General features: G+C 37.8%; 1 protein-coding gene across 1 annotated transcript; it reads left to right on the top strand.

Moving 5' to 3' along the window:
• The first annotated feature begins 47563 nt into the window (after positions 1-47563).
• On the top strand, positions 47564-48675 carry LOC114266644 (vascular-related unknown protein 1). Its single transcript, XM_028207567.2, has 3 exons — positions 47564-48050; positions 48151-48216; positions 48377-48675. The coding sequence occupies exons 1-3, from the start codon at positions 47667-47669 to the stop codon at positions 48527-48529; spliced, it is 603 nt and encodes a 200-aa protein (XP_028063368.1). The 5' UTR covers positions 47564-47666; the 3' UTR covers positions 48530-48675.
• The last annotated feature ends 23414 nt before the right edge of the window (positions 48676-72089 follow it).

Raw genomic sequence — 72089 nt, 5'->3', positions numbered from 1 at the left:
TACAGTCTCATTATCTATAGTTATGGTCTTGGGATGCCAAACATGTGAATTAGATCTTTAATAAATCCAATAACTTCAGTTTGATCCACAGCCTTATATGATTTAGCTTCGACCCACATACTGAAGTAATCTGTGGCCACTACGATGAAACAATGATACTTTGAAGACGGTGGATGTATTTTCCCTATCATATCCATAGTCCAACCTCTAAATGGCCAAGGTTTTACAACTGCATGCAAATCAGTTATCGGCACATGTCTTAGCATGTCATGTTTTTGGTATGCCTGGTAACCTCTAGCATACTTTATACAATCTTTAAGGATGGTTGGCCAATAGTAGGAATGCTTTCAAAGCAACTACCTCATCTTCACACCAGGCTGATGGGCACTACAAATGCCTTCATGGACTTCAGCCATGGCTGTCAATGCCTCCTTTAGCCCTAGACATTCCAATAACAACCCATCTGCTCCCTTTTTGTAAAGAGCATTACCATACACTATGTATTGCATTGACTGTAATTTAATCTTTCTGCTGGCCTTCAAAGATGGGCTAGTTAAGTGATGCATGATTGGATGCCTCCAATCTTGATCTTGTAAGTCATTATGATTGACTTCTAACACCATATTCCTTTTAACTAAAGGTGGTATTAATTTTTGATATATTGCTTGACTTATGTTCAATTGAGTGTCATCCCTCCTTTTGAAATTCGAAGCCTTCTAAGCTACATCATTAGCTTTGTTATTCATGAACCTTTTGATATAAGTCACATTTTTTATCCGAATCTGAGAAAACAAATGTAATGCAATAACATAGTATGGTAACATGCTTGCACTTTGACATTTGAAAATTCCTTTCACTTGGTTGACCACCAATTGAGAATCTCCAAATATATCAATTACATGAGCTTGTAATTCAATAAGCACTTCCAGTCCAATTATTAAAACTTCATATTCAGCTTGATTATTGGAACAAGTAATTTCATCAACCCTGAAACCATGTGCGGTTTCTACCCCCTGTGGTGACTTAATTACAACACCAATTCCAATCAGACCATTAGATTTTGATCTATCAAACCACATCTGTCATGGCTCAATATTGATCATACCAAGATCCATCATCCCCTGGCTTTTTGTTTGACATGGATGATTTGCCAAGAAGTTTGCCAAAACTTGTCCTTTTACTGCCTTTTGCGGGATGTATTCTAGATGAAACTCTGAAAAAGCTAATATCCGTTTGCCAATTCTTCCTCTCAACATTGGTCTAGATAACATTTACTTAACCAAGTTTGTAGTTGCAATTACCAAGACAACAATAGGAAAAAGATAATATCTTAATTTCATTGCTATAAAGTACAATGCAAGGCACAACTTTTCTACAGCTGAGTATTTACATTCACAAGAATTTAAAAACCTACTAAGGTAATAAACTACTTGCTCCTTGCCCTTTTTATTGTCCTGGGCTAAGAAAACTCCCAATGAATTTTTTACTGCAGCAATGTATAACTTCAAAGGCTAGTCGCTCTTTGGTGGCATCAGAACTGAAGGCTTGGCCAAGTAGGCTTTAATTACTTCGAAAGTAGTTTGATGTTCTGCTGTCCACACAAACTCCTCTTTATCTTTCAACTTTAACAAAAAAGAAAATACTTTAGTTTTCCTTGTAGTGTTAGAAATAAATCTTCGAAGAAAATTAACCTGACCAAGAAAATTTTGTACTTCTTTCTTACTTGATGGAGGCTTGGCCTCAATGATGGCTTTGGCTTTATTCTGATCAATCTGTATTCCCTTCTTGTGTACTACATACCCCAAGAAGTTTCCAGCTGATACACTAAAAGCACATTTGAGAGGATTAAGCTTTAACTTGAACTTTCTCATTCTTTCGAAAGATGCTACCAAGTGAACCAAGTGTTCCTCCATGGACTGGGACTTTACAACAATATCATCAATGTAACACTCTAGGTACCCTCCAATAAGATCATGAAAGATAGTATTCATTGCCCTTTGATATGTTGCCCTAGCATTCTTTAAACCAAATGGCATTTTTACCCATTCAAAGGTACCAATATTCCCAGGACACCTAAATGCGGTTTTGTGTACATCTTCCTTGGCAATGCAGATCTAGTTGTAACTAGAATGCCCATCCATCATAGACAAAATCCTGTGCTCAGCTGAATTGTCCACCAATAGGTCCACTATAGGCATAAGGTATTCATCTTTTGGAGTTGCCAAATTTAGATTTCTAAAGTCGATGCATATCCTCATCTTGCCATTCTTTTTAACCACAGGCACAATGTTAGACAACCATTCAACATATCTGGTTGTTCTAATGAAGCCTACTTTAAGGAGTTTAAGAATCTCTTCCTTCACTTTTTGAACCACTTCAGGGATTATCCGTCTTGGTTTCTGTTTGTGTAGTCTGAAGTTAGGCTTCATAGGGAGCCTATGTTCCACTAATGACCTATCAAATCCTGGCAGTTCATCATGCAAAACAATCCTTATATTTCTTTAAGACTACTAATAACTGGTTCTTGTTAATAGAACTTAACCAAGCACTGATATAAATGGGTTGCTGTGCAGAACCTTCCCCTAAATTGATTTCTTCTAAGGGGTCTTGTACTTGAGTACTTACTAATGCTTCTCCTTTGACTTCTTTTGCCTTCGAAGCAACTTCTTTGCTTTATTCTGCTCCCACTTTCTCTGGTTTAACATTTTTGCCTTCTTCTTCATAGAGAATCTTTCCATAAGGCTTCTTCTTCTTGTATTTCCTGGACTTTTGTTTTGATATCCAATGCACAGTACTTATCAAAGGTCAAAGGTCTAACATGTTGTTGCTCCTACTTACAGTCAACTATCATGGCTTCCCTCTCTTGTTCCTGAACTTTTTGGACTACTGATTTTATGTCCAATTATAGCGATCCCAGTTTTCCCTGTCATGTATTGTATTTCGAACTCCGGTCTAGTGATTGTTGTTATTGTCTTATTAGTGTTTCCATCCTTTAATTCCTTGTATTTGAGTTTTGGGATGTGTTGGGTAAGATTGGAACAGGTTGGTTATGAGTTGGAACAAATGGTTGCTATCCAAAATTTGGCATCTTCGCTTGAGCGAGGCTTTTTGCGCTCGAGTGAGCCTTAGGTTTGTGCTTCTTCGCTTAAGCGAAGGTTCTTGCCCTCGAGCGTGCGTCTGCGTCTCTGAAAAACCTGAAGGTTGGTATTCTTTGCTTAAGCGAGGATTTTGTTGCTCGAGCGAGCGAGCTTTATGTTTGTGTTTCTTCGCTCGAGTGAGAACTCCTGTGCTCGAGTGTGCTTCTGCATTGCAGACCTGAAGCTTTGCATTGTTCGCTCGAGCGATGCTTCTTACGCTCGAGCGAGGTTATTTTGTGTCTGGTCGCTTGAGCGACCACTTCTTCGCTCGAGCGAGGTTTGAATATATCAGTTGGCAGCAACGTGTTATACATCACTTTTTCATCATCTTTTTCATCCAAACCCTAGATCCGATAGCCTCTCTCTTTAAACACACTCTCTCTCTACAAATATTACATGTTCTAAGAGTTTTCTACCCTAATCCCTTTGTAAGAAAGTTAGAGCTTGGCATGGGCTTCCCTTTGATCCGAAAATTTATGGATTTGGAGCATCTTGGGTTTCACTCTTCTTCTCCTTTGGGCTCTTAACTTCGAGGTAGGGATAATCTACTCATTCTTATAAGTTTTGACATAAATATTGGTTATTTTGTATAGATTGTGGTGTTTGGGAGTTTTGGGTAAGGTTAGGGTTTGATTTGAAATAATAAAAGAGGGGTTTTTCTTATTTGGGCTTCACATGTGTCTATGAGACCTTGATAATGGGTTAATAGTATATTATGGGTGAAATTTGGCCTTGATTGCAAAATTTGAGAAAAATGAGAAGATTTGCCCTAATTGGAATTAAATAAGTGATTTAGTGGAAATATGAAATTGGTTTGATAATTACGAAATTGGGAAGGTTAGTGATGTAATGGTGTAGTGGGATTGGCAAATTACTCACCTATGGAAAAGTTGACAAATTGTCTGTTGGATAAATTTATTTATTTGTTTAGAAATAACTGTTTTGGGCTATCGGTGGTGGATAGTCATGATTGTTTTAGAATTGCATGATGATTAGGCAAATTGAAACTAATCAATTGCAATATGCCATTGAATATGACGGTTGGATTAGCAGATTGAACATGTGCCTTAATTGATCATTGTATATGATAAAGAGTTTAAACATATTGTATATGTATCTTTGTTTGGGAGGAGATAGGGGATGTACTCCATATGTGATTATATGCTTAAATACATTGTATATGTATCTTCATTTGGGAGGAGATAGGGGATATACTCCATATGTGATTATATGCTTTAATACATTGTATATGTATCTTTGTTTAGGAAAAGATAGAGGATGTACTCCATTGTTTGGGAGGAGATAGGCGATGTACTCCATTGATAATTAAGTTGGCTGGAGTGTTCAGGGTGAAAGTCCTGAAATCTTATAAATGGAATTGTATAAATGAAGTTGATGATTGAAGTGTTAATAATATGAGTTGTAGTCTCATTTTGAACTGTTGATAATTGAAGTGTTAATAATATGAGTTGTAGTTTCATTTTGAATTGTGGCTAATGGAAGTGTTATTAAGATGAGTTGTAGTCTCATTTAAATTGTTTGGTTAGATAATGAACCATGTCTATGAATTGAATTGGATAAATAAAGGGAAGTGGATTAAAACATGGACGTAATTGTTGTTGGGCTATGGAAAGGGTGTGAGTTGGTTTACAAGTGTTAACCATTTGTCAAATACTAATGTTTTAGTTATTTTTGATATTTGGTTTAGCATATCTCTACTAAGCTTTGGCTCACCCTACTTAGGACACCATTTTTCAGGTACAGGTGACATGCCGCCTCCAAGATTTTAGCTTGGGAGGTTTAGGAGTTGAAGACTCTGATTTGTTACTTGTTTTGTTGATTACATGTAAATGCAAGCCAATGGCTTTACTTGTAAAAGAGTTAGCACTCTACTTTTTGTAACTAAGTAGCAACTTGGGAAGATGTAAGCCGCAGGGCATTCTGTTATGTTGTAAATATTTGAAACTTATATGAAATATCCTTTTGTAATATTAACTCTGATGTATGTATGGAAATGTGATTTATCTATCATGTACATAGAATTGTTAGATGATGGGTTTATGCATTATTTTGAGGGCGTTACAACTTGGTATCAAATCTATCCGGGTTTGAATACTTTGGGTACGTGGGAAGTGGTTAGTACCACAATGAGTTTGTCTCGCTAGGTAGAGACATAAGTGAAATGCTATGTGGTTGCTTGATTACATGTTTATGTGACTATATGGGTATGGGATCTAGTTTCTAGGATGTTGATCGGGTCTATGGGTTTCTGGGAGTCTCGTTGGAAAGGCACTTGATCACTGCCGTTTCTAACTGGAACTCTTGCGATGCCACGAGATGGTCATTATCCAAAAATGAAATTCGTATGTGTTTAAGTGATGACGTGTTTATGTGGAATGAATTACAATTGTCCATTGTATTAGGACGCGAGTGAGATAGCCTCGACGCATTTGTAAGTGTGCTAATATCCTTGTTACCTTCACTAGGATGCCTAGACGAGGAAGTGGTGATTTCCCTCCTTCCACACGGGAAGAGTTGTGAAAACAATTTGTGGAATTACGCCAAGGTACTACACCTTTTGTATAGTTTGAAGCATGGTTTGCTAACCTGTCGAGAATTGCTCCAGAGTTAGTGGAGACTGAGGAGCTGCGTTGTTCGGAGTTTAAGAGTAGGCTGTGTGATGGCATCCGAGAAATGATTGCTGGGTCTTGGCATAGGAGTTATAGTGTGCTTGTTAAGGCGACAGCTCATGTAGAGGCAATGGTGCTAGCTATGGGACAAAATAGGGAGGAGGCCATTTCGGCGACTCTTGTAACTTAGGGTGTTGGTAGGCCATTTAAGAGGCAGAGGGGTTTTAACCTACAACAGTTTCAGAGAACCCATTCTAGCTCTACCTTTTTAGTGTCGAGTCTAGGTTCGGGAAAGGGTAAGCGGTATCACTTGTTTCAAATGGGGTCAACTGGGCACAAGTCTCTGGCTTCCCTACGGAGGAAGAGGGAAGGGTTGATAGCTTAATCAGTAGTTGCACCACCGGGATCATCTAGCCAACCAGGTTTTGGATCGATCAAATGCTCATTGGGGAAGCAGTCGTTGGGGTCCCCATCAGTTCAGACTTTGAACCAGCCACGTACTTGGGAACCGCTTACTTGTTGGGTGTGTAATCAACCAGGTCATATCAAACATTTCTGTACCCAGCCAGGGGCTTCTTTGGGAGTTTTACAACCTAGTCGGGTTTAACTTTATGTGACTGGGCAGGGAAAACACCGTCATGAGGAACAAACATGCCAGATTTCGAGGGCCTCGGGAGAGTCAAGTTCTCAAGCCCCAATTGGGGAAATATTCAGTTGTTCCAGGTGTGGCCAGTTGGGACATATCAGTAGTTCTTGTCCGTGGCTTGTAAGCTCGTAGGATATCTTGGGTTTGAGAATAACCAACTTCAGCGGTCCAGCGAGGGACGGTAATGGTGGTAATACCGATGGGATGGTTTTGTTTTGGCTAAGCTGTTTTGTAACCGGTGAATTATCATTTTGTAATCATTGGGTTCTGTTGTGTAACCAATGTGTTTTGGGAATGTTGGAACATCAAAGTTGCTCGTTTATATATATATATATATATATATGTGCCTGTGTTTATTTATTTCCATGGATTAGGTGGATTGGAGCATGTAGTGGCTCTAAAGTTTTATTAAAGTAATAAGTTGTGAAATCAGAAAGTTTTTGTAATAATGCATTTGTATGCATGTGTTTTGGTTTGGAAAAGTGAGGGCTGGTGAGTCATATTTTGAAATTTAAAAGAATTATTGAGGGATGCGTATCCTGGTCAAGATTACCATGGGGTGAGGACAGTTATACTTGCCGGGTGTGCGAAATTTCATGAGTGTTACGTATTTGATCTTATGTACGTGGTAGAGATTTTGGTCTACTGTTGTGGGAACTCCTCAAGAGGATGTGAAATGTGCGATTAACACTAGGTTTTCTACATTTAAAACAATGTTTTTACGGAGGAATAGCGTATAGTTTCGTTAGGAATAGACTTGTACCTTCATGGTAAGTAGCGTTGCCGAATCTTCATACGTTCTGATTGGTTGTTTTATCTAAGGGAGTGTTAGTCCCTTATTAAGATCATGGTTGTTGGCATCGGGGAGTGGTGTGTTGTGAGCAGCTGGTGTTATGTCTCAGGCAGTAGTATGATGGATGTTTTCTAAGTTTCAAGACTCTTGTATTATGTCTAAATGCGTTAGATGTGTACCTTGATACTAGTTAAGTCAGGAAATGCTGTCGGAAGGGTTGGTTGGGTTTATAACCCGTGGTTAGGATGTGACCCGTGAGTAGAGTCACAGTGGTATGGTGTTTGGGGATGAAGGTTTGGGATAATGGCGAGGAGGGTGAAGACTTTTACTCTTCTGGAGAGTTAGGATGGTAAGTCTTTGAAATCCTTGTCGGCGACGTGCAATTGTGCCGGGGTTTGGTTCAAGGTAATTGTTCAATATTAGCGATGGCTAGTGGTTTGGCACGGAGGCTTGGTGTCTTGATTGTACTCTCGGGACGAGTGACAAATAGAATGTGGAATAAAGAGTGAACCCTGTAGGTCATTGAGGGATGAATGTGCTATGTTTGCTTGTGTTCAGTACGAACGGTTACGTAATAATGATAGGTGTTATGGCATGGTAAGCCTTGCTAGTTAACTTGGTGTGAGTACATTTTCTAAATGAGGAGGTTTTACTAGTTTGGTACGTGGTAGTGTGTGGTTCATTTGTTGATGGATGTGTAGAAAGGGATCGGTCATAGGGCAATCCCAAGAGAATACCTTGGTACGGCAATAGCGTAGTAAGTGATTGGATTGAGTAGTTAATGTTAGATAGTGTTGGGTCACTGTGGTGTGGATATTTGTCATCCAGTCTTGACAATAGAACTCCGAGTGAGGCAGTCAGATAGTGTAGGGTGAGCTCTGTCAGAGTTGTTTTGACCTATTCGGTCCTTGTGTGCATGATGTAAGGGACCGATGTGAGTGTTGACTTGAGATTGTGTATCGTGTTTAATTTGAAAGGAATTCAGTTAGGATTCAAATGTGAAACAAGGATATATGTGTCACACAGGCTTACGTGTGAGGGGTGAGTGGAAAATCAAAGTACCATGGGTTAACTTTGAAGAATCCAGAGTGATTTATTATACTTGAGAGGTTGTGTATGGAACTCCATTTCGGGGTTGGTGGGGTTAGATAAACGTTGGTATTGTCACAAAGTTGGGTGAAGATAAGTGGTATGTTGGTAGTCAAGAACTTTTACGAGCGAATAGGGTTGGCTAGTTGCCAAGTTAATACTTGGATTGGTTGATATATACTCACCTTGGAAAAAAAAAATTCAAAATTTGTAAGGGCTCTCGTCATGAAAATTTTGTTTTGATTATTGTGTCATCACCGTGAGTGTGACGGGTTTTGTGGGATGACTATGTTGTGATTCATTGGAGGGACATTGATGAAAATTTGGAGGAAGACAAAAAAAATTGGGTACTCTTCATAAACTAAAACGGTTTTGGGCCAAAACGTAAATTTGCAATCCTTATTTTTGGGAAAATAATTTGAAAATCTCTGAGTTCGGCTGTGGCCAGTTGTTAATGTGGTGTTTAAATGGTGGCGGTATAAGTCTGAACACCTTTTGGGGAAAAACCAAGTGCTTTGAAACAAATGGAATAAATAAAGCAATTTCTTTAACCTGGACAGGGGATCTTATGAGAAGTCAGATTTGACCTAGCCTGACTTGCTGGTTACATGTTGTGTGTCTTTGACAAGAACTCGAAATTGTCAGGCATTAATGTGCCATAATGTTATTGATTATCCGTGCTTTAGTTTGCGTTCTCGTTCTGTGAAAGTTGACCGAAAGCCTTGTGTACGAGTGATTTCGTGTTTCCTATGTTGGGGTGTTAAGCACTCAATACTGGTTCGGGTATTGTCGGTAGTCGAGACATGGTGGATGTCTCAGAACGCTGTAGTGGGTGGATATGTCGTACTGTTATCATTGTTATCGAGTCTTGTGAAGCAGGACTTTTCCATTAATTAAGGTGTTGTGGAAACATCACGGCATTGAGGAAGCCACTTGGGAACGTGAATTGGAGATCCGAAAAAAATATCCGGACCTATTTGTGGATGTTTGAGCCTATATTGAGAATTTTGTTTTGTGATTATCTCTAAGAACATTGTATATGTTTCGGATTATGGAAATATTGAAAATTGTTGCATATGTTTCAAAGAAATGAGTTTAATTTAACATTGTATATGTTGAATGTGTTGTGGAAATGAAGGTATATTTTTAACATTGCATGTGTAATGGAATTGTAGAGTATGTGTATTGGAATTAGTTAAAATTCAAAATGATGCATGTCGAGAATGCATATTGAGCTATATTTGTAAAGTTGTTCTCTTGAGAAGAGATGGAATGATCGGTAGTGGATCTTATTGATAAAGGTTGTATTGTAATCATGTTAAGAATTGAAAAGATCGCAATTTTGAAACCTATATATCTAATTTCGGGAACGAAATTCTTTAGGGGGGGAGGTTATAGCAATCCAAGTTTTCCCTGTCATGTATTGTATTTCGGACTCTGGTCTAGTGGTTGTTGTTGTTGTCTTATTCTTGTTTCCATCCTTTAATTCTTTGTATTTGAGTTTTGGGATGTGTTGGGTAAGATTGGAATAGGTTGGTTGTGAGTTGAAACAAATGGTTGTTGTCCAGAATTTGGCATCTTCGCTGGAGCGAGGCTTTTTGAGCTCGAGCGAGCCTTAGGTTTGTGCTTCTTCGCTCAAGCGAAGGTTCTTGAGCTCGAGCGAGCTTTCTTGGATGTGTCTCTTGGCTCGAGCGAGAATTATTGCGCTCAAGCGTGCGTCTGTGTCTCTGAAAAACCTTAAGGTTAGTATTCTTCGCTCAAGCGAGGCTTTTGTCGCTCGAGCGAGCGAGCTCTATGCTTTGTGTTTCTTCGCTCGAGCGAGAACTCCTGCGCTTGAGCGTGTTTCCGCATTGCAAACCTGAAACTTTGCATTGTTCGCTCGGGCGACGCTTCTTGCGCTCGAGCGAGGTTCTTTTGTGTCTGGTCGCTCGAGCGACCACTTCTTCGCTCGAGCGAGGTTCGAATATATCAGTTGGCAGCAGCGTGTTATACATCACTTTTTCATCATCTTTTTCATCAAAACCCTAGATCCGGTAGCCTCTCTCTATAAACACACTCTCTCTCTACAAATATTCCATGTTCTAAGAGTTTTCTACCCTAATCCCTTTGTAAGAAAGTTAGAGTTTGGCCTGGGCTTCCCTTTTATCCGAAAATTTGTGGATTTGGAGCATTTTCGGTTTCACTATTCTTCTCCTTTGGGCTCTTAACTTCGAGGTAGGGATAATCTACTCTTTCTTATGAATTTTGACATAAATGTTGGTTATTTTGTATAGATGGTGGTGTTTGGGAGTTTTGGGTAAGGTTAGGGTTTGATTTGAAATAATAAAAGAGGGGTTTTTCTTATTTGGGCTTCACATGTGTCTATGAGACCTTGATAATGGGTTAATAGTATATTATGGGTGAAATTTGGCCTTGATTGCAAAATTTGAGAAAAATTGGAAGATTTGCCCTAATTGGAATTAAATAAGTGATTAGTGGAAATATGAAATTGGTTTGATAATTATGAAATTGGGAAGGTTAGTGATGTAATGGTGTAGTGGGATTCGAAAATTACTCACCTATGGAAAAGTTAATAAATTATCTGTTGGATAAATTTATTTATTTGTTTAGAAATAACTGTTTTGGGCTATCGGTGAAGGATAGTCATGATTGTTGTAGAATTGCATGATGATTAGGCAAATTGAAACTAATCAATTGGAATATGTCATTGAATATGATGGTTGGATTAACACATTGAACATGTGCCTTAATTGATCATTGTATATGATAAAGAGTTTAACACATTGTATATGTATCTTTGTTTGGGAGGAGATAGGGGATGTACTCCATATGTGATTATATGCTTAAATACATTGTATATGTATCTTTGTTTGGGAGGAGATAGGGGATGTACTCCATATATGATTATATGCTTAAATACATTGTATATGTATCTTTGTTTGGGAAGAGATAGGGGATGTACTCTATATGTGATTATATGCTTTAATACATTGTATATGTATCTTCATTTGGGAGGAGATAGGAGATGTACTCCATATGTGATTATATGCTTAAATACATTGTATATGTATCTTCATTTGGGAGAAGATAGGAGATGTACTCCATTGTTTGGGAGGAGATAGGGGATGGACTCCATTGATAATTAAGTTGGTTGGAGTGTCCAGGGTGAAAGTCCCGAAATCTTATAAATGGAAGTGTATGAATGAAGTTGATGATTGAAGTGTTAATAACATGAGTTGTAGTCTCATTTTGAACTATTATAATTGAAGTGTTAATAATATGAGTTGTAGTTTTATTTTGAATTGTGGATAATGGAAGTGTTAATAAGATGAATTGTAGTCTCTTTTAAATTGTTTGGTTAGATAATGAACCATGTTTATGAATTGAATTGGATAAATAAAGGGAGGTGGATTGAAACATGGATGTATTGTTGTTGGGATATGGAAAGGGTGTGAGTTGGTTTACAAGTGTTAACCATTTGTCGAATGCTAATATTTTAGTTATTTCTCATATTTGGTTTAGCATATCTCTACTGGGCTTTGGCTCACCCTACTTGGGACACCATTTTTCAGGTACAGGTGACATGCCGCCTCCAAGATTTTAGCTTGGGAGATTTAGGAGTTGAAGACTCTGCTTTGTTATTTGTTTTGTTGATTACATGTAAATGCAAGCCAAGGGCTTTACTTGTAAAATAGTTAGCACTCTACTTTTTGTAACTAAGTAGCAACTTGGGAAGATGTAAGCCGCAGGGCATTCTATTATGCTGTAAACATTTGGAACTTATATGAGATATCTTTTTGTAATTTTAACTCTGATGTATGTATGGAAATGTGATTTATCTATCATGTTGTAGACGCGTCCCGCGAGGGGCCCTCGCTACTACAGTTCGGACTCGATTTGTGTCACGGTTCTTAATCTTGAACCAAAGAGTCCAAATCCGGCAAATCGTTTTGAGAAACAGATTTTTTGAAAAGAAGTGCCAAACATGGACTGCTTTTCCAGATACAGAGTCGCCACCTAAATATGCCCTAATTGGAATTAAATAAGTGATTAGTGGAAATATGAAATTGGTTTGATAATTATGAAATTGGGAAGGTTAGTGATGTAATGGTGTAGTGGGATTCGAAAATTACTCACCTATGGAAAAGTTAATAAATTATCTGTTGGATAAATTTATTTATTTGTTTAGAAATAACTGTTTTGGGCTATCGGTGAAGGATAGTCATGATTGTTGTAGAATTGCATGATGATTAGGCAAATTGAAACTAATCAATTGGAATATGTCATTGAATATGATGGTTGGATTAACACATTGAACATGTGCCTTAATTGATCATTGTATATGATAAAGAGTTTAACACATTGTATATGTATCTTTGTTTGGGAGGAGATAGGGGATGTACTCCATATGTGATTATATGCTTAAATACATTGTATATGTATCTTTGTTTGGGAGGAGATAGGGGATGTACTCCATATATGATTATATGCTTAAATACATTGTATATGTATCTTTGTTTGGGAAGAGATAGGGGATGTACTCTATATGTGATTATATGCTTTAATACATTGTATATGTATCTTCATTTGGGAGGAGATAGGAGATGTACTCCATATGTGATTATATGCTTAAATACATTGTATATGTATCTTCATTTGGGAGAAGATAGGAGATGTACTCCATTGTTTGGGAGGAGATAGGGGATGGACTCCATTGATAATTAAGTTGGTTGGAGTGTCCAGGGTGAAAGTCCCGAAATCTTATAAATGGAAGTGTATGAATGAAGTTGATGATTGAAGTGTTAATAACATGAGTTGTAGTCTCATTTTGAACTATTATAATTGAAGTGTTAATAATATGAGTTGTAGTTTTATTTTGAATTGTGGATAATGGAAGTGTTAATAAGATGAATTGTAGTCTCTTTTAAATTGTTTGGTTAGATAATGAACCATGTTTATGAATTGAATTGGATAAATAAAGGGAGGTGGATTGAAACATGGATGTATTGTTGTTGGGATATGGAAAGGGTGTGAGTTGGTTTACAAGTGTTAACCATTTGTCGAATGCTAATATTTTAGTTATTTCTCATATTTGGTTTAGCATATCTCTACTGGGCTTTGGCTCACCCTACTTGGGACACCATTTTTCAGGTACAGGTGACATGCCGCCTCCAAGATTTTAGCTTGGGAGATTTAGGAGTTGAAGACTCTGCTTTGTTATTTGTTTTGTTGATTACATGTAAATGCAAGCCAAGGGCTTTACTTGTAAAATAGTTAGCACTCTACTTTTTGTAACTAAGTAGCAACTTGGGAAGATGTAAGCCGCAGGGCATTCTATTATGCTGTAAACATTTGGAACTTATATGAGATATCTTTTTGTAATTTTAACTCTGATGTATGTATGGAAATGTGATTTATCTATCATGTTGTAGACGCGTCCCGCGAGGGGCCCTCGCTACTACAGTTCGGACTCGATTTGTGTCACGGTTCTTAATCTTGAACCAAAGAGTCCAAATCCGGCAAATCGTTTTGAGAAACAGATTTTTTGAAAAGAAGTGCCAAACATGGACTGCTTTTCCAGATACAGAGTCGCCACCTAAATATTTTTTTAATGGGGAAATTTAGGAAACCCTGACTCGGTGCCGAAGGCCACATGTCCGTCATCACCGGAGTTGTCTCGGCTCGGGAGCTTGGGTACGATCGGGGAAGGTCAGCTATGAGCACCCCCTTTCGCCCGGTCCGAAGACCGGCCTCTACTAACTATGATATTCGATTTTGAAAATGTTATGTGCTCTTATTCCAATTGTTAGCCTAGAGTTACTATGTTATGCGCGCAGCAAACAAGTATAGACTAGATTGCCTAATTTGGAAACAAGCATTGCATATCCGTTTGTTTTGAAAAGCGCTTTGGAATTTGTTACTCACAAGTAGGCTAAAATACGAATTTCAACGAGTTTTCCCAACTCAAACAATCCAACCTCCACCCACGGGCATTCAAACAGTTTATCACATAAGCATCTAGCCACATGGTAAGCATACTGTCATGATAGTATTCACACGCATGCGAGATGCTAAAACATAAATACTTACATTGTACTCCGTGCCAAAACAATAAACTAGTTAGCAAACATACGTGTCCTAGTTCATGTTGAATTGACTAATGCAGCACATACGGGATGCAATTAGATAGGCTCGGCTAACCTAAACATGGCATGTGAAAATGCATAACCAACATGTATTCAGTTTGGAATTTGAAATACAGATGTGGTTAGAATGATGCGCCGAGCCCAGTGCATGTAGAACAAATGGATGAATGCACGCATGCATTACATGAGGTATGCTAATTTAAACGTGCCCTAATCTACCATCATAAGTAGGTAAATAAAAGGGAAGAAAGACGTGAGGTTGGAAGACATACACACACTCACGTACACTTATTACAGATTTGCCCTCGCTCGGAGGGACCAAATAAATATTACAAATTAATTAACTACGCAAGCTAATTAAATATTACAAATTGCCTAATTAATTAATAAACTAATTAAACTAGGAAAAACAGTAAACCGTCTCGGGAGGAGGGCCAGATGCAGCGTGTGCTCGATCCTGCTCGGAAATACACCGCCATGCATAGGCTCCCTCTGTTTTCCTTCTTTTACTCCTTTGGAGGCTGCCAAAACCTCTGGATTGCTTCCTTGGACATCGGGGAAGACCACCGGCTGAATGGAATTGCCACCGGCAGTAGGATGTGGCCACCGGCCATTGGTGAAGCTATCGGCATAGAAGGGATTGCCGGTCGGCACTGGGAACTGCCGGTCGGCAAAGTGTTCCTGCAGAATCTGCAATTGACAGCAACAGAGAGCAAGGCAAAGCATGGCAGCACAATTCAAGGCATATATGCACCAATCATGTCCCTTGTCATGTTTGTGACTCAAAAGGACATGTGTCTCGATTCTCGGACCACCAATCATGCATTTCCATGCATGATGGCCCAAGGAGTCAAGTGTGCAACTTTCATGTCAAATGAAATGCAAACCATACAAACAAACCAAGGCCCAATTCCCATCACCAATTCAAGGAACAAGGCATGTATGCAAGATGCAATGCAACCTAGACATACAAGCTAAGGATGCAACATGGCATGGCAAGACACTTATGCAAGCATACAAGCAAACATGAGGCAATACCAACCAATGAAAAGGTGGTCTAAAACATGACTTGGGCAGCTCTAAATAGGCCCAAAACGGTAGCCAAAGTGACCAAAACAAGGGACCAAAATACACATACACGCATGCACATGTTAAGGCCCAAATGCTTAAGCATCAAAGGGCTATTTCTAAGCACATTTGAATGAGGCAATCATGGACAAATAGCACGCAAGGTAAGCATTGTAAATCATGTTAGGATGATGTCAAACCAAGCAACAAGATAGGCTAAACATTAGCATGCAAATGGTCCAAGTACTTGAAGCAAGTCAAGGGGGGTTGAACCATGGCTAAGCCAACCAAGCCTCACAAGGCTAAGAGGACTTAAAATAGGTTCAAGGCAAACCTAGACCACGCAAAGGGGACTCCCTAGATGGCATCTAAGTGGCTCAAATTCAAAGGCATGTATAATCACCAAAACATGGAACATGTTACACAAACCTTCAAAGCATCAAAGAGTTAACTAAAGCAAGCATACAAGCATACTATAAGGTCTGAAATGACATGGTGGATGGTTCCAAATCACCAAATCAATGCAAAAATGTCATGCTATACACTCATACACTTAAGGCCAACAAGCCGGAATGCAAATGAGCTATACTAAGCATGCCAAATTTGACCCAAACAACCTAGGACAGACCTTAAACATGGCAAAATATGCACAAAACCTTCACAAGGCTAAGCCTAAAACATGCTAGAACTAAGGCTAACAACCTAAGACATATTAAGGCAATATCATGGCATTACATGGTAGGTATGCTAAGCATGCATTGTGTACCAAAACCAACAATAAACAGAGGCATATTAGGATATAATAGGCACAAAAAACAGCCAAGGCATGGTCAACATGAAGCTTAGCTAGATGCTCCCTCAAGAGGCCAAAAATGGTCCTTTTCAAGGACAACAAGGAGAGGGGGTGGCCCTCTCCTTTTGGAGACTTCAAGGCACCATCTCCACCACTGAAATCCCTCAAGATTTCAGTGGTGAAGAGGCCCAAACACCAAAGTCTCAAAACTTGCTCAAAATGGCTCAAAATGGGGCCTTTCAAGGCCTAAGAGGGGTCAAACACCCTCAAACCACAAAACACTCTTAATAAACAATCAAGAGGGCTAAAAAAAAGAACTTTTTTGTATTATACACTAAGCACAAAAACAGTTCAAAGATAGGCAAAAACAAGATGCAAAAATGGGGAATAAAAGGGAAGTTTCTCACCCTTGTAGACCACCTTCACAAATGATGCTCCAATGGCCCTCCTTGGCTTGAATCCAACACCAAAACACCAAAATCAGCCCCTTAGAACCTCAGGAGCCAAAGGAAGGTGAAACACTAGGTGTTTGTGTGCAATAGTATGAACTAAAACACCTAGAGCACAAAGAGAGTAAAAGAGAGATAGAGTGTGTATCTAACCCTAACCCAAAAACCAGAGCTTCTCTCTGTCTTTTCTATCTCTAAAATGTCTCAAGTGTCTAACCCTAAAGCCAAGAGACAAGGCTCTCTCTTATAGAGCCTTTTGTCTTGTAAAGCTTACAAGACAAGCTTCATAAGAGGGAGATCCCTCCATACACGTGTATGGAGGGGAGCAAAAAGCAAGACAGCTGTCTTAAAATATCTGCAAAAGCAGATGCACAGTAGTCGGCCGGCCAAAAATGCCATTTTGGCAAAATTGAGTGCCGACCGGCAACAAAGAGTGCCGACCGGCAATATACATTGTCGATGGCATCAAAAACCATCCGGTGGCCTCTAGCCACTGCCGGTGGTATGTGGGGATGCCTCACAAAGCATTCCCTGCCCCTCCAAGGCAAAACACAAGTGTTTGGTGCAAAACCAGACACAAAACGGTCAAGTTCGGAGATCCTGAGGCAGGGCGCGTAGCCGAGACCTCCGGGAACTCCAAACGAACACAGACATGGATAATCACCGAGTGTTCCAAGGGGTGACGTCCGAGTGAGGACGGTCAAAAATGGGGTGTCTACACATGTATATAGAACTGTTAGATGATGGGTTTATGTATTATTTTGAGGGCGTTACACAATGCTGAAAACTTGACTAAAGCCAAGGGTCTGGTTTCTTGGGCCTTATCTTCTTGCCTACAACCAGGCATCATTGTCATCCTTGGTGACAAATTCTTCATCAGCACTCTCTTGTACTAAGTGCTTCAGTTGTGCTGCTTCCTTATCAGCCGTCACTTCGGCTGATCCATCAGGTTTTCTTAATATACTAAGTGGTGTCACTCCTTCAGTATACAACTTGGCCTCTGCAAAGTAAGCACAAGCAATAAAGGGTTGAGGGTTTGTATTGATCTTCTCTATCTCTCCATTGCATAGGGCTGTCATTATCTTCTGATGTGGAGAGGAAGGCACACATTTATTGGTGTGGATCCAATTTCTGCCAAATAAAGCATTATACTTGGTATTACTATCTATAAAGAAGAATACTGTCATGCAATCTCTGGTTCCCGCCCTTAGGTTGATGGGCAGGACACCCTTAGCCATCTATTTATCCCTAGCAAAGCCAGCAATGGTTGTGCTGCTTGGGATTAATCTAGGGTTTCTTTTTCCTAGTTTCTTGAAAGATTACTTCGGAAGCAGGTTCACTGCTGCCCCATTATCTACTAATACCTTGTTCATTTGTATCCCATCGAAAAAAGCCTTGACATACAAGGGCTTAACATGCTGTGTCATAGATGTTGTAGGATACTCGAAGGGATATGAGAGGTTAATACTCACTTCCTTACTTTCATCTTCAGTTTTTATTGGTGTGGCCACCTCAGACTCATCTTGAACCATGCTAACCTATGAATCTTCACTAGAAACTGAAATAGGGTCATCTTTCTGACCTTCTTGGTCTCCATCTTCAACCTGGAACTCCTGTGGCAATATGTGTACCATGTTTACTGACACTGGAGGAAATGAGCCAAATTGAACTGCTGGCTGCACTTGTTTCTTTTCCAAATTAACTTGTTCAGTTATTTCAGAAGCATTTTTCGTAATGCACTCTGGTACCTCAGTACTGGTGACTTCCTTCGAATCAACTCGTTTATGGTCTGCTCTTGTTAGCTTTTCAACCAAAAAGGTCTGTTCAGCCATGAACGCTTCGAACATCTCATCTTCAGCCATTTCCTTCTTTTGGTGTAGTTCAACTTCTCCTTCTGTCTCACTGTCGCTTTCCATCAAGGCTTTTTCAAGACCTGCTAAGTTGGATCTTTCCTTGGTTTTCAGTTCAATGTGAACTTTAGCCAACTGCTCTCTACTGACACTTCTTTTGTTTTGAGGAGCCAATTTTGGACTTTCTTCTATCTGGCCTTTTGACTGGGCCAATGAAGAACTCTCTCTACTTTCCTTCAGATCCTTCTAGTACTGGGTGCACCTTCACTAGATCTTTCTCCTTTGAGACCTGGAGATTACAGGAACCATATCGGGTTCCTTTGTTTTTAGGTGCTTCAGTAATACCCAATTATTTGGAGTCACCAAGGGAGGTTTAATCATTCTGTCCTGGTCTCCAAAGACACTTCTCTGTGTAGGTATTTCTTTAGGCTTATTATGCATGACAAACCAGTCTAGCACCCCAGGTACCCATGAACTCATTGGTTCAGTTGTTGAACTTGCTTTCCCAGTCTTTGAAACCACCTTCGAAGTTAACTTTTGAGGCCATTCACTAGCTCTGGCACCCTGTTTTGAGCCTAATTCAGGTCTTCTTTCACGGTAATTGCCTTGCATCTTATTCGAAATTGACTTTGGCGGCCAATTACTGGCTCTGATTCCTTGACTTGGGCCCAATTCAAGGCTTCTCTCAAGATAATTGCCTTCTATCCTATTGTAATTGGGTGGTCTGAACTCATGTAAAGGTCTCTTATCCTTGGAATGCATTCTAATGGCTGGTGATCCAGCCAAGAATGGCTGATGTCTGGGACCAGTTAGGTATGGCCTCTTGTTGTAGGTATTGGTTGGCTTAGGACATCTTTGTACATCTTTGTAATACTGTTTCTCATCAATTGGGAGCCCTTTCAACTATTTGTAACTTAACCTACATATAGGACGCATCCTTTGCATAACAGCTGCCTCTAGAGAGTCATCATCCAATGCTTCCTCACTAGAGTCATCCTTTTGGTCCGCAAAACTTTGTCCATTTGCTGGTGAACTTCTGGTATCTTTCTTGAAAGCAGTCTGGCTAGCAACATGCATCTGCACATTAACCTCCTCCAATTCCTTCAAAGATAAGTTTTGGAAATCTAGCACACCAACATTGGCTGTAAATTCCCCAACCTTTGGGAATGGGTTAGTGTCAATCCCCATAGCTTTCTCTGTTTTGGTTGGGAACTTTAAACTCCCCTTTCAAATTTGTTCTTGGATCTTGTCCCAAAAAATAATACAATTTTTAGTTGAATGAGACCAAGAATTGTGCCATTTACAGTACATTTTCCATTTAAGTTCTTCTGGGGTAGCGATCTTAGCTCCCTTTAGTAACTTTAGGAAATTTGCTACAAGCAAATGATCAAAAATGTCATCTGCTTTTGTTAAATCGAAAGAATACTTCCTATGAAGGTCTTTCTTTTTAAACTGTTGGTCTATTGTAGTGTCCTTATGAATTAACTCTTCACAAGTCATAGGCTCTTTCCCTACGATCTCTGCTGCATCAATTTCATAATTAGGGTCCCTATAATAAGTCTTATATGATGCATTACTTCGTTCATGTTCTTCCTCAAGTAAAGATTCATATCTAGACACCTTATAGGTTAATTCTACTAAGTCTCGAAACTCAATTGAATCGAACTTCTTTCGGAGCCTAAACTCTAAACCATTTTGAGCCAATCTCACAAATTCAGTCTCTAGTAGAATAACCCTACACTTGTTTCGTGCCCTTTTGAATCTGGCAATAAATTGAGCAGCCTTCTCATCAGGCCTCTGGCTCAACTTTGCCAAATCTGCCATGGAAACTTCAGGCTCTGTTTGGAAGAATTGGGCATGGAATGCCTCCTTCATTTGCTGCCAAGTTTGTATAGAGCCAGGTGTAAGGTTAATATACCATACAAAGGCTACCCCAGTTAAAGAATTTGGAAGGAGTCTCAACTTCATATAATCATTATTGGTAAATTCACCACATTAGCCTGCGAACTTGGCAATGTGCTTTATTGTTGACTCATTTCCATTTCCATAAAAAATAAAAAATAAATAAATAAAAAAATAAAAGAAAGCAAACTCTTGTACTCTAAACCCCCTTGGGAATTCATGCACCCTATCTACCCATTCTAGGTATAGCTTTCTGTATACAGGAGTCAAAACCCCCCGACCCATAGGTCCATACATTTATCTGACAATATCAGCGATTTGGTCCTCAAGAACCATATTTTGTGCTTGTTGGACTCCTACTAGAGGAACAAACACAAGGTTTGGTGGAATCCCATGTGTTTGAGGTCCTCTTGGTCCATAGGGAAGTATATTTGGGATTGTTTGTCCCTTTGGTACTGGTTGCTGTTGAGGGTATGGTTGACCTCTCTGAACCTATCCCACGAATGGTCTTGCGAAAGGTGCTGCAAGAGGAGGAACAGGTGTTGTTTCTCTCCCAGCCGCAGAAAACCCTTCCAACCCCTCAGGTGAGAATTCGAATAGAGGGTTAGTGAACCCCCTTGTGCCAGGCATGGTTTCGAACATGGGATTTGGAAACATTCTCATGCCATTTTCTTGTATTGGCCCAGATCCACCAATTTATATGGCTTCGCTGTTAGGTAATGAGATATTTTGATTTACCATAGGCCTTGAAAGAGGCTCATACCATGACTGAGGTATAGGCGATGGTTTTTCATAATTTTGAATACTAGTCTGACCATTAGTATGTCCATTACTTTCCATAGGTTGTTTATCTCTAGCCAATATTTGCTGAGGAACATTTGAATTTTCCTCCATATGCCTTGTGCTAGTTGGTTGATGGGAATTCGTTCGATCCATAAAGAATGTTGCCCATCTTTTCATTGTATACATTAACTGCTGTCCCATGGCATCTACCAAGCCTCTCCACAGATTCATTAGCTGGGTAGATGGAACAGTGGATGGACCAATTCTATGGCCCCGTCCAATATTTTGAACATGCGGTGCATGTTCTGAGTTGCTGGTATGTTTGACCATAGGTTCTAATGAGATAGGTGCTTCCATAGGAGGTGTTATCACATTATCTTCTGGATCAAGTACTTCTACCTCTCCCTCCACACCTTTTTGTAGGCGTTTATTTTCTCCTTGTTTCCTACGTCTAGCCATTTCAATTTGTCCCACCGGGCGTGCCAAAAATATATGTTGGCTTTTTTAGCTTTCGAAAGTTAATAATGTAATTTTAAGCGTGCCAACAATGATCAATTAGTCCTTACAAAATATTAATTGTCAACAAATTATTAGACGATTGTGTTTTAGTTCTCTCAGCCTCAATGAAGAGGACTTTTATTAGTGGCTTGTTTAGGAGAATTTAGTAAATAACAACAAGTGAAAAACAATTTCAGAATTTGAATTTCATTAAGTAAATGAAAACTTACAATGATCTGAACCAGCCTTATAGAGGTTTACAACAACAAACTATTTGACACTACTCCTAAGAAATGAAGTGCAGTACAGGAATTGAAGTGCAGAAATATAAAGAACTGTAAAACTAGAAAGAAATATGAAGTATATAAACTGGTTTTTTGATTTGAGTCTAGTCCTTCATTCTGGGGCCTTCTCTGCTACTTATACTTTTCAATGATAACCGTCGAAGTGGGCTTCCAACCGTCAAAATATCCTCCCATGATTGCTGAACATGCTCTCTCATAGTCAGTCCCACTACGCCACTCTTGTAGTTAGGTTTCCCTCATGATTTTGAATTTAAACTTTGTGAGTAACCATTTGGCCACATCATCTTATATCTCTCAATTGTTCCAGTGTTACGTAGATCCATTATTACTATTGGCTACATATTTTGTATAAGCCAATTGCAGTTCGACACGTGGCAGGATTAGGGCAATACGGGAAGACAATTCAAATCTTCAATCATACTCACACACGTGACAGTTAGTATTGGTTTTTGTAGATCTATATAGCACTAGATCAGCAAAGAGATGCAAGATGACATGGCTTCAACGGTTACTCATATTTAAATTCAAAATCAGGAGGGAAGCCTAACTGCAAATATGGCATAGTGGAGCTAACTATAAGGCAACATGATCAGCGACCATAGAGGGATGGTTCGACGATTAGAAATAGAGTTCGACAGTTGTCATTGAGAAGTATAAATAGTAGAGAAGGCCCCAAAAAGTGCCCCCAGACTGAGATCCAAAAAACCAATTTTATCTACTTTATTTTTCGTTCCAGTTTTTACATTTCTTGTTCTTTACATTTCTGTACTTCAAATTCCTACACTGCACTTCGTTCATAGGAGTAGTTTCAAGTAGTTTGTTGCTGTAAACCTCTACGAGGCTGATTTGGATCTTTGTAAGTCTTTCATTTTACTTAATAAAATGCTACAATTTTTCTTCATTTAATCATTGTTTACTTAATTCTCCTAAACAAAGCCACCAGTAAAAGTCTTCTTCATTGAGGATGAAAGAACTAAAACACAATCGTCTGATAATTGGTTAGCAACTAATATTCTGTAAGGACTGATTGATCCTTGCTGGCACGCTCACAATTACGCAAATAACCTTCGAAAGCCAAAAAGACAACATATATTTTTGGCACGCCCAGTGGGATTAATTAAAATGGCTAGATGTAAGAGACAAGGAGAAAATGAACGCTTGGAAGAAGGCGTGGAAGGAGAGATAGAAATGCCTAATCCAGAGGATAATGTGATAACATATCCTGTGGAAGTACCTGTTTTATCAGAACCTATGGTCGAACAAACTAGCACTTCGGAACAAGTACCACATGTTTAAAGTATTGGACGAGGCCAAGGAATTGGACCATCCATTGTTCTATCTACTCAGCCAATGAATCCATGGGGAGGCCTAGTAGATGCCATGAGACAGCAGCTAATGAACACAATGGAAAGATGGGCAACATCTTTTTTGGATCGAATGAATACTCATCAACCAACTAACGCAAGGCATATAGAGGAAAATTAAAATGTCCCTCAGCAAACATTGGTTAGAGATAAACAGCCTATGCAGAGTAATGGACATAGTAATGGTCAAACTAGTAACCAAAACCATGAAAGACCATCACCTTAGTTTTGGTATGAGCCTCTTTCGAGGATTGTGGCAAATCAAAATGCCTCATTACTTAATAGTGAAGCCATGCAAATTGGTGGATCTGGCCCAACACAAGAAAATGGCATAAGGATGTTTCCAAATCCCATATTCGAAGCCATACCTAGCACGAGAGGGTTCACTAATCCTTTGTTCGAATTTGTACCAGGGGGATTGGAAGGGTTTCCTGCAATTAGAAGAGACACAACACATGTTCCAGCACCTTTCGCAGGACAAGCTGTAGACACCCCATTTTTGACTGACCTTAAGACTCAGACGTCACCAACTGAGCACTTGGTGATGTTGCATATTGTGCTCGTTCTGAGGTTACAAAGTCTCGACTGAGAGCCTTACCTCCGGGCTTCGGAACCTTTTCGTGCCTTGCCTCGGTTTGCAAACCAGGTCTTGTTTCCTCTGTTTTCTCTTCCTGAAGGGAGGGAGAGGTCTCGTAGACCATCTCTCAGTGGCCGTAGGCTACGTTTCGTGGTCGTAGGCCATTTTTCCCGTTTGGAGACCAATTTTCGATTTTCGGAGCCGTCAGCCGTGTGCCTCGGTTCAAGACTGCTTAACTACCTCCGTTTGCTCCGATGTTTGGCACACACCTTGTTTCCTTTCCTTAGAGGGACACTGTGGCTCGGGAGACCACCTTCGTGATCGTACGCCACTTTTGATGCTTAACAGTCAGTTTGTGGGGCACCCGGCTGCGCGTTTTGGCCCCCGAACCCTCGTTTTGCATTGGTCAGGGTTCTTTTTTGGCATGGACCCTAGTTTCATTGTTAGGAAGGTGGTACAGGGGTGGGAGACCACCTTTTCTCCTTGGAAATCAGCTTTCTCCTTGAAGACCACTTTTCTCTCTCCTCCAGCCAGTTTTCTTGGCAGGTAGGTGGTCTCCCTCACTTTTGGGCCATAATTTCTGGTCTCCCATACCACCATTGTGTTGTACTCATCTGGGAGGCCACCAATATGGGTAGGCTGACCAGTTTTTCTTCCTGACCCTTTTGAACCTTGCTAGAAAGCTGGTTTTCCCCTCTCTTGGGCCACATTTTCTGGTCTCACATATCACCACTGTGTTGCACTCATTTGGGAGGCCACCAATATGGTATGGCCGACCACCTTTTCAACTTGACCCTTTTGACCCCTGGTCGGCCGACCAGGGGGAGTGGTCGGCCGACCACCTTGACTGGTCGGCCAGCCTTCTGTTTTTTGGCCTTTTTGAGTGCATTGCAACTGTGCCAGTTGGGAGGCATTTGCCCCATCCTTCGAGATTTGACCCTTTTTTTTTTATCTTCTTAAGGAAGATTTGACCCCTTTTGTTTAGCTTCTAAGGGAAGCTTGACCTTTTGTCAAGCTTCTTGAGGAAGCTTGACCCCTTTGGTCTAGCTTCCTCAAGAAGCTTGACCCTTTTGGTTTAGCTTCTTTTAGAAGCTTGCACCCTTTCGTTAAGGCTTCTCCAAGAAGCCTTGGCCCTTTGTCTTCTATAAGAGAGGCTTCCCTCTTCATTTGCAAAGGTTGAACACTTTTGGCTGGAGCATACATCCACTTCCCTCCATAGCTCTCTTCTTCAAGCTCCAAACCCCATTGTTCTTGCATCCATTACACTACACCTCCTAGTACAACACCTCCACCATCCATCCAAACATCTTGGAGCTGATTTTTAGAGGTTGAAGACTCACTTTCTTGGTCCAGAGCTTGCTGCATTGCTGTGCTACAAGGGTAAGTCTCTATTTCTCCCATTTTGACATTGTTTTGCTCCATAGTTTAGCTCCATTTGCAAGAATTTTTGGACTTCAACATAAACTGAAAAAAGTCTAGTTTTGAACTTCTCTTCAAGTTTGTTCAAGGTCATTTTTCTATTTGGGGTCATCTTCCCCTTTGAATGCTTCATTTCCTCATGTTCAGGGCTATGCATTAGAGCATTTGTGTTGGCTTTGGTTTGGCCTTTTGGCCACTGAAATCTAGTGGATTTTCAGTGGCTAACATGTGTCTTTGAGCTTCAAAATCAAAGAGGGGTGACCCTCTCACCCCTTATTCTCTTTACTAGCTTTGTTGGCCTTACAAAGGAGCCCCTATTTGCATGTTTCAAAGACATGTTCCAGGCCCTATTTGGTGAGTCCTAAGGTCTGCATGAACTCTATCCGGAGCCCTTTTTTCCATATAAAGTGTCTATTATGCATGTGTAGAGCAATCCCATTCAAGGCCCTTCAAAGGGGCTTTTATTTGCATGCTTCCTAGACTCTTTTCAAGGCCTTTTTGGTGGGTTTTAGAACCCTCATAACCTCTGTCCAGAGGTAATTTTGCCATTTTGTGTGTCCATCATACATGTGTAGAATAACTCTTGCATGGCCTTTCAAAAGAGCACTTCATTCTTGCATGTGTTGACTGAGTTTCAGTGGTTATTTGGACATATTTTGGCACGACATGCTTTTGTTTTTGGTTGGTTTGGTGAGCCCTCATGTGCTTCATATACGTGTAGTGTAAATCATGGTTCACTAGCTTACTTCGCATGCTTTGTTGACCCTTCATGTTAGCACTTTTTGGCCATGCCTTAAACTGATATTGCACATATTTTGGACTGCCCTAGCTCTGTTTTTGGGTCTCATGATTGAATGATGTTTGTTTTGTATGCTTGTAGTTCAATACCTATGCTTAACTTTGAGTTTTGAGGTCCATTCCATACATATACTGAGGTGTGTTCATGTTTTGGGCCCATTATACATTATATTTCAGAGCTTGTTTGAATGCCATATTGCCATGTTTTCTACTCCTTAAGTGTGCTTGAGAGTTGTCCACGAATGCCTTGTTTTCGAACCATTGAATGAGTTCCATTTCTTTGCATTCTGAGCCATCATTTTAGGCCATTTCCCCATTGTTTCAGACCTGCCTAGGGTCTATTTAGGGTTGATTTTGCCATTAGTGCATTACTTTGGGTACCTCTAGTGTAACGTACTTCACTAGTTTCGATACCCGGGCCCCCTAGCATGCGTTGTGTGACATATTTGCATGTTTCGGGACCATCTTTTGTGCCATTTTAGAGCTGTTTCATGTGTCATTCTATGCCATACTTCATCATCTGTCATGCTTAGTTAGAGTTGCATGTTATGCCTTAGGATCGGTCCTTTGCATCCGTGCATGTTTTCATGTGTTTCGGTCGTCTCATTTCCATCATATGGCCACTGATTAGAGTGTGGCTGAGGTCCACTCACATTGGTTTAAGTCCATCTTGTATTGTGTATGTCATGTTGTAATGTGTTGTGCATGTTATGTTGTTGTTGGCACAGTGTATGCCATGCCATTCCTTGCATCGCGTATGCTAGGTTGTTAGTTGCATTGTGTATACCATCTCATTTCCTTCCATTGCGTATACTAGGTTGTTAGTTGCATTGTGTATGCCATCTCATTTCCTTGCATTGCGTATGCTAGGTTGTTAGTCGCATTGTGTATGCCATGTGGTTCATAGCATTGTGTATGCTAATAGCATGTTTGCATCTCATCCTTGCATGTTTGCATGATTAGGTCACATTGCATTAGAATCGCATGCTAGTTGTATTTGTGCATGTCATGCCATCCTTATTTGTTGCATTGTGTTTGGAGTAGGGTTTAGTCCAAGCACGGGAAACGAGGGACGTTTTGTACTCCAAGTGACGAATCATGCCTCGATTCTCGGTCGCTGACACTCTTAACTGTCCATGATAGAGTTATTGGCTTTACTTGCTTATATGTGCGTTCATTTCATATTGAGTCGTGCAATACGACTCCTCGGCCATCATACATCGAGATGCGTGATTGGTGGCACGAGGATTGAGGATTACACTCCCTAGAGCCTATGCTATGACGGGAAGAGTGGTCGAGCACACATTTGTTGAAAATACCTTGCCATGCTTCCCTATTGCCTTTGTTGCAGAAAAACTAGAATCCAGGGGCAGAAAGTGGTCGGCTGATCAGGTTTTCTGGCAAGCCGACCACCTTTTTTGGTTCCCACCACAATGGATGGTCGGCAGGTGTCTCCCAAGCCAATATCTGGTCGGCAACCTTCCCAGGGTGGAGTTTCAGCCTCTTGGAGCCTTGTGCAAATTTCTAAAATCAGTTGCAAACAAAGGCGAGATGAGGCATCGCGATGGAATTTCCCGACGAGGCAACTCGAGCATGCACGCATCCATCTTCACCCAAAATAGAGCCGAGGTAGTCACATTCATGTAGTTTACATGCTTACTTAGCTAGTTTGTTAATTAGTTAATGTTGTGTAATAGTTAGCTGTAGCTGTTATTTATTTGGATTGTATTATTTATTCGGACCCCTCGAGGGGGGCAGTGTTGTAATAAGTGTGCGTGTGTGTGATGTATGTCTTCCAACCCCACGTCTTTCTCTCTTTTATTTATTAGCTTATGATGGTTAGATTAGGGCATGTTTCAATTAGCATACTTATGCTCGTGTGTTTGCACTCATTCATCTATCTTGCATGCATCGGGCTCGGCGCATCATACTAACTGCATTGTATTTCAATTCTGAGTTGAATACTTGTTAGTTGTAGCATTTCACATGCCATCTTTAGAATAGTCGAGCCTATTGTAGTTGCATTCCTGCATGTGTTGCATTAAGCATTTCAGCATAGTTAGGATCATGCATGGATTTCTAACATAGCTTCTGTTTTGGCTTGGAGTACTCGGTAAGTGTTTATGCTTTTGCATCCTTGCATGTGTGTGAGTGACTGCCATGATAGCATGCTTACCATGAGGCTAACTGCTTATGTGATATAACTGTCTGAATGCCTGTGGGTGAAGGTTGGGTTATTTGGATTGGAACAATTCATCGATTGCGAGTTTTAAGCCCACTAGATAGTGGCAAAACCATGTTTTCTAAGTCCACTTGAGGGTAGCAAATTCACGTCTTAGCCTACTTGCGAGTAGCACCATCAAACCACTTTAAAAAACAAACATGAAATGTTTTGTTCCAATTCAGGCGATCCAGTCTATACTTACATGTTGTGCGCATCACATAATAAATCTAGGCTAATAACCGGAATAAGAACGCATAATGTTTTCAAAACTAGATATCATGGTTAGTAGAGGCCGATCTTTGATCGGGCGAGCGGGGGTGCTCACGAAGTGACCTTCCCCAATCATACCCAAGTTCCCGAGTCGAGGCAACTTTGGTGATGACGGACACGTGGCCTTAGGCAACGAGTCAGGGTTTCCTAAATTTCCCAAAATAAAATATTTAGGTGGCGACTCTGTATCTGGCAAAGCAGTTCATGTTTGGCATTTCTTTCAAAAAATCTGTTTTCAAAAACTATTTTTCGGATTTAGATTCTTTGATGATTCATCGGTCTTGCATTGCACTCTGCGAGATTAGATACAGGACCGTGACTTTGAGTCCTGAACTGTAGTGAGCCCATATGAACAGAACGGGATTTCCCTCCCGGGACGTTCGGGGACGTCTACACAGGCTCAAAGGGGTCACCCATACCCTCAATAGCAGCCAGCACCACAGGGACAACTAGTCCCAAACATACCGCCCTATGGACCAAGAGGACCCCAAGCACAAGGTTGTCCACCAAATCCTGTGTTTGTTCCTCTAGTAGTGGTTCAGCAAGCACAAAATATGGTCCCTAGGGACCAAATTGCTGATATTGTTAGAGAGATGTGTGGACCAATGGCTCGGGGGGTTCAAACTCCTGTGTACAGGAAACCATACCCAGAATGGGTAGATAGGGTACATGAATACCCAAGAGGTTTCAGGATACCAGACTTTGCTCTTTTTTATGGGAATGGAAACCAGTTAACGGTAGAGCATATTGCTGGGTTTGCCGCTCAATGTGGTGAATTTACCAATAATGATTACATGAAGTTAAGACTGTTCCTAAATTCTCTTACTGGGACAGCCTTCGTATGGTATATTAACCTTACACCTGGCTCTATTCAAACTTGGCAACAAATGGAGGAGGCATTTTATGTCTAATTCTTCCAAACAGAGCCAGAAGTTTCTATGGCAGACTTGGCAAGATTGAGTCAAAGGCCTGATGAGAAGGCTGTTTAGTTTATTGCCAAATTCAAAAGACCACGAAACAAATATAGGATCATCTTACTAGAGCTTGAATTTGTGAGATTGGCTCAAAATGGTCTAGAGTTTAGGCTTCAAAAGAAGTTTGACTCAACTGAGTTTAAAGACTTAGTAGAACTAACCTATAAGGTGTCTAGGTATGAAGCATTGCTAGAAGAAGAACAAGATCGAAGTAATGTATCATACAAGACATATTATAGAGATCCTAATTATGAGATTGATGCAGCAGAGATTGTAGGGAAAGAGCCTGTGATCTGTGAGGCATTAATTCATAAAGACACAACAATTGACTAGCAGTTTAAAAAGAAAGACCTTCATAGGAAATACTCTTTCGATTTAACAAAGGCAGATGACATTTTTGATCAATTGCTTACAGCAAACTTCCTGAAGTTACCAAAAGGAGTCAAAATTTCGTCTCAAGAGGAACTTAAAGAAAAAGTGTATTGTAAATGGCATAATTCTTGGTCTCACTCAACTAAAAACTACATTGCTTTTCAAGACAGGATCCAAGAGCAGATTCGAAAGGGGAGTTTAAAATTTCCAGCTAAAGCAGAAAAGGCCATGGGGATTGACGCTAATCCATTCCCAGAAATTGGAGAAGCGGCAGCCAATGTTAGTGTGCCAGACTTCTAGAACTTATCTTTGAAAGAATTGGAAGAGGTCAATGTACAAATGCATGTTGCCAACCAGACTACTGTCAAGAAAGATGCTAGAAGTTTACCAGCTGTTGGACAAGGTTTTGCTAACCAGAGGGAAGACTCTGATGAAGAGGCACTGGATGATGATTCTTTAGAGGCAGCTGTCATGCAAAGAATGTGCCTCAGATACAGGTTGAGCTACAAGTTGTTGAAAGGACTTCCGATTGATTGGAAGCAATATTACAAGGATGTGCAGAGGCGTCCTAAACCAACTAGTGCTTACAACAAAAGGCCATATCTAATTGGTCCTAGGCAACAGCCATTCATGGCTGGGTCAGCAGCTACCAAAGTGCAATCCAAGGGTAAAAGACCTCTGTATGAGTTCAGACCACCCAACTGTTGCAGAATGGAGGGCAATCGTCTTGAAAGGAGGCCTGAACTAGGCTCAGGTTATGGGATCAGAGCTAGAGATTGGCCCCCTAGATCAGCATCACACAAGATGGAAATTGGTCATCTTCATGGAAAGCCTGAATTAGGCCCAAAGTAGGGAGTGAGGGCCAAGTAGTGGCCTTCACAGCCAGCTTCGAAATTGGTTTCAAAGGAAGAAAGAGACAGCTCGACAACTGAGCTAGTGGGTTCATGGGTACCTGGAGTTCCAAATTGGTTTGTCATGCAGAACAAACCTAGGGAAATGTCTACCCAAATAAATGTTGTTGAAGACTAGGGTAGGATGGTTAAACCTCCTTTAGTAGCTCCAAATAAATGGGTGTTACTAAAGCATCCAAAAACAAAGGAACCAAATATGGTCCCTGTGATTTCCAGGTCCCAAAGGAGGAAGATCCAGCGAATGTACACTCAGTACCAGAAGGATATGAAAGAAAGTGGAGAAAGCTCTTCATTGGTCCAGCCACAGGGCCAGGCAGAGGGAAGAAAAAGTTTAAAGTTAGATCATAATCTAAAATCGACTCCTCAAGACAAAAGGAGTTGCAACAGAGAGCAATTGGCCAAAGTTCATTCCGAACTGAAAGCCAAAGAGAGATCCAATTTGGCAGGACTGGAAAAGGCTTTGATAGAAAGTGATAGTGAGACAGAGAAAGAAGTTGGCTGAGGCCAAAGGAAGGAGATGGTTGAGGAAGAAATGTTTGAAGCCTTCATGGCTGAACAAACATTTTTGGTTGAAAAAATAGCAGAAACAAACCATTCGAAGAAAGTTACTAGTACTGAAGTGCCGAAATGCAACATGGAAGATGCTTCTGAAGTAATTGAGCAAGTTGGTTAGGAAGAGAAACAGGTACAACCAGTCATCCAATTTGGCTCGTTTCCTCCAGTATTAGTGAATATGGTACATATACTACCACAGGAATTTCAAGCTGAAGATGAGAACCAAGAAGGTCAAGAAATTGACCCAATTCCAGTTTCTAGTGAAGACTCACAAGTGAGTATGGTGCAAGATGAATCCGAAGTGGCTATACTAATGGAAACTAGAGATGAGAGTGTGGAAGATGTGAGTATTAACCTCTCATACCCTTTTGAGTATCCCATGACATCCATGACACAACATGTCAAACCCTTGTATATCAAGGCTTTCTTCGATGGAATACAGATGAACCGAGTATTGGTGGATAATGGGGCAGCAGTAAACTTGCTTCCGAAATCTTCTTTGAAGAAACTAGGAAAGAGGAACCCCAGACTAATCCCAACCAATATAACCATTGCTGGTTTCGCTGGAGATAAACAGATGGCTCAAGGCATTTTGCCCATCAACCTGAGTGTAGAAACCAGGGACTATATGACAGCATTCTTCGTTATCGACAACAATGCTAAGTACAATGCTCTACTTGGTAGGGATTAGATTCACACCAACAAGTGTGTGCCTTCCTCTCTACATCAGAAAATAATGATGGCCTTGGACAGTGGAGAAACAGAGGAGATCAATGTAGATCATCAACCCTTCATAGCTTGTACAGATTTTGCAGAGGCTAAATTGTATACTGAAGGAGTGGCACCACTCAGTGTACTGAGGAAATTTGATGGATCAGCCGAAGTGACGGCTGATGAGGAATTAGCACACCTGAAGCACTTAGTCCAAGAAAGTGCTGATGAGGAGTTTGTCGCCAAAGATGACAATAATGCCTGGTTGTAGGAAAAAAAAATGGAACCCAGGAGGCCAGATCTTTGGTTTTAATTAAGTTCTCAGTATTGGACATAAAATCAATAGTCCAGAAGATGCAAGAGCAAGAGGAAGAAGCCATGGCAATTGGCTGTAAGCAGGAGCAGCAACAAGTCAGGGTTTTGGCCTTGGCAAAATACTGTGCATTCGACATTGAAACAAAAATCCAGGAGATACAAAAAGAAGAAGCCTTGTGGACAGACTTTGTCTATGAGGAGGGGGGTAAAGATGTTGAATCAAAGAAACTGGGAGTAAGACAAAGCAAGGAGATTGCTTTGAAGATAAAAGAAATCAAAAAAGAAGCATCAGTGAGTCCTCAGGTGCAAGACCCTTTGGAAGAAGTGAACTTAGGGGAAGGTTCTATACAGCAGCCTACCTATGTGAGTGCTTGGTTGAATGCTCTTGACAGGGACTAATTGTTAGTGGTCTTGAAAAGATATAAAGATTGTTTTGCATGGTCTTATAATGAACTACCAAGATTGGATAGATCATTAGTAGAACACAGGCTCCTTATGAGGCCTAATTTCAAGCCATACAAACAAAAACCAAGAAGGATGAGTCCTGAAGTGATTCAGAAGGTCAAGGAAGAAATTCTTAGGCTCCTTAAGGCAGGCTTTGTTAGGACAGCCAGGTATATTGAATGGCTATCCAATATTGTGCCTGTAGTTAAGAAGAATGGTAAAATGAGGGTATGCATCGATTTCAGAAATCTGAATTTAGCAACTCCAAAAGATGAGTATCCTATGCCCATAGTAGATTTGTTGGTAGACAGTTCAGCAGGGCATCAAATTTTATCAATGATGGACGGGCACTCTAGTTATAACCAAATCTGTATTGCAGAAGAGGATATCCATAAGACAACATTCTGATGTCCTAGGAACATTGGCACCTTTGAATGGGTTAAAATGTCATTTGGTCTGAAGAAGGCTAAGGCTACATATCAAGGGGCTATGAACACTATCTTTCATGATCTCATTGGAGGATGCTTAAAGTGCTACATTGATGATATTGTAGTAAAGTCCTAATCCATGGAAGAACATTTGTTTCACTTGGAAGCAGCTTTTGAAAGAATGAGAAAGTTTAAGTTGAAACTTAATCCTCTCAAATGTGCTTTTAGTGTATCAGCTGGAAATTTCTTGGGCTATAAAATACACAAGAAGGGAATACAGATTGATCAGAATAAAGCCAAAGCTATCATCGAAGCCAGACCTCCATCAAGTAAGAAAGAAGTACAAAAATTTCTTGGATAGGTTAATTTTCTTCAAAGATTTATTTCTAATACTGCAGGGAAAACTAAAATATTTTCTTCCTTATTAAAGTTGAAAGATGAAGAGAAATTTGTATGGACAGCAAAGCATCAAACTGCTTTCGAAGGAACCAAAGCCTACTTGGCCAACCCTCCAGTGCTGATGCCACCAAAGGGTGATAAGCCCTTGAAATTGTATATAGCTGCAGCAGACGATTCATTGGCAGTTTTCTTAGCCCAAGACAATGAAGAAGGCAAAAAGCAAGCAGTTTATTACGTTAGTAGGTTTCTAAATTCTTATGAATGTAAATATTCAGCTGTAGAAAAGTTGTGCCTTGCATTGTATTTTGCTGCAATGAAATTAAGATACTATCTTTTGCCTACAACTGTCTTGGTAATTGCAACCACAGATTTGGTTAAATATATGTTATCTAACCCTATGTTGAGAGGAAGAATTGGCAAATGGATACTAGCTTTATCATAATTTCATCTAGAATATGTCCCCCAAAAAGCAGTAAAATGACAAGTTTTAGCTAATTTCTTGGCAGACCATCCATGTCAAACAGAAAGCCAAGAGATAATGGAACTTGGTATGGTTAGTATTGAACCATGGCAAATGTGGTTCGGTGGATCGAAAGCCAATGATCTAACTGGAATTGGTGTGGTGATTAAGTCACCACAAGGGGTAAAAACTACACATGGTTTCAAAGTGGATGAAATTCCTTGTTCCAATAATCAAGCTGAATACGAAGCTTTAATAATGGGACTAGAAATGCTTATTAGATTACAAGCTCATACAGTTGACATATTTGGAGATTCTCAATTGGTAGTTAACCAGGTAAAAGGAATTTTCAAATGTCAAAGTGTAAGTATGTTACCATATTATGTTGTTGCATTACATTTGCTTTCTCAATTTCAGATAGCAAATGTAACTTATGTCCCAAGATTCTTGAATAACAAAACTAATGATGTGGCTCAGAAAGTTTCGAATTTCAAGAGAAGGGATAACATTCAAATGAACATAAGTCAAACAACATGTCAAAAGGTAATACCACCCTTAAATAAAAGGAATGTGGTCTTAAAAGTCAATCATAATAACTTACAAGAACAAGATTGGAGGCATCCAATAATGCAGTATCTAGCTGGCCTATCTTCGAAAACCAGTAGAAAAATCAAATTGCAATCTGTAATACATAATGTATGGTAATGATCTCTACAAAAGGGGGGCAGATGGGTTATTATTGGAATGTTTAGGTCCAAAGGAAGCATTGACAGCCATGGTTGAGGTTCATGAAGGCATTTGTGGCGCTCATCAGCCTGGTGTAAAGATGAGATGGCTACTTCGAAGACATTCTTACTATTGGCCAACCATCCTTAAGGATTGCATAGAATATGCTAGAGGTTGCCAGGCATGCCAGAAGCATGGTGTAATAAGACATGTACCCATAACTGATCTGCATGCAGTTGTGAAGCCTTGGCCATTTAGAGGATGGACTATGGATATGATAGGGAAAATACACCCACCCTCTTCGAAGCATCATTGTTTCATCTTAGTGGCCACAGATTACTTCACTAAGTGGGTCGAAGCTAAGCCATATCAGGCTGTAGATCAGACCGAAGTTATTGGATTCATTAAAGATCTGATCCACAAATTTGGCATCCCACAGACCATAACTGTTGATAATGGAACTGTATTTGATGGGAGAATGGTAAAATCTTTTGTGGTAGAGTTTGGATTTAGCCTTGTTAATTCTACCCCCTATTATGCACAAGCCAATGGCTAGACAGAATCATCTAATAAATCCTTGAAAAAAGGAATACAAAAAGTTGAGGAAGACAATCCCAAAGATTGGCATAACTTGCTATTGGATGTACTATGGGCTTACAGGATTTCTCCAAGATCAAGTACAGGAGTTACTCCTTATGCCTTAGTAAATGGGCATGATGCAGTATTACCTATAGAAATTAACATCAGGTCCTTAAGGGTGAAAGGTCAGGATCAGTTAGTTCCTGAGTAGTATCATCAAAGTATGTGCTTGGAATTAGAGAACATAGATGAAATTAGAATTCTAGCATTAAATAACATTATTTTTCAAAAGAAGAAAGCAGCCAAAAACTATAATAAGAAAGTCAAGCACATTAGTTTTGATGAAGGTGCTTTGGTATGGAAGACAATAGTCCCAATAGGAATCAAAAGCCATAAGTTTGGCAAGTGGTCACCTAACTGGGAAGGATCATATCAAGTTCATAGAGTCTTGCCTTCGGGAGCATATCATTTGAAAATTTTGAATGGATATGTGCATCCCAAGAAAATTAATGGCAAATATTTGAAGCTTTATTACCCAACCATATGGGAGACACAAGAAATGGAATAAATGCTAAATAAAAAAGCATGAAAACACTCAAATGATAAATAAGGATTTTATTTCATAATAAGTTGAAGACATGTAGCCATAGATTGGCCCAGAAGTCAGTACAATGTTTCAGTTGTTTTTTTACAATAAATTTTCTACTCTTAAGAGATGGGAACAACTGAATGGATGTAGCCATATCTTGTTTTCGATCAGCCAGTCCTTGGTTAGTGATTTGCAGCTTGGTGGTAGTTCAATCCAAAGCTTGATTGACTGTTGATAATTCTTCTTCAAGTTGAGCTTTCTTCTCCAGTAGTTGAGCCTGGAATTAGGAGACAGAGGAATGTTGCTCCTTCAATTCTGACACTTCAGCATGAATTTGAGAAATAAAACTCTGGTCTCTGAGCAATTTCTCCTTTGCAACCTTGGCAACATGGCAGATGTTGATGTAGAAATCAATAGTGGCTGCCGCCTGAGATAAATGACTTGAAATAGTCATGTTGGATTGCTCAACAATCTTACAGCACTGGAGGAAGCCATTTCTGATTATAGGCCTTTGTAAAGCTTTGAAAAGAATCATTGAGAAGGATGTCAGCAACTCCAAAAAGTTGTCCAAGTCTATTGAAGGTAAGGAAGTCTTACTACTGGAGGAAGAACTCTAAAAAATTTCTAGTAGAGAATCAGCCAGGACTAATGGCTCAGTCTCATTGCTAGCTATTAGAGAGGTGGAAGGTATGTCAAAGAGACTAGCTAGCCTAGCTTTGAAGATGTCCACCTCATCCGTTGACATGGAGGGTGTAGAAAGAACTCTGGTAGAAAGAAGAAACGGCTGCATATGGAGTACTCCTAGCAGTCTTTATAGTTTTGGCTACCAGTAGCTTAAGAGAAGAGGGACTGGAGCTAGGCAGAGGTAATGGACGAGGAATTGGAGGGCTACCAGTGTCTTCTCTATAGAAATCAGCTATCACTGGAGATGATGTAATTGCTGGAATTTCCTCAGGAGGGAAAGGAGCGGCAAGGCTTGAAAGGAGAGTGAATTAAGTAGAGTTGAAAGATAAATGAGGAAAGTATGGGGTTAAGCCAAAAGAAAGAGATACAAGAATACTAGGCTTCAAGAAGGGAATGGAATATAAAGGACCAAGGGATGAAAGTATTGTTTGAATTGGCTTTACAATTCGAGGTCTTTCAACTTCAAATGAGATCGAAGGAGTCCGGATTGATGGAGGAGGCAGAGTAGTTACTGCTGCAAAAAGAGAAACACAAAGTAATGTCAAGTCTCAGTATCAAGAATTTGAGAAAAGAGAATAGAAGCACGAAAGAAAGTACCGATTTTAGAAGTAGTGGCTATGATTAGGGAACTACGAAGAGTATAATATCCAACAGCTTGTTGTTTTCTTGCAATTTCTCTTTGAAGTGCATCAGCAGCAGCAGCTTCATTCCTAAGCATTTGTTGTTGCCTCCTCTTCTCAGCTCTTTGAAATACAATAAGTTTTTTGGAGTGCTCTGCTTCCACTGCTTTAGCAGATGCTTCGTGAATGGGGTCTCCAGTGAAATCAGCAAGAGAAACAGTCATTTTCTTCCTTCTCTTCAAGGTTGTCTCTTGCTCTTCTGTCTCTTCTTTTCTTGTTTCCTCTTCTTCCACGTGAACCCCAGGTGCCTCCTCTTCAGGATCAAGTAAAAGCTTTCTTTTCTCTTGTTGCTATTGTTTGCTTGAGAAGGTTTAAAGCTTGGACCTTTTGGGGAGAATCTCCCTGTGAGGCACCCGCACCACCTACACCACAAAAAAAAAAAAAAAAACTATAAGTAAGGGTAAGAGCATTATAAAGGAGAAGAAGAGAAAAGAAACAAGCGTACGTACTTTTCTTCGAGGCAGCTCGAGTAACTCTAGGAGGAGTTGAGGCAGTAGGAATAGGCTTTGTGGTGACAGGTGCAAGAACTGTAGTAGCAGGAGCAGTGGAAGAGGTAACAACTCCAACCCCTTTCGATTTGGCTTGAGGTACGTCCAGTACCATTAATAGGTCTTGGGGAGGAATGGCCAAGTGTACCTCCATATTTTCCATCCACCAGTTCTGACACCTTTTCAATATGTTACTTTGAGGAATGAAAGGGAAGTACTCAAAGTCAATAAAGTCCTGGATGAATTTAGAAGTTGCTTCTTCTAATCTGGATCTTCGAACCTTCAAGTCCCTGCTGGTAAGGCTTAAATTTGTCTGGCTGTAGAGAGGTATTAGGACCCCTTGTGAGAAGCCAAATTGCCTAGCAAATTGGGCAACACAATAGGGTTCAACAATGCATTTTTAAGCTCTGGGGTTCATTGTCCCAATGAATAACTCTCTAGGGATAAGAATAGAGGCCCATATGTTCTTGTGTTGGGGTGAAGAACAGGACCTATCACTCAAAAAGGTCCTCAACCAGGATGGGCCAATGTTGGTGGGTTGGAAGGGACGGAAGCTGTGAGAAGAAGGGGAAGCTGAGAGTTGATGGAAGAAAGAAAAGTAAAAAAGCAAAGGTGGAAGGATAGAGTGGAACATTGGTTAACTTCATGCCATGAGTAGCGGGGTTTGACTCCAAAAACTTTAGGCATTTAGATTGTAATTCGGTAAAATATGCAAAAAGCCAAAGTTTAAGTATCCAAAATGGACCTCTTTTATTGGCATCTAAAGGTTTTTCACAAAAAAGGGAACATCCTCTATAAAACATGGCCTAGAACGTATGGAGCTAAGGCTACCTTTCTTTGCAAGACAAGGGCTTTAGCAAGAGGGACAAATTCAAGCATGATCCTCTGAGAAGAGGTGCAGAAGAGAAACTTGCAAAGCCAATATAATATAAAAGAAAAGAATTCCCTATCAGTCACAAGGCCCTCTCTTTTATTCTCAGCCTTGACAAAGTCAGTATAGGATGAGTTAAGAGAAGGAAGGGAAAAAGGGGTTATGAGGTTAGGATAATCTGGACCAATGGGGGTTCCAGTGGGGGACAATCCTAATAGATGGCAGATATCAAGAACAGTAGGGGCCATCATCCCACATCTGAATTGAAAGAAATTAAAAGCAGAATTCCAAAAGTAAAGGGCAGTAGGTATTAAGAAAGGGTCTTCCGAAATGGTGAACCTAGACAATTGGAGGGCATCGAAGAGGCAGAGCTCTTGAAGATCCAGAGTCCTATCAAGGACAACCCGATCATACCATTCCTGCCACTCTGGTCTCACCGTGGGCCAGCAGCGATGGGGGCGGTTCATCCTCCAACTTCCCCAGTCAAGGCCACCTTCGTAAAGGAGACAATGGTCTTCTAGACATGGATACAGAGCTGGAAGCTCAGTAGGAATCGCCCCGAAGATGGGCCCAAGCACATACTCTTGCTGCTCATGATGATGAGGAATGAAGATGCGTCCGTCAATGACACTTTTCTCACCAGTCGTGTACTTCTCACACTCTTCGTCAATAATCCGTTTCAAGGCTACAGATGGACTCGCACGCTCCACGACCGGTATTTTCAAAAAAGAAGCCATTGATAGAGAGTTTTCTCAGAAGACGAAGTCAGGAAAGAGAGTAAAGGGAAAACAAAAGCCAGTAGAAGATGAAAGGGTTTGTGTGTTAGACAATCAAGTGGATTGGGAGCACAAAATAAAAGGGTTTTTAAACCCTTCTGTCTGAAAAAACATTCAGTCGTTTTACACGGACGAAACTCACAAAGAAGTACTAAAGGTACGAGTGTGAAAAGTTTCCCTCGATATTGATAGTTATGGAGGGAAACACATGGCTTCGAAGCCAAGGTTTGGCACCAAAATCAAATGACAAGCGGCTTCGAAAGCAGGTAGCTGACTTCGAAGCACATTCCACGCCTCACAGTGAAAGAATACTTAGGTATTTATTTACTTCAAAAAGATTGAGGACCTGCTTGTAGGTTTCTAAATAAGAGTAAAATCCTTCAAAGCAAAACTTGAAATACCTTACGGTTAGAAATTGTTTATTCTAAGTTTTAAACCAATAGTTGGTTTGATATGATACAGAAGAAATCATTAGTGCAGTCCTTAGAAGAGTTTTCCATATTTTGGAAAATGTAGGCTGTTTGTTTGAAACAAAATTAATTGATTTGAAATTACTTGATTGTATTAACCATATGTTGAGGAATTGGGTATGATCAAATCAAGTTTCGAATGGAAAAATTGGTAAATTCAAAGCTTTGATTCTAAAAGGAAACCAGCAGAAGTTGTCAATTACATTCCATATGTTGGAAATGTTCAAGTTGAACTTCCAGCATTTCATTGAATATGATCAAATCAAGTTTCGAAAGACAAAGTTGAGTAATTCTAAACTGATGGCTGAGGAATTATGCTGGTCCTAGAATCAGTACGAGAGGCAATAATTATTTTCTTCAAGGGAAAGCTTTATACTTTGGAGGAGTTTGAGTTAGAATTTGGGATGAAATTGTGGAGTTAAAGCACATCAACCATACAGATTAAGTTTACAATTTGAGTGGTAAATCAGAATCTGACAAATGAAATTCGGAAAGCTTAGTTTTATTGATAAGTGCTGTTTCACTTGATTACATTCTCAATTTCATAGAAATATGGAATGGACAAAGTTACAAGATCATGGAATTTAGTCCAACAAAATTCAATAAATGAAAACTCTTTTCCTACTCTATCCTTTATCTTGTCCAGGTTTGGCTTATCTAATTGGTAAGACCTTAATTGAGAAGTGAGTTGTTGGGCTTTCACTTCGAATTCTATTTGTTTTAGGGCTTTATCTGTGGCGTCCATCTTCTTTTCTTCATGCACTTTGTTCATTGCAACATCCTTCCCATACTCGGAATCCGGGCTCCTGAAGGCCTCATATTCATCAAGGAGGTTCTCTGCCTCATATTGAACCTGAATTCGAGCAGAGAAGGCTTCATCCAGAACTTCATTGGCAATGGAAGCCTGGAAGTGCCAGTTGAGCATGCGAGGAAGTTGGTCCAAAAAGGTATAAAGCTCTATTTGGGCCACAAGATTGAGAAGATGACTTCGAGACATAATGTCACAAGCCCATAAAAAGTTTTTGTGGGGAATGTCATCTCGAAGGACTTCAAAAGATAGATGGGAGAAAGCAGCAAGTAAGGTTTGAGCTCTAAACTGCTGATAAGGAGTTGGAGGCACTGGGGCTTGGTAGGGGGTGAAGCATTGGCCCTTAGAGAGAGCAAGTCTCAATTCATCAATCCAGTTTAGATTGGAAGACAGAGGAGAAGCACTCGGAGGTTCCCTGATCGAATCTAGGAATTCAGGTTTGGCCACACATTCTAGACAATCGGAGGTATAAAGTTTTGCTTTTTTGGCTAAAAGCGCAGGACTGATCCCTAAAGCTTCACCAGGACGTTGGACACTTCGGACCATCCGAGATGGCAAGGTAGAAGTATACCATGATGAAAGCAGATTGTCCTCAAGATTGCGTATGCGGTCAATAGGAACATATGGATATACTACAGAACTGCATTTGGAAGGAGGGATTTCAAGAGGGTCATCGAATTTTGGGAATCGATGATGAATGCGTTCTCTCATATGAGGTTGAGTAGGGGTAGGCCAAGTTCCCCAGCCAGAGGTCATAGAAGAAGAAGAAGAAGCAGCAACTTCATCCCACGCGAAAGGCTTTGCTGCAGAAGAAGAGCTTCTGATATCCATGATTGTAAATTTGTGTTCCAAAGAATCGTAAGCAGCAGGTTCTTGGTTTGAAGGTTGGTGATTTGCGAAAGCTTCCATAACTTGTATAAATGGAGGTGAATAAAGGTGGCTAATCAATGCATGAAGCTTCTTTCGAGGACGAACAACATCATCAAATAACTCTTCATATGCTTGATCAATATAAGAGAAGATTGGCTTGGCCATAGAAGATGTATCAGTCTTTTCGAATACTGAGATAGTGGGGATGTTCAAGCATTAGAAGAAAATTTAATGCAAATGTTTTATTGATGAATGACGGTTGCATTTCTGAAAAATGAAAAACCCATGCACGTTCTAAGACGTGGGTAAAATACATTGATCCAATAATATCACCACATATTTGGTATATTAGCGCGGGGGGTAATGTTGGCTACATATTTTGTATAAGCCAATTGCAGTTTGACACGTGGCAGGATAAGGGCAATACGGGAAGACAATTCAAATCTTCAATCATACTCACACACATGGCAGTTTGCATTGGTTTTTGTAGATCTACATAGCACTGGATCAGTAAAGAGATGCAAGATGGCGTGGCTTCAACGGTTACTCATATTTAAATTCAAAATCATGAGGGAAGCCTAACTGCAGATATGGCATAGTGAAGCTAACTATAAGGTAACATGATCAGCGACCATGTAGGGATGGTTCGACGGTTAGAAATGCAGTTTGACGGTTGTCATTGAGAAGTATAAATAGCAGAGAAGGCCCCAGAAAGTGCCTCCAAATTGAAATCCAAAAAACCAATTTTATCTACTTTATTTTTCGTTCCAGTTTTTACATTTCTTGTTCTTTATATTTCTATACTTCAAATTCCTACACTGCACTTCATTCATAGGAGTAGTTTCAAGTAGTTTATTGCTGTAAACCTCTACGAGGCTGATTTGGATCTTTGTAAGTCTTTCATTTTACTTAATGAAATGCTACAATTGTTCTTCATTTAATCATTGTTTACTTAATTCTCCTAAACAAAGCCACCAGTAAAAGTCCTCTTCATTGAGGCTAAAAGAACTAAAACACAATCGTCTGATAATTGGTTGGCAACTAATATTCTGTAAGAACTGATTAATCCTTGCTGGCACGCTCACAATTACGAAAATAACCTTCGAAAGCCAAAAAGTCAACAATTACCAATACGAACTGTCATGTGTCTGACTTTGGTTGGCAACTTGTATTAATTCCCCAAATTGCCCTCTTCGTGTCACATGTTAAATTGTGATTGGCTTTTACAAATTATACAGCCAACAGTACCTCCAGCATCTATCGGAAGGCGATGAATCTGTTTTAAGGAAACTGTCTACTACAGGTTTCAGTTTGCTTCTTTCCTTATCATTTGTTCTTAATAATTTGTTCTATTAGTCATATAATCTAATTTATTTATATATTTTTAGTTATGTCATTTATTCTGTATTTCATCATTTTAATAAAAAATTATTTTATCATTTTTATTTAATTTGTTTTATATATTTTTCATGTATTATTATAAAAAAAAAGGGGGCTTTTTTCATAAATTCACTTTGTAAAAGTTTTATTCCATCCAACCCATATTCTTTTTGACTATTCCATTAGGTCCTATTTGAGATAAGGAGACCAAAATACTCTTTTCATCTACTTATGTTCCATTTAGTTCACATTATTTTCTTATGTTTCAATAAGTCCTATGGGTGACATAATTACCAAAATACCCCTAATGTGAATGTTCACATCGTCAATGTGAATGTTCATATTGTCAATGTGTAGGGGCCCGACCCATGTCGATCCTCGTGGGTGAGCGAAAAAATTCGAGTCGGGCCAGGGCAGGCCCGGCCCGTTGACAATGTGAATATTCACATTGACATGTTAACATTCACATTAATAGGAGTGTAAAATTGGCCCGCATCCCGTGGCGGCGCGAAACCCGCCTGCGGCCCGGGGGCGGGCCCATTGACAATGTGAATATTCACATTGACATGTTAACATTCACATTGATAAGAGTACAAAATTGGCCCGCGGCCCATAGGCGGCCAAAAGCCTACCCGCTGCTCGGGGCGGGCCCGGCTCGGCCCGTTGACAATGTGAATATTCACATTGACATGTTAACATTCACATTGATAGGAGTGTAAAATTAGCCCGCGCCTCGTGGCTGCCCGAAACCCGCCCAGGCCCATGGGCGGCCCGGGGCGGGCCCGGCCCGGCCTGGCCTGTTGACAATGTGAATATTCACATTGACATGTTAACATTCACATTGATAAGAGTATAAAATTAATCAGCGGCCCAAGGTGGGCCCAACTCGGCCCGTTGACAATGTGAATATTCACATTGACGTTTTAACATTCACATTGATAAGAGTGTAAAATTGGCCCGCAGCCTGTGGGCAACCCGAAGCCCGATCGTAGCCCGAGGCAGGCTTGGCCCGACCCGTGACAATGTGAATATTCACATTGACATGTTAACATTAACATTGATAGGAGTGTAAAATTTGCCCGCTGCCCGAAGCTTGCCCGTGGCCCAGGGTAGGCCCGTCCCGACCGGTTGACAATGTGAATATTCACATTGACATGTTAACATACACATTAATAAGAATGTAGAATTGGCCCGCGACCTGTGAGCTACCCGAAGCTTGCCCACGGCCCAGGACAGGCTTGTTTGGGTCGGGGCCCGAGCATATCCGAGACCCTAGGCTAGGGCCTAGGCCATCACATTGAAGCCTGGCCCGACCCATCAGCCCGCTTAAGGCCCATTCAAGGCTCGGTCCGAGGCCCAGCCCGCCCGAGGCGCAATGTCTTTTTTGGTGAAAAATAATAAAATTTTGGTAGAAAAAATTAATAAGAATTAAAAAAAAATGGCCAGGCCCGCCCAAGCTCGACCTAAGCTCGAGGCTAGGCCCAGGCCCACCGGTCCGACCCGAGGCTCGATCCATCGGCCCGTCCAAAGCCCGAATACCTTTGTGCCAGGACTAGGGCCTGGGCCTAATTTTTTGGCCCGTGGGCCGGGCTGGGCCGGCTCGGATTTTTTCGGACACCCATGAGGCTCAATATGGGCCGACCCAGGCCTCTACGCATTGATGATATGAACATTCACATTGACGATGTGAACATTCACATTATGGGTATTTTGGTAACTATGTCTCCCATAGGACTTATTGAAACATAAGAAAATAATGTGGACTAAATAGAATATAAGTAGATGAAAATGGTAGTAAAAAAGAACGTAGGCTGCCCGAAGCCCGCCCGCGCCTCGGGAAAGGCTCGTTTGGGCTCGGGCTCGAGCCTAGTCCGAAACCCTAGGCTAGGGCCTGGGCCATCACTTTGAAGCCCAGCCCGGCCCATCGGCCCGGTTAAGGCCCATTCAAGCTCGGTCCGAGACCCGGCCCGTGCCAAGGCCTAGTGTCTTTTTTTGTGAAAAATAATAAAATTTTGGTAGAAAAAATTAAAAAGAATTTAAAAAAAATGGCCAGGTTCGCCCAAGCCTGAGGCTAGGCCAAGGCCCATCGGCCCAACCCGAGGCTTGACCTACTGGCTCAGGCCCGGACCCAAACGAGCCTGCCCCGGGCCGTGGGCAGGCTTCGGGCAGCCCACGGGCCGCGGGCCAATTCTACATTCCTATCAATGTGTATGTTAACATGTCAATATGAATATTCACATTGTCAACGGGCCGGGCCGGGCCTACTCCGGGCCGCGGGTAAGCTTCGGACAGCTTGCAAATTTTACACTCCTATCAATGTTAATGTTAACATGTCAATGTGAATATTCACAATGTCACGGGTCGGGCTGCGGTCAGGCTTCGGGCCGCTCACAAGCTGCAGGCCAATTTTACACTCTTATCAATGTGAATGTTAACATGTCAATGTGAATATTCACATTGTCAACAGGCCGGGTCAGGCCCGCCTTGGGCCGCTGGCCAATTTTATACTCTTATCAATGTGAATGTTAACATGTTAATGTGAATATTCACATTGTTAACAGGCTGGGCCGGGCTTGCCCCAGGCCGCTCACGGGCCGTGGGCGGGTTTTGGGCAGCCACGAGGCGCGGGCTAATTTTACACTCCTATCAATGTGAATGTTAACATGTCAATGTGAATATTCACATTGTCAACGGGCCGTGGGTAGGCTTTTGGCCGCCCATGGGCCGCGGACCAATTTTATACTCTTATCAATGTGAATGTTAACATGTCAATGTGAATATTCACATTGTCAACGGGCCCGTCCCGGGCCGCCCATGGGCCGCCGGCGGGTTTCGTGCCGCCACGGGATGCGAGTCAATTTTACACTCCTATTAATGTGAATGTTAACATGTCAATGTGAATATTCACATTGTCAGCGGGCCGAGCCAGGCCCACTCCGGCTCACAGGCGGGTTTTGAGCCGCCCATGGGCCAATTTTACATTTCTACCAATGTGAATTTTAAAATATGAATGTTCACATCATAAATTGCTAACCGTTCAAAAAATATTTATAAAGGTATCAAAATTAAATATAAGGGTATAAGTGTCCAAGAAAATAGTATAAATTAAGAAAAAAAAAGACTTTATGGAATATAACTATACATACATAGGACTAAATGAGTTAAAAAAAAAATTTCATAAATTTCTTAAGTTAAAACACTTCTAAATAAAATTTAACAATAAAAATCCCTACAAAAAATACTAACATTTTACACAGCTATGAAGTGGTCATTTGGGGATGAAACTATTACTTGGGGTTGGACGCTAGTTTCAGTCTTTCGTAAAAAAGAAAAAAAATAAGAAGTCCAAATTTCCTTTGAATTTTCAAATGACTGACGATTGACTGCATACCAAGAAGAAAAAAAACTCAAAACTCATTTAATGAATATGGTTGAAAGGTAAGTTCAAGCAAAGAAAATAGCTGCCTCTGTTGTGTGAAAATCCCATTTGAACCACCCTATATGGTCAACCCCCATACCCCATTTCTCAATTTTTTTGCTTCATTGCACGTTCTCTCTGTCTCTCTGTCTCTCTCTCTTCCCTAACGAAAAGGGCAAAACATATATATATATATATATATATCCTATATATTACAAAAATCAATCATAAAATTAAATATAATATTATCACATAAAGATTGAAACTTACAAAAGAGTAAAACTCATTTCATATGATAGGATTGTGTAGAGTTGTGTGATTTATTTCTATATTCTGAAATTCACCTATAGTTTTGTTTTTGATTCTATAATTAATTTTTAGGAGAGGTTTCTTTTCAGTCAATTATATGGATCGGAACATATTGTTGGACTTGTAAGATCCACCACAAGTCCCGTTTCAATAATTTGTATTGTCAATGTGTAGAACTCATCAAGTACTTCATCTTTGTAAAAAATCACGTTGATTAAATATCGTTAGCCTCTTAATCGAAATATATTTTTGTCAATAATAAATATAATTTTAAAAATAAATGATTAACAAAAATATGTTTTGATTAAGGGATTACGGATATCCGATCAGTGTGATTTCTTTACAAACATGAAGTATTTGACGAATTTTATACATTAAACAATTTACATCATCGAAATAGGACCAATAATAAGCCTCATGAATTCAACAATACACTCTAATCCACGCAAGCCCACTTGCAGAGAAGCCTCTGTCAATTTTTATAATTATTAAAAGAACTGGTGTTGCAACTGCAGATTTCAACTTCCTCAACTCTCCCTGGCCCACACCAAGATTCTAAATTATGGGTACCTTTTTTTCTCCATTCTTTTTAATCATCCCTTTCTGTTATATATCTCCCTCTTGAGTCTTGACAAAAAGGCCTCTCAAATCCTTCCTTACAAAACAAAACCATCTCTCTCTCTCTCTCTCTCTCTCTCTCTCTCTCTGATGGAGGACTCATTAGGTTCACTTGTAAACAAAGCTGTTGCCTCCAAGGACACCACAATAGATGGTCCTGAAGAAGAGAGTGGTTGGACATCTTACTTTGAAGATTTCTTATCAAAACAAAGAGAACAAGAAGAAGAAGAAGAACATAATAATACTTCTTCTTTCTCTGATAGCTTTGGCAGCCCTTCTCTTGTTTCTGATGCTGCTTCTTCTTGTGTTCCAAGGAAAATCAACAATTACAACCAAGTCTCCGCAACGTGCTCTCCGATGGATAGCCCACCAAAGATGCCTAAGAAATTAAGTTTCAAGAAAGCAAGAACCAAAGAAATTTCTCATGATGATTCTTTGGAGGACACTGCTAGTTCTCCTGTTAACAGCCCCAAGGTCAGCCCATCCTAGCTTTGATTTCTTTTTCTCTTATTTTTTTTTTTAATTTGTTAATCCATATTTTACTCATTTTTATTTTCAAAATCTTTATCTCCAGATTAATAGCTTCAAACAGATGGATATTAATCCCAGAAAGAGAGGAGATAATGTTGAAAGTTCTCTCGTAAGCTTTCATTGTTATTGTTTTTTTAGGCTCATTCTATATTGATTTTGTCATATAATTTATATAGGTGCTGATCAAAAAAAAAAAAATAATTTATATAGGTGTTTTGGGTTGAATTAATCTAAAAAAATGTTTTTTTAATATTCTGATCATATTATAGGGGAAAGGAGGTGACTCTGATTTCAGTTCAGAACTTCATAGAGATTCAAGAAATGAAATGACTTTTGAAGGGAAGAATAATGAATATATAGAACTGAAGAAAAGAGGGCTTTGTTTGGTTCCTTTGTCCATGTTAGTCAATTATCTTGGCTAATCTCTCTCTCTCTCTCTCTCTCTCTCTCTCTCTCTCTCTCTCTTTGTGGCAAGAAGAGCAAGACATGAAAAAATGTATAGAGAAAATGTCTATGATTATATTAATGCTCATAATGAAAATCATCAATATACCTAGAATTCTTTTTTCCTTTTTCTTTTTTTATAATTATTTTGATCTATATGTTATTATGTCAAAGAAAGGTAATTTTCAACCACCAAAGCATCATCTATATATTCTTGTTATCAACAGCCAACTTATTAGAAAATAGATAGATAGATAACTCCAAAAGAGCAAGGGCTTAAAATGATGATGATAGAGATTAATGAGAGAGAAGATTAAAGACAAAAGTGAAATTGATTGATTAACTGAACTACATTTGAGATTGAGACCAGACTAAGTCTTCTTGTTTTTGTATAAGGTGTGTCTTTGCAAGCAACCTAAAGGACAGATTGCTTTTGGCACTTCATTTGTGATCAACAAAGGATGATAATGGTTTTGTCTTCTGTTTTCATTTTCCAAAAAATAGAGAAACTGTGTCTGTGAATTATTTTTGAAAACTGTTTTCGGATTTTTTTTTTTTTTTAAACAACTCACATTTTAGAAAACATGAACCAGTTATTTTTGAACTTTTGAAAGCTTTTAGGGACTAATTTTTTTGATCCCGAAAAGCGAAATTTTTCAAGAAAAGAAAAAAGAAAAACATGCAGTGACAAAATTTTAAAAATATTTCTAATAAATACATTTTTAAAGACAAAATCAATTTTCCTCAAAAGGTTTACTTTTAGGGATGAAAGTTTTGATCTTAAAAAGATTGTAATTTCAATACTAAATGTTCAATTTCCTCCTAAAAACACAAAAATGACACTTTTAACAATTAAGATAAGTGAATTTGTCCCTAAATATTTATTTTTATAACCTTAATTTGTTGTAGTGATTGTTTCACACATAAAAATTAAACAATGGATAAGTGTTTTTAAACTATTCATTGTTTTTTTTTTTTTTTTTAAAAGAACATGAAAAAAAAAAAATGAAATAAATGAAAACACAACCCAAGAGGTATCTCTCTCATAACCAAGTTTAGGTGTACCAATGTTATAAAACTGTAGTTGCACTATTACAGTTATTAAACTAGAGAAAGATAATGACTTTGTTACTAAAATATAATGTAAAAGTTTTGAAGGAAAACATTCTTCATTTAGTTGCCTCAAACATAATATTCCCAGGCAACAGAAACATGTTGACTATAATATAAACCATGTGTTGACATTTTCAAAGTGGATACACTTGCATATATTTTGCTTAAAATGCTAATTAAATATGTTTATCAAACCACCATATATATTAAACAATGACAATATAGTTTACTTCAGAAACAATATGCTGCTAATTAATAATCTAGAATTGTGATCCTCTCCATTGTATATTTGAAATGGTGAGGCTTCATTACATAATTCAATGGTGAGTATAATTATCTTTTTTCATTTAAAATAATTACCAATTTATATTTATATTTCATAACCATTAGATATATAATGAAAATTTTTCATTAAATATATGAAATGGAGAGGATTAAAGTCCAATAATCTATATGTCATAGGATATAGCTTCTATAAGACCCATATTCCATAGCAGAATCCAAAAGGATGCCAAGTTTCTTGCAACTGCAATGAAAACAACTAAGGGCTCTAGCCTAATTGGCTAACCCTTTGACCATCAAATCTCTCCTAACGGGTAAGTCTTGGGTTAGCTTTTGAACTCAAAAAAATTGATGGTATAGAGGACTTTCTCTTGCAAGGTGTATGGCTAATCCTTTGACAAAGATTTTCTTATAAGGTATATGGGTTTCAGTTCAACTCTCCCAAAGTGCTAATTTAACAACTAACCATTAATTTTTACTGATATAAAAATTTTAAAAAAAATAAATAAATAAATAAAAACTGCAATGAAAATACCAAGTATACCAAATAAGAAATTTAAAAAAAAAAAGAAAGTAGATTGATAAATATGAAAATTAATTAATCTCCAACGGCTTGCAGGCCATTCATTTATAAAGTATTCAGAAAGGGGCTGCAAAGGGAAGACCCCTCCATGTGCAAAGACATAAGGCAGGTGCACACAGACAGTTGTTTAGGACATTCACTAGTTTTCCTACCATTAATTCCTCTTGGTTGACTCTTTCTCTCTTCTTCCATCACATTCTTCTATATTTCTTTTCTTAAGCCTAAGCCTTCCTCTATACTATCATTTTTTTTTTTTTCAAAAATGTCCCTCAAGTATGTATATATCTTTGTCATTTTGATATTTTAAGTTCTAATTTTATTATTTTTGTCTTTAATTTTTTTTTTTTCAATTTTGTCAAATGAGTCTGATTTTAGTTCGTGGTCTGATGGTCATAAAACCTATGATTATATAAAAGCAAGGATTTGGTATTTGGATATGGAACTTCCAAATTTGTTCTCTAAACTTCATCTTTGTTATTTTATTTTATTTTTTTATCTTCTATTTGGTTGACTTGAAAATTCAAAATATTTGGATCTAATTTCGTTGTGCATAACGCAATCAAGCAATAGTCATTAGGACTGAATTTGATTGTATTCTAAAGATAGATTTGTTGTAACCGGTGCACACTAGATTGGATAAAATTTATGGAGGCGAATATAATTTTAAAAGAAAGCAACATAGTAACATGCTTGAAGCCAAAAAAATAAAAAATAAAAATCCATCCTTTTCCATTACACTTGCCATTTTGGCACCAACAAGAGCAATACTTACCTAAAAGGGTTTTAATGTGTGTATTGTTATAAAGTTGTTCCAATTACACATCTCAACTTGATATTAACTATCATTCCATTGTTGTAAATTAAATATGAGAAAATCAAATTTCGAGAACTTCTGTAGTAGGTTTCTTCATCATCCTCATACCCAAATGATAAAGGGGACTCAATATTTAATATTTTCATAACTATCACCCGCCAATATTTTCTTTAACATTTTTGAAAGCTTTTGTATGTTTAATAGTTGATGTTTTCACTTTTCATTTTTTAGTGTATTTAGAAGGGGAAAAAAAAAACAATAAAAAGATTCAGAAAATAATTTTAAAATATTTCCTAGAATACAGGTTGTTTTCAGAAGAAGAAAATCAAAAAATAGTTTCCCAAATAAGTTTTTTGTGTAAACATTTGGTTATGCAACAAAATTGAATACGTATAAATAATTTTATTCCCCTTAATAAATTTTCCTTTTTCTTGAAAGATTTCAAGATCCCAAACATAACATTAGGCTCAGCAATTTTGTTTTTTTTCTCCCCCCCTTTTTTCATATCCAAATCAAAAAGCTTTATAAATGGTGGGAAGAGATCATATAATTCAGTGTTTCATACCTCATTAAATGTTTACCAAATATTAAACATGCCACCCAACAGCATGCAGAAAATTCTTCGAACTTTAAAGTTTTAGTAAAAGTAGAATGAGAAAAAAAAAAAAAAAAAATGCATGCATACTACTCTTTTCAACTTGACCTACCGCTGATTGCGTTAGACAATTAATTAGTCTCAGAATATTAGATAACATTATTAACATGGTATTTTTAATAAATAAAAAATTATAATCTATCTATATCTATACTATATATTAAGCAAAAACCCTAACCTTTGTGGGAGCTCCAATCTCCCAATCTAAATTTCTTGATTTTTTGATTAAAAAAAAAAAAAACTTAGCATTTATTAACTTCTCTCAACCCCAAGTATTACTCTCATAATAACACTTTAACGAATTAAGAACAATTATAAAAAAAAATTCTTTAAAATCCAACAAATATAAATTCCCTGAAAAGTCCTAACACATATGATTATTATCCCTCATAATAACACTTTAATGCATTAAGAACAAGCATAAAAAAAATTTCTTTAAAAGTTCAACACATATGATTATTATCAAAATATTAAACTTTAATATAATATAATAAAAAAAAGAAAACATTTAATTCCTTGAAAAGTCCAACATATATGATTATTATCAAAATATTAAATTTTAATATAATATAAAAAAGGAAAAAAAAAAGACATTTAAAAATCACAATTCACATATATAGATAATTATCTATACTATATATTAAGCAAAAGGGGGTTTTTACCCCCCAAGCTTTGTGAGAGCTTCAATCTCTCAATCCTAATTTCTTAATTTTTTGATTTAAAAAAAAAACTCAGCATTTATTGATTTGGTTGAAGTCTCTTGATTAACATTTATTAACTTTTTTCAGTCCACATGCCTGCATTTATTGATTTGGTTAAAATCCTTTCATCAGCATTTAAAATCCCCTCATATAAATAATTATAGATACAATCCGTGTATAGTTACTACAGTACCTTTTTCAACTTCTCCCATACACTATGGTTAGTAATAAGATTTTTAAATTATTTTTATAAAAAATCTTAAAAAACATAATTTATATATTAAAAAAATCTAAAACAAATATAAATATCTATCCCCTAATCAGCATTTATTAACTTTTTTCAATCCACATGTCTTCTCACATGCATGCATTTATTGATTTGGTCAAAAGCTCTCATCAGCATTTAAAATCCCCTCATACAAATAATTATAAATATAATCTGTGTATAGTTATTGCAGTACTTTTTTCAACTTCTCCCATACATTATGGTACATAGTGATAAAATTGTTAAATTATTTTTATAAAAAATCTTAAAAAACATAATTTATATATTAAAAAAAATCTAAAATAAATATAAATATTTATAATTATTCCGTGCATAGCACGGGTGATAGACTAGTTATATATATAAGCAAATATACTTATTATGTCAAAAGTTTTCAAATATTTATTCTTAAATTTTCATAATTTTGGAATAAATAAATACGTGGCACATCCCTTCACCTCTCTTCGCACTATTTAGATATTCTCACTCTCTCTCCCAATTGTTATATAAAAGATAATAATAATAATAAATCAAATTGTTAGGTTTTTATTCTTGGCAACTCCGTTTGACAAAACTCCTTTAAGTTGTATTTGTTTTCGCACTTTTTATTTCAGTGAGGTTATGAGTGTTTAGATGCGAATCCAACCTGAATTGTGCCTTGCAAAGAAGTTTGTGATGTTAATGCTTTCAAGATTGTCGCTTCGCTGATTATGACGGAGATCGAGCTGCCAGGTCAGCTCGCCGGGGTCCAGGGGGCAGCGCCCCTTGGCGGGTCCGAGGCAGCACCCAGGTGGGGTCGAGGGGCAGCGCCCCCGAAGCAAAATGCAAAATTGCATTCGAAATTGCATGTCCGCCCTTGCTCGCTCGAGTGAAGGAGTTCTCGGTCGAGCGAATGCTGCGTCCGTATAAAAACCTAAAAGAGATGATTTCACGCTCGAGTGCAGGTTGTTTGGCTCGAGCAAAGCCACATATGGAAAACACGCATTTTTTGTTCCTCGCTCGAGCAAGAGAGTTTTCGCTCGAGCGAGCATCGCGATTCAAATTTCTATAAGTACGTGATTCAGTCAGATTTTAGGATTACTTCTCCAAATCTTCTTCTTGGGTTCTAGGGTTTATATCTGGGGATATTTTGCTAGTTTTCTTTGATATTTTGATTGAGTATTCAACTCATAGTTTAAAGAGTATACATCAAAGGATTTTTTGTTTGTTCTACACAAAAGAGAAAGTTGTTCTTCGGTAAATTCTGAAGAATTCGAGCCTGAAGCTTTGGTGGATTCCGGAGTGGCTCATTGTCAAGACAATTCCGATGTGAAGACAGGGTTGGAAGAGGCCTTCAATTCGGGCGTGGATTCGGTAGGTAATTGAGAGTATACCTGTGTAATTTCTTTATAGCTTCTTAGTGAATTATTTTGTGGCTGTTGCCCATGATTTTTTTTTATCACAATTGGAGGTGTCCAATTGTAGTTTTTTCACGTAAAATCGTTGTGTCGATTTGTCTTGATTGTTTGATTGAGATTGTTATTTACTGCTTAAAATTGATACATAATCACAATTCAACATCTAGGGGATTTCTAGATTTTTCACAAATAATATATTTCCTTAGAGTTTTAGGTATAGATATGTATATAGAAACCTACATGTCTATCACTATATCAGGTAAATTTAAATTAAAAAAAAAAAAGAACCCACAAATCTCACAACTCTTATTTCTAACTGTTATATATATATATATATATATAAACAAAAATAAAATAAAAATAAATCAAATAATATCTCTGTGTGTGTCTATCTAAATGTCAATCCAAAATTTTTGAATTTTTACATTTAAAGAAAATTACTAAATGCCATACTCAATTTCTATTGGATCATACTTCATTTTACACACAAAAAATAAATAAATAAATAAATAATTAGAGAGAAAAGGAAAAAAGATGACAAAGGTCAAAATAATAAATAAACAACCAGATAAGTGTTAGCATTTATCAGATAAATTTTTTATTTAAAAAATAAAATAAAATAATTGATTTGTATTTCAAAAAAATGTGATGTTAAAATTTTAAATTTAAATTTTCTATGATGTTTTTAGCTCCTTATCTTTATCCAAAAATTAAATTTGAATTTAAACACTAAACCTTCAAAATACATTATCTTTAAATTAAGTTTCCATATAAATTTGAACATTCACCAACAAAATCCAACATTGGAAACAAACCCCTAACAGCATCCTTTTTGTTTTTTTTATCTTAACGCAGTGGTGATCATAAAAATTTCTTTAAGGTATTAATATTTTATATCTCCTAACTCCAATAATTTATTTATTTTTTCTCTCTAGGGAAGATTATAATATACATAGAGCTTTACAAACAATCCATCAAGGTTAATAATTTTTTTAATTGAAATCTATTTGAAGCCATAAAATTCCATGTAATTTTTTTTCCATCTTTATTCTGTTGCATATTTTAATGATAGATCTTTTCAAGCAACATGTTCAAATTCATATAAATTTACATACGATCTATATAGTTTTACATAAAATCTACTTAGGTCTATAAACTTTTTTATGCAATTGCTCTAGATTTATAAATCTTTGCATGTAATTTGTGATAGTACTTGAAAAGAATTTTTATTGAATAATTCATGCATATTACAATTACCAATCACTTCATTTTAACTCATTATAATATGTATATATATATATATATATATATATGTATGTATGTATGTATGTATGTATGTATGTTATGCATGTTTCTCAAATATATCATTTGTCCTATAATATTTGGTATAATTACTACTATACATTTTTAGTCTTCATTGATCTAATTATTAGTTATATATGATATCTTAAAAATTCATTTCAACGATTGATTGCAATTATTAAATTCACATATGTTTTTTTCTATTCTTTTATTTATTTATTTATTTTGTGTTGTTTTTATTCTCACTTTTGTTTATTCTATTGTTTATGTTAGAACTTTATTAATAAATTGCGTAGTATAAAAATTATCAATATTTAGTTTGAATAATTATTCATATATATATATATATATATATATATATATATATGTATTTGGATCGGTGAAAATCAGTTGTTAGATATTATTCATATTGTTTAGTTTAAGTATGAGATATTATGACTCTTCATATTAAGAGATTTTCCTTTTTAATCTTATTTCCTTTCGAAAAAAAACTTGAGACTCCTTATGGGGGGAAAAAAAAAAAGTGATCAACTAACAGTATCAATTTTATTTCTATTGAATCATCCTTCAATCATATTTGCTAAATTTAAAAATTAAAAACAACTATCTTATTGATATAAGTAACACAATTTAATGGGATTAGACATGACTACAATTCAATTATATCTATTGGCTAAATTTAAAAAATTAAAATTAAAAACATTCGATTACATGGGACATAATCCAATTGGGTTAACATTTTGACTGTAACTTAATCATAACTATTTATTAACCTTTAAAAAAAAAAATTGAACATTAAAAATACTTATCTTATTCTACTACAAATAAAAAATAAAATAAAAACACCTAATTTTTTTTAGATGGTGAAAACACTTAAGTAGTAGGTAAATTAATTCACATATGAGGTCATGATCAATTGGGCTAGACATTTGACTATGTCTCAATCATAACTATTTGATTATAAAAAATGTAATATATATATATATATATATAAATTCATAATCATTAGACTATTTACCATGTCGCCCAAAGTACACTTAAAAAAAAAAAAAAATCTTATTGCGTAAAGGTTCAAAATTTAAAACACCCAGCACGATAAGGCCTAATTTTGATATATATTTTACTACTAAAAATTATCACATTAAATCTCTGTCATAGTCAAAATCTACTAACTCCACCTTAAATTCACACCACAACTAAAATCACATCTCTTTTTCTCTTTCAAATTTAAATATTTTTAATAAAATATTAAAAACAAAGAGAAATATAAATTAAGATTGTACAATATATATATATACTGTAAATGGCTTTATTATTTTTATTTTATAAATAAAATTTTGACTCTCCTATACATAGCACAGATTTTATACTAGTTTATACTAATTAGAATGTTATGTGAATAATATCTTATGATATTTTTCAACTATTGAATAATTACCCGATTGCTTGATGGAGTATTTGATGGAACAATCTTCTGTGTAAATAAAATAAATTAAAACAAAGTCAAACAAATAAATAAAATAAATAACTTACAGAATTTATTTTATCCAACTGAATGAAAAATAAAAGATCAAGTCAAGTGTGTGACACTCTATCCTTAAGACAGATGTGCCCCGCTACGGTGCTTACGGTTGAATAGCGTCTATCTCCCAGGATACAATGATTTTTACAAAATTGTTGTAGCATACCAAACAAATTTGTACGGAGAACCAAACCTGTGTTCTATACTCTCTTTATTTTTTTCTAAAACTATATATGAAGAATATATGCACTAGAGCAAAGTGGACAGCAAATGAGACAATTTCTAGGCCGATTTTTTGAATACAAAACACTACTGGAATGTTGGTATTTATAGGCACAAAAAGCTGCCCCGAACAGGTGCAAACAAGTAATGAACATGTGTGATTTGAATTTGAACAAATGCTATTTGAAATCAAACAGATCTGCAAATTGATTAAACAGATTAACTGTTGGTAACTGCAGTAGTTATTTACCTGTTCTGAAACTGCCTGGACAGTTTCGAATTTAAATCTGTCCGGGTGCTCTGTTTGGACTGTATTAACCTGTTCTGGAATAAATAAAAAAAAGAGACACAAATTTTTTGGACAACAATTTTGAATACAAATTCAAAATTTAAATTAATTTTTCCCGCAAGAACTTTTAGGAAAAATTCAAAAAAAATTAATATTAGAACCGACCCGACCCAACACCCACACCCACACCCACACCCACACCCACACCCGGCACAGCTTGGTCGAACGGCGGCACGCGTGTGTGGTAGTTTGGGCTAAGGTTCACTTTGTCAATAACTCTTTTCTTCTACAAACTTGGGGTGCCTCTTGGGCCCAACCCAAGTGTTATAGGCTACAACTTATATACTCAACAAAACTCTCTTAAAGTTTCAATATGTGACAAGCCTTAGAAGAAAACCCACATTTAAAAATTAAATGTTCAATTCCACGAACCTGAAAACGACGTCAACTTCCCGTTCACTCATAAATGGTTTTGACGAACCGTCTTCACCGTGTGACTTGCCACGCAGTAAGGAACACTTCACCTCTTCGGACTCACCCCAAAAGACGTTTAGGGCCCACTCAATTTTGGAATGGAATTTGACGGAAAGAAAATGCAACAACATGATCTAATTACAGAGAGTACAGAATAATTCGAGTTATTTACAGAATTTTTCGTTTGTTTCCCTTTCTCTTATTTCTTTTATAGGAATTATTTTCTGTGAATTTACAATATAATATTCTGGTTGGAAAAACAAATAGTGATTATATGCTATTTGACAAATAGTAGTAACATACTGTCTATTTTCTTTGACAACTAGTAGTAATATACTGGTGTCATTAACAAATCAAAATATTTATTTGTGGGATTTTGTCAGAAATTAATTTTGGTTTTCTTAATTTATTTCTGAGTGTTCATTAATTAAAAAAAAAATTCAGTTTTTTTTAATTATTGAAGTGTTATAGAAATTTAATCTTCTAACTTGGTCTTTTATTTTTCATTCAGTTGGATAAAATAAATTCTGTAAGTTATTTATTTTATTTATTTGTTTGACTTTGTTTCAATTTATTTTATTTACACAGAAGATTGTTCCATCAATCTTAAAACAGATTTGCCCCGCTACGGTGCTTACGGTTGAGTGGCGTCTATCTCCCAAGATACAATGATCTTCACAAAATTGTTGTAGCACACCAAACAAATTTGTACGGCGAACCAAACCTGTGTTCTATGCTCTCTTTATTTTTTCCTAAAACTATATATGAAGAATATATACACTAGAGCAAAGTGGACAGCAAATGAGACAATTTCTAGACTGATTTTTAGGATACAAAACACTACTGGAATGTTGGTATTTATAGGCACAAAAAGCTGCACCGAACAGGTGCAAACAAGTAGTGAACATATGTGATTTGAATTTGAACAGATGCTGTTTGAAATCAAACAGATCTGCAAATTGATTCAACAGATTAACTGCTGGTAACTGCAGCAGTTATTTACTTGTTCTGAAACTGCCTGGACAGTTTGGAATTTAAATATGTCCTTGTGCTCTGTTTGGACTGTATTAACTTGTTGTGGAATAATAATAAAAAAGAGACACAAATTTTTTGGACAACAATTTTGAATTCAAATTCAAAATTTAAATTAATTTTTCCCGCAAGAAATTTTAGGAAAAATTCAAATAAATTTTGTCTAAAAAATTAATATTAGAACCGACCCGACCCATCACCCACAACCGGCATGGCTCGGACGGACGGTGGCGCGCACGTGTGTGGTGGTTTGGGCTAAAGTTCACTTTGTCCATAACTCTTTCCTTCTACAAACTTGGGGTGCCCCTTGGAGCCTAACCCAAGTGTTGTAGGCTAGATCTTATATACTCAACAAAACTCTCTTAAAGTTTCAATGTGGGACAAGCCTTACAAAGAAATCCACATTTAAAACTTAAATGTTCAATTCCACGAAGTCGAAAACGACGTCAACTTTCCATTCACTCATAAATGGTTTTGATGAACTATCTTCACCGTGTGACTTGCCACGCGGTAAGGAACACTTCACCTCTTCGGACCCACCCCAAAAGATGTTTGAGGCCCACTTAATTTTGAGTTCAAAATTGATCTAAAATATACCTATATTAAACTATTTTTCTAACAAAATCGAGGGTAATGTACACTATTTTCCAATTTGACCTACAACTGATAAATCCGTCAATATCAATTAGTCATTGTCCACTTTTTAAGCTATGTTTATCATGAATTTTGTGAAGAGAAAATAAAGTGAAATAAGACAAATTTATTTATTTATTTATTTATTGGCTTGAAAAATAAGAAGCTTTGTTAAATAATAATAATAATATTCTTTTTCTCTCTTCGGATGGTTAGAAAAATAAGAAAAAAAAAATAATATATATTTTTCAAAAAAAAAAAATTTCTTTTTGTTTGGTTACCCATGAAAAATAAATGTGTATCAGGAATTTCATTTCTGTTATTATTTTTTTTTTTAATTTTTTTTTTTTTGCCCTTTACAAAACGAAAATCGAAACATAGGATTAGTGAATTAAAAAAATAAAAAAATCCCATACTGAAAATAGATTTAGTTATGGAATACAATTATGAGTTAATCTTGTAGATAAGCTCCATGTGTCCCAAACCAAGTCAGCATAATAAAAATATTTAATATGAAAGGAAAAAAAAAACTGTTGCTGAGGATCATTGGCAACAGATCGAGCAGCCACAACTTGGCTGTTTGGATTAGTTTAAAACAAAATTACGCTCACTATCCCTAATTTTTTCAATAATAATAATAAAGTAAACTATTTTTGTTCAATACCCAATATTGATAAGCAAATCAATTAATTGGGTGATGAGTCTAAGGCACTATTTGACATAAAAATAAGTTTATTTATTTAGACCGCATCACTTCTCTATTTTTCTGTACATCTTTTTATATAAAATTAAAAAATATATTTATTTAGATAAATCTAAATAATTTTTAAGTTTTATATAACAAACTAATGATGTGAATGGTAGCTCATATGTCTAGATCACTCTCAGTTGTAATGGTTACCATCATAGAAGTATCAAGTAGATTTGTTGACCCCCTTTGCTACTTTACCAGAAAAATAAAAAATAAAAAATTGAATTTAGGCTTTGTATCTAACAGATGGAAAAGGACCTTCAATTATTTTCTACCGTCACATCCACTTCAAAGTGCATGCTTAATTAATTAATTCATTGGAAATTATAATTTTATTTTAGTGATAATTAATTAATACATGTTGCCTTTTTCTTTCTTTTTCTTTTTCTTTTTCTTTTTCTTTTTCTTTTTTTTTTCCATTTCATTTTTTAAATTTATTTGATACATCAATAAAGATCACACACAAATAAGAGGGCCCGGTCTCTCACTTTTCTTTTCTTTCTTTTTTTTTTTTTATTTTATAGATTTTTTGTTGAATTCATCATGTGATTAATTTTTTCCACTTAAAAATCTCCCTTTCTTGTTTGTCCCTCTCTCTCTCTCTCTCTCTCTCTCTCTCTCTCTCTCTCTCTCTCTCTCTCTCTCTCTCTCTCTCTCTCTCTCTCTCCCTTTTTTTTATATATATTAAAAAAAAAATCAATTTCCAACTCATGGTCTATCAAAGGGACAAATTGTCATTGATTGACATTTAACTAGGCATAGGCAATTAATCGTTGTCTTCATGTAATAAATAATGTTTTGAATTTGACTTGTCCAAAAATGTTCCTAGGAGGAATAATATGCCTTTTGATTCTTGAGACAAGTAAAGAATAATCCTCATTTGCTTAATGAAAAAAAGAAACCATTATTCCTCTGAATCTATCTAATTTTCATTATGAGCCGGCCTTCAACAAACTCTACAAGAAAAATAAAATAAAATAAAAACAGAAAAATTAAAAAATACAAATAAAAATTAAAAAAAAAGCACAAAATCTTGTAACCAAATCCCGAATCTCTGGATATACAAATTTTTTAGAGGTAGAAGGTAGGAATGATGCACACAGGATGGTATTGGACTCACATTCAATCATTTGCTAAATTCAAATAATTGGCTTGGCTTATTATTATATATAGGGATCTAGTGCACATTAGCATTCATTGCATGGTTCTTCACCTCACAGGACATTCTAATATAGTTAAAAATATCCTTTGTAGTCAACCCATTTTTAAAAACCATAAATTCAAAATCATCCTGATTAATAACTCCCAAATTCTGTTTTTCTTGTAGGATGTCCCTAGATGGTTTGATATTCATGTAACTTTTAATACCGTTCTTGTCAACCCTTTATTATGTGTAAAAAGAGACATGGGCAACATTCTCCGATTTGAGAAGTTATTTCATACTTTAAAAGATGATCAGACGGTATGCCATAATCTCTATGATTGGTGAAGGAGTTGAAACCCTTCAATTTAGGTAACGGAAGAACAACATATAACATAATAATTTGTGATTGGTGTTTGACATATGCCATGTGGTAGGGGTTGTTCATAGATTGATTTTGCTAGTTCAACCATTATTTATACCGTAAAAACAAATAATAATAAATAAAAATAAAAAGTCAAGCCATGTCATTTAAAATCTTATTTTCTTAGCCACTCTAATTTTTAAGTTACTGGTCTAAACACTTTAAACAAACAAAAGAAAGAAAAATTCCTCTTCAAAACTGACATAATAATAATAATAATAATAATAATAATAATAATAACCTATGCTTAAAAAAATATTTAATTGTCCAAAGGCTTCTAATTAATGGTAAAGGCTGGGAAAAAAAAAAAGTATTAATGTCCAAAAGTCTTCTTCATTAAAAGATTTTTTTATTTAAAAAAATTTATATATCCAAAGGCTCAGTTAAAAACTCAATTTTTTTATTATTTATCTAATAAAAACTCAGATTTTTTTTCCCTCGTTGTCCTAAAACTTAAAGGGTATGAATAACCTCAAATTTTAATAAAAAGAAGAAAAATGAATTTTAAATTATAAAATTGTAATATAAAAAACAAAAATTAAATTAAATATTTTTTTAAAAAAGCACTATTATTAAAACTTAGAGCATTTACACACAAGTTCTAATTTATGAACTTATATTCCATTAAGTCTTAACTAAGATTTTTTAGACTTTCAAGTCCCATTAAATTTTTAATAGTTGGAATTGCACTTCAAACAATAATTGTTCATCATTTATGATTATCTATAAAGGAACATGATGATTTGACATTTATTTTGATTTTCAAAACTTTCAAACATTAACTTTCAAATTGAAAAAAAAAATAAAATTATGTGCAATATATATATATATATATATATATATTTTTGAAAAAATAAAAAAAAAACTGAACTATTTTCTTAAAGGAATATGATTATGGAATATTAATGTGCAAAACTGGAAAGAAAAAAAACTTTAAAAATGAAAAAATGAGTAATGCTCTTAGTTTTAAAACTGAAAAAAACTAATAATGTTTTCGATTTTATTGGATAGTTAAATCAAACAAATAAATAAAAGGATAAAAATGTTTAATCTCATAATACTCTTTTTTTTCATCAATAGTGAAATAATTATCTAGAACATTATTATAAAAAATTGATAATGTTCTTAATTTTTAAAAATTAAAAAAAATTAATAATATTATCAATTTTACTAAATATGACTTATTGATTCAAAAAATCTTAAATAAACCTGAATTACCATAACATTTATAAACAAAACTTTTAAATAATTAACTCTTAAAACTTCCCCGAACTGAATTGGGTCACCTGTGAATGAAGTAAGTGTCCTTCGATTGGTACTGGTACTGACTCTTCTTATTGTGACATATAATCCAAACTACATGATTTGTAGAAATAACTCCAAAATATGCACATGGATTTCTTATCCAAATTGCCAGTCAACTTCGTTAACACAGTCATACTGTTTTTGTTTTGTTTTTTATTTTTTATTTTTTTTATTTAGTAATTTTTTTGAAAAAAAAAATTTTGTGCTGAAAGTTCTTTCTCAAAAAAAAAAAAAAAAATCATCAATGAGAGGATAATTTATATGGATAAATTGGGCCGCGCTAAGGACCGGGTTATGGGCAGTGTTAGGGTCTTCGGTAGCTCGGTTTTAGGCAGACTGAAATCGATCTGGTCGGCTATGTTGCTAAGGCATCGACTTAACTGTCCGAAAGGAAGCCTTGTAGCCAACCGGGGTACACATCAGTGGCGAGGGCCGAACTAAGTTTAGCTCAGTCGAATGCCATCTACATCATTGCTTTGTTGAGAGCACGACAGAGACAAGCTAGCTCGGTTAAATTGCACCAATTTAGCCGAGGTAAAAACCATCTCACTTTGTTAGCAATGAGTAGGGTGTTGTCAAAATAGGCATTATCCTTGGAAGTGTGATTCCTAGAAGGACTCTTATACAAAGAGTTGGAGTCCTACTAGGATTGTGCCAAGCGGAATCTATAAAAGCTCATGACAGACTTACGTACAAGTATCACAATTCTGACTCTCAATTTCACAGGGCTTTTGTGCCTATTGTCTATTCGCTAACTTAGGCATCGGAGAGGTTTCCGGTACATACCCGTCGGCTAGCTCACGTTTGTATTTTCAAGTAGCAAAGCGACGACGTTTCGAGGAGTGCAAACTTGATCAATAGGATTATACGAGAAGATTATTTTGTACTCATACAATTGGCGCCGTTTGTGGAAAAAAAAACACAAAGAACAAAACCTTTTGATTGAGTTTCCTCTTTACTTGAAATCCATAACGCACAATGAAGACTTATCACATTCTGCTATTGATGGACAAACCCCAGAAGGAGGTGGGAGGCACGAAGGTTTACCTTTTATCCCACCCATGGCAGAATTAGATCCCCAGCGACAGAACCCACAGAGAGACACACGAGAAAGACAGGGCTCGAGCCCTCGTCGCTCTTAGAGCCCTGACAGGTAGAGACGGAAGATGGATCCTCAGGTTCTGGAGGATCGCGTAAGGAAGCAAGACGAATTGATACAGAGGATGGCGGCAAACATGGAGATGATGAAGCGCCAGATAAAAGGCAAAGGGGTGGCAGAAGAAGAAGGGCGTAAAAGCAACACACACTCTTACCACCCAAAAGATCGTGACAGGCAAGTCACACTATCACATGCTGAAAGTAGAAATCTCAGGACAGGCGACACACAATCAAGGACTTCCAGGACTCGTTACTCCAGGTCTGAGAGAAAGAGGACTAAAAGATCTTATACGGAGGGAAGCAGTTATCGGCCCTCGCATTCGCACCAAACAACATCTAGGCACATGGAGTTACCTAACTCGCAGACCTACGTTCAATGCTACAAGAAAAGGCTCAAAAAAGAGAAGACACTCAAGCTCGCGACCCCCGTAGAGTCTCAACACTGCAACGGTTGGCTCCTAGAACACATAGAAATGTCAAGGTTGGAATACCAAAACCACGCCTTGCCTACAAACCAACAGATAAAGCATTAGCGAGGTTGCGAAACTCGCCGTTCGTTCCAGTGATAGAAAATGCACCATTACCCTCAGGCTTCCACCAACCCAAATTCACTACTTATGAGAGGAAGTCAAACCCCTATATGCACTTTCGCCATTTTCGCTAGGTTATGGCCGTGTATCAATGAGGCTGTAATGTGTATCATGTTTCCTTCAAGCCTTGGTGACCTGGGTTTGACATGATTTGAAAGGTTGCTAGAAGGTAGCATAGCTTCATAGGTGCAACTAGCGAAGGCATTTGTGACCAGATTCAGAACGAACACCAAGATGCCAGTGGAGATTGATCAACTTCTCTCCATAGACATAGGCGAGAAGGAAACATTGAGGTCTTACAATAATCGGTATTGGGAGACTTTTAATCAGATTGGAGATTACCCCACAAACCTAACTATTGCACAGTACAAATAAGGTTTGCTGGCAGGCAATAAATTGAGGGATTCAATGACGATGACGCCACCTCTCACAATGGAGGCCCTAATGGAAAGAGTGCATCAGCACATCTGGGTAAAAGAAGATATCGCTCGCACCAAAGCAAAAGCTGGCACAACGGCGATGTCAGACAAAAAACTTACAGCAAAAGTTAACACGGTCGGGCAGGAAGAACAACCAAGTAAAAGTGGGTGAGGCAGACGAGCCAACACAGAGGACCCCCAAGCAAGGAAGTTAAGAGTCCGCACTACCATCACCACGGTATTCAATAAACCTATCTACCGGATTCTTAGCGAGATACGCAATGAACTCTTCGTTTGGCGACCAGCCAAGTTAGGAGAAACACAGAAGGGCTACGATGATAGGTACCGTTGCACCTTTCATGACGAAAAGAGGCACCGAACTAAAAATTGTACGCCATTAAGGCAACATCTGGAGGAGTTAGTGGCCGCAGACTACTTGGACCAATATATTGAAGAGGGAACACAGCCAGCCCTCCAAGACCGTAACAGGTCAGATGGGATGCCTATCGACGGTCCGTCCCAAGGCATAATCATTGTAATACATGGGATCATCAAACCTAAACAAGTATGTGAACTCAGAGGGGTGATAAAAAAAGGTAGAGCACATGAGAGAAGTACTAAGTGCGCATCCTACCGTGAAAAAGGAAAACGGAGGCAACGAACGTCGCCACCTTTTCTGACAAAGACTTAGCATGGTTACAAAGCCCTCACAATGACGCACTGGTGGTTACTCTATGCGTCAAGGATTTTGACATCAAGCAAATCCTACTTGACTAAGGGAGCTCATGTGAGATAATGTACTACGAGACCTTTAAAAAACTAAAATTGGAGGACAAAGACTTGGCACCCGCAACATCTCTCCTAGTCGGTTTTAACTCAATGCTAGAATGGCCAGTTGGCAAGATAATTCTGCCAATCAAGGTAGGAACGACGACAAAACAGGTGAAATTTTGGGTATTGAAAGTCCCTTCCACTTACAACATAATCTTGGAAAGAGTATGGTTGTGCGCCATGCGAGCGGTGGCATCGACCTACCATTAGGTGTTATGGTTTTCCAACGAAACCGGAATGATTGAAGAAGTCATAGGAGACCAAATCATGTCCAAACAGTGCTTCGTTACAGTAAACGGTAGCCAAGTTGCAAAAAGGTTCATGCAAATGGTAGAAGAACCAGAAAGCAACGAGCTGTTCGCAGATGTCAGCAAAACAAGCCGAACAGAAGGCAGTAGAAGACTTGGTAGAGGTAAGGATAAATGAGAAAAACCCATAGAGGTTTTTTTTGCTCGACTCGTCTCTGTCCAGCACCGAAAGAATAGAGATCATGGAATTTTTGACCTCTAACATCGAAGTGTTTTCCTGGATGCCATATGACATGCCTAGCATTGACCCTAACTTCATCTGTCATCAACTCAATGTCCACTCAACCGCCAAACTAATTATACAGAGAACTCGTTGATCGGTACTCCACCATGCAGAGATAGTGGCAGAAAAAGTGGGAAACCTGCTGAAAGTAGGCACAATTAGAGAAGTACACTATCCTAGGTGGATTTCCAACATGGTAGTGGTACCAAAAAAAAAGGGGCAAATGGCGCTTTTGCGTGGACTACAAAACAGTCAACAAAGCATACCCGAAAGACATCTTTCCTCTACCACGAATAGACCAACTGGTGGACCTAATTGCAAGGCATAACTGGCTCAGCTTTCTTGATGTTGTAGACACCCAATTTTTTACCGCCCTTAAGACTTGGGGGCCTCAGGTTGATTGTTCAAGGACGAAGGCTATGTTGTGCAAAGGTTCGATTTCTTCGGTAAGAGGAGCTTCAAATCCTAACCTCACACCCCATTTTTGGACCAAAACTATTTTGATCAAAATGATTTTAGACCTCAAAACCCTCTCTTTCAAAATATTCTTGAAAAAAAGTTGCTACGATGTTCCGAGGTTCGCATTTCGTTAAATGTTGTGCTTTTTGATAAACTGAGCAAGAACAAAGTGGAAATAAATGGAAGAGAGGTGAACTCTTTGAAAAAATATTTCAAAACATCTTGTTTAGAGGTTTAGAGTTGAAGAAAATTAGAGAGGAGGGAAAAAAAAATAGCTGAGGAGAAGTTAGGCATGAATCCAGTTAGAACCGAAACTGAGTAGTCTTCACTAAAATAAGCATATCTTCTTTCAAACTTGGAATTTTGATGTGAGTCTACCACCATTGGAAAGAAGACTTCTAGGGCTACAATTTAGACTCAATAATGACCTGAAAAGGAGTCCAAATGAAGGAGATATGCCTGTTTGAAGTCGGGGGCAGAAACCAATTTTTGCTTTCCAGCCACTAGTGAGGCTTGACGGCCATGTATCGACCATGAATGGGCTATGACGGCCATGTGTCAGCCAGGAGTGACTCTTGTCGGCCACTAGTGGTGGCTGGTCAGCCACCAGTGATGGCCGACCGGCCATTGGTGCCAAAATCAGATATTTTGCAAATATTTTCTCTCTAGCTGTTTCACATTGCTCCAGCTGTCCAATATTTATATTTTCGACCTGAGCTCTTTTATTTCTATATATAGAGGCCATTCTCTATTTTTTTCAAAGTTAGAAAGATTTGGGAGCCTCTCTCTCAACAATTCTCTCTCTCTAGATTTCTCTCTGTCTTGCCCTTTTGTGCATACAAATAAAGATACACTTATAGTTTGCCAATCAACCCTTAACCAAAGTTTCTTATCTTTGGGGTGAGGTTACTTGAGACCCTCTTTGAGCTCTAAAAGGTGGTTTAAGCTTGAATTTTGTGCCTAGAATTGCTCTTTGCTTCAAGAGGTATAACACTTATCCTTTAAGCTTATTTTGCACACTTGTTTTGCCATCCTTTTCAACTGTTTTGAGACTGGTCTTGAACTGTAAAAATCTCTATTTTTGTGGCCTAAAAGTGGTGGTTTGAGCCCCTTTTGAGTTAGGGGGTGGTCCATCCTTCTTGCTTCTTAGCTTGTTAAATTTTTTGTGCCATTATCCATCACTTTCAAATCAAACTTTTTGAGCCTTTAACCACTGAATTTTAGAGATTTTTTAATGGCAAAAATCTTATTTTGAAGTCCAAAATTGGAGGGGTTAGCCTCCCCTCCTTGTGTCTTGTTTGCATGCCTTGATAACTTCATATGTTAGCATGTTTTTCTAGCTTAATTTAGCTTAAGTCCAGCATGTTTTTGCCTCTGAAATAACCTGTTTTGGCTCTATTTTGGGTTGGTTAGTTCAGTTGAGGCTTGTATTGCATAGTTGTAGAGTTAATTCCTTCACTAGCTTGATGTTTTAATGCTTTAATCATTATTGTTTTGAGTCAAAAGCATGTTTTAGTGTTGTTTTGCACTCCATTTCAACACTTTAATCTCTGCAACCTCCCTTCATTCTTCACTCTTTTGTTTGCTTTGAAAATGGTTTCAAACCACTTGTTTGCCTAAGTGTGAAATTGAGGTGTTGCACCTAATGGTTTAATCCCTTAGGGGGTTCATTACCAACAGTGTAATGCCTCTTTCATGTCCAAAAAAACTTGTGATTTGAGGCATCTTTCCATTAGAGGACACTCACCTTTGGACTTAATCAATTAAAAAATGAATCAGTAATGTAAAATGAGTAAAAAAAATTGGATAAAGTAAAAGAGGCAAGATAAGCATCTTTCGTGTTGCATTGCATGTGTTCAAATCAGACGTTAATTCGAACACAAGGAAAATGGGACATTTCATACTCAAAAGTGATAAAATGTGCCACTTTTCTTGGTCACCATCACCCTTGATCATGCATGATAGGGTGGTGGTCTTTTTGAGTCTTGTTTTGTACTCATTAAACTTGAACAAACTTGGTTCTTTGGCTATCATGCATGGAAATTGCTTGATTGGTGGTTTGAGGGCCAAGAGTTTCTCTCCTTTGAGCTTGTTTGATGATAAAGAGTGTAAACAATACACACAAACCTGTGAGAATACACTGTTTTGCTCTGTCTGCTCTCTGTTGTAGCAAAAAGAGGAGTTCATGTCATCAATGGATGACCGGCCACCACCAGTAGCCGACTGGCCACCAGTGGTAGCCAACCAGCCACCATTGGTAGCCGACATGCTCCATGTCAACCACCAATGAAAACTACACAGTGTGTTGGTAAGTTGGAGCAGAGGCATTCTGGGAGTTAGTAGCAGTGTTGGTGTTCAAATGTGCAAACAGCGGCGTTCAGTGGCAAGGCAGTGGCTTCTTCGGGTGGAGAAACCGAGCATGCATACATCCTTCGTTTCCTGAGGCCAGTTAATTGCTTTGTTAAGTTAGTTAATTCATGTTGTAATTAATTAGCTTAATCGCTTTGTAATTAATTAGTTAAGTATTTAGCTAATTAATTTGATTTGTAATATTTAATTAGCTTAGAATGGTTAGTTAAATTTTGTGTTGTAATAATTAGTTAGCTTAGTTATCGTAACTAGTTGGTTAGCTTTTATTCATTCGGACCCTCCTTTGCGAGGGCATAATGTTGTAATAAATGTGCGTGCGTGTGTGCATGTTTTCTAATCCCACGTCTTTCTCCCTTTTATTTAATCGCTTTTGATGGTTAGATTAGGAGCATATTTCGATTAGCATATCCCATGCTTGCATCCATTCATTTGTATTGCATGCATTGAGGCTCAGCGTATCATTTAAACTACATCGTCATTTCAATATATCTTCTTTGAATACGTGTTTACGGCATGTTGTTCAAATTGATTCATATGCCATATTAGTAGCTGAGTCTATTAATTGCATTATTGCATGTGTTGCATTAGGCATATTGTATAGTTAGGATCATGCATTTTTCTAACTAGTTTTTGTTTTGGCTTGGAGTACTCGGTAAGTTTTTATGCTTTAGCATACTTGCATAAGTGTGATTTCCATATTGCCATGTCTAGCATATTTTCCATGAGGCTATGTGCTTATTTGCTAAACTGCATGAATGCCTGTGGATGAAGACTTGTTGTTTGAATTGGAACGATTCAACGAATGTAAGTTTTAAGCCCACTTTGTTATGGCAAATCATGTTTTAAGCCACTATGTTTGGTGGCAAATCGGCGTCTTTTAAGCCCACTTAAGGGTGGCAAATTCAAACCATTTTCGCTAACAAACATGAGTTGAATTGTTTCAATTCTTGCGATTTTAGTCTATACTTGCTTTTGTGCGTCACATAGTAAAGCTAGTTTAATAACCGGAATAAGAACACATAAAGTTTATAAAACATCATATCATGATTAGTAGAGGCCGATCTTTGATCGGGCGAGCAGGGGTGCTTATTTCAGGACCTTTCCCTCTCGTACCCAAGTTCCCAAGCCGAGACAACTTTGGTGATGACGGACACGTGGCCTTTGGCATGAGTCAGGGTTTCCTAAATTTTTCTAAAATAAAATATTTAGGTGGCGACTCTGTATCTAGCAAAGCAGTCTAATTTTGGCATTATTTGATTTAAAATCGATTTTCTAAAAAAGTTTGCTAGATTTGGACTCTTGGGTGATTATCAGTTTCACATTACACTTGTGAGACTGGATTCATAACCATAGGTAGAGTCCAAACTATGAGGCATTCTTTTCAAACCTTTTCCGAAAAACAGGGCGCGGAAAAAGGCGAGTCCACAGATGCATATCGTGGTCACCATTAGATCGCTATGTATAAACCGGACCAGGAGGTCACATCGTTTACAACTCCCAAAGGATTATATTGTTACAAGGTCATGCCCTTTGGCCTAAAAAATGTGAGGGCAACATTCCAATGAATGATTACCAAAATGTTTGAACCATTATTAGGCAGCACAATGGAGGCTTACATAGATGATATGGTGGTCAAAAGAAAGAATGAGGGGGATGTAGACACCCCATTTTTGACCGTCCTTAAGACTTAGACGTCATCGTTTGAACACTCGATGATCATCCATGCTCGTGTTCGTTTTGAGTTCTTGAAGGTCTCGGCTACTCGCATTGCCTTAGAACCTCTAAACTTATCTGTTTTGTGCTTAGTTGTGGACCAAGGACTTGTAGTTTTGTTTTTGAGGGAAGATGGTGGCTTGTTGGCCAGCCCTACAACCCATCGGCCAAGCCTTGTTGTAGACGTCCCCGAACGCCCCGGGAGGGTGAGTCCCGTTCGGTTCGTATTGGGGTTCACTACAGTTCGGACTCTCAATTTGTCACGGTTCTAAATCTGAACCAAAGAGTCCAAATCCGGCAAATCGTTTTGAGAAAACAGATTTTGAAAGAAGTGCCAAACATGGATTGCTTTGCCAGATACAGAGTCGCCACCTAAATATTTTATTTTGGGAAAATTTAGGAAACTCTGACTCGTTTGCCTAAGGCCACGTGTCCGTCATCACCAAAGTTGCCTCGGCTCGGGAACTTGGGTACGATTGGGGAAGGTCACTTCGTGAGCACCCCCGCTCGCCCGATCAAAGATCGGCCTCTACTAGCCATGATATCTATTTTTGAAAACATT

Source organism: Camellia sinensis, chromosome 8 (genome assembly GCF_055761805.1).
Source record: "Camellia sinensis isolate YWXY chromosome 8, ASM5576180v1, whole genome shotgun sequence".
In the NCBI taxonomy this organism is placed as follows: domain Eukaryota; kingdom Viridiplantae; phylum Streptophyta; class Magnoliopsida; order Ericales; family Theaceae; genus Camellia; species Camellia sinensis.
Note: the sequence above shows the minus strand (reverse complement) of the source record. Positions and strands in the feature narration are given on the sequence as shown.

Excerpts from the sequence above, each read along its gene's own strand:
- LOC114266644 (XM_028207567.2), top strand. The coding sequence starts at position 47,667 with ATGGAGGACTCATTAGGTTCACTTGTAAACAAAGCTGTTGCCTCCAAG. Across the intron at positions 48,051-48,150 it reads CTCCTGTTAACAGCCCCAAG|ATTAATAGCTTCAAACAGAT; the intron begins GTCAGCCCATCC and ends CTTTATCTCCAG. Across the intron at positions 48,217-48,376 it reads ATAATGTTGAAAGTTCTCTC|GGGAAAGGAGGTGACTCTGA; the intron begins GTAAGCTTTCAT and ends ATCATATTATAG.